Raw genomic sequence first — 72,089 nt, 5'->3', positions numbered from 1 at the left:
CAAAAGTTTTTTTTTTAAATTACATTTAATAACTTCTGAAAACTTTTACTTCCTTTTTTCTCCACTTCACTGTTCCACTGTATAATTTTGGAGGATACTTTTCTTGGGTTAAGAGCCTGACTTCTGTTGGTACTCCTGAAGTATTATTTATGATGCTAAAATGGATCACTCATTTGCTTTATCGGTTTTTGGGTTCAGCAGTCCTCTCACAATGTGGTATGGTATTTTGCTTGAACTAAGTCAAGAAAAAACAGTCTCTGGCACAAATGATCAGGACTGAACAAGAGCTAGAACTAAAATTAGAGTTCTGATTTCCAACCCTGGATATACTGTTTGCACAACTATATTAGACCAAGGAAGTCTTGCCCATCAGAAGGAAATAAAAAAGAATTATAAAAGGTTATAATTCTCTTAAATAAAGTGTGAGCAACAGATATCCTCTACTCAGCTTTTAAAAGTCTAAAATCCAATAAGCTGATTGTTATTCTTGCTACTTAACAAAACTAAGCTTGGTTTCCAGTGTATTTCTGGGCACAATGCAATGTGGCTACTAAGGAGAGGAAAGGGGCCTTCCAGAGCAGCTCCTCAGATGGGGAATGGCCCTCAGTAGTGAGACTTGCTTGCCGTTAAATTATAAAGTATATCATTTACCTTTTATGGTATGATTTTTTTTCTGTATTCTCCAGAGAATTCATTGTAAATAGGCAATATATATATATACTGCTAAAAATACATACCACTTGCACATAGGAAAGTTTACTGAATAAAGACAAACGACTGGCATATTACTAGCTATCTCTGTGTTAGGAGGAAGAGCATTAACAAGCAAGAGAATCAACATCACTACAAGTGAGTAGAAGCCTACGATGAATGAATTTCTAAGAGTCTTCTCCCATCACAGAATCCAAACAGCCACTCATGTGTTCATTTGGGACTATGATTTAACAAGAAAACCTGTATGGAAAATCCTATCATCAGTTAATTATGAATGGTATACTCTGAATTAAAAATTACCATGGGCAATTTGTATTAAAAGCCAAGATTTGAGTTTGTAGCCTTCCAGGATTTCCACACAATTTCAACTCTAAAAGAAAGAGCTGAACTGTTCACCTACCCTAATAGAAGCAATTCTTGATGGAACCAACCCTGAGGTGCCTTGTTTTAAGAGCAATTATAGTCAGAGCAGCAATATCTCTACTGATTACTTCCAGGCCAAATATCTGAAAATTTACAGTACTTTTATTTGTTACGGCATCATGCAGATTATATATATCACCAACATTTTCTGTAGAAAAATGTGTTTTTCCTGAACTGAAAGAGCAATAAGTAGCAATCATCAAATTCCTGGTTTACCTTAACATCCTTTTATCTTTAGTACTTGAATGCCTGTAACTTCATATACTACACTTTCATTCTGTTAATGTATTTAAGGCCTTATCCTTCTTATTTCCATGGAATATTTATATTCCCCTTCCCCACTGTCAAGAAACTCTGGTTTTCTATCTTCAGAAAAAGTGTGCCTTTCCTCTCATTTTCCCTGATGGACTCATAATTAAAGACATGGGGTGGGGTGGGGTGGCCTGTACATCTAATTGAAGCATATCATCAAGGATCGCAAGCACCAAGCTGAATGCATTACTGTGGTATCTAATTATCACATTGATTGACAGAAGGATTTTCTCTCTCTTCTTTGCAGAGGTAAAGGCGCATCTGACAGATTACAGCCTTGCTTTGAAGTCAGCTGCATACATACGGAATCAAAGATCCAGGACTTCCCATATGTATTTCGATGTGGCTTATCCCTGTCAACCATTTCCTTTACTTATTTACTGTAAGATGCTTTGAAGTGGCATAGCATTTTTCTATGCTGCTGGGGCATCTTAGGAAGGGATGATATGGCTGTGAATAGTTTGAAAAGCAGAGGGGAGCAGCTTTCGGGTAGTTTAAAAAAAAGTATCTTGTTAGAGAGTTGACAATACATTTTCACGGAATGACTGGGGGAGAAGCACGAACATGATTCTGCCCCAAAGAATTGTACTGCCAACTTCCCGTTTAGTTAACTGTACTTTTTTAAAAATTTATTTACCGCTGCTTTCGATCTAAACCTTCTTTTACTACAATAGCAAAATGTATGGCCCAGCTCCACCATCATTTTCAATCTGCGCAAAGAATCAAAAAGATCAGACTCAAAGATCATGTGAATCATTTCTAAGTCTGCATGCACCACCTGTCCTCGTTTATGGAGGCCAACTAAGTTTCCATTGTTAGAACCCTGTCACATTCTAGAGTTGGCAAGACTCTCCATCTTAAGAACAGAGTAAAAGGTAACATCCCTGAATTTAGGACAAGCACCTACTTTGAGGTGGGGAATCTATGGTCCTCTAGATGTTGTTGCTCCCTCAAAAATCTGAGCAAGCCTGGCTAATGGAGAGGGATGCAGAGAACTATGCAAATGTCCTTCTTAAGTAGTGAAAAGGAAATTGGTCACAACAGTTGAGAAAGCAAGATGAATACCAAATATATTTCCAGGAGAATGAGAAAGAAAACATAAACACCTAACATTCCACATTCTATAAACTCAGTATATTTTTTCCTGAGACAAATCAGTGCCTCATATAGATTACAGGTGATCTTACATGTAGAAATGTGCAAGTTGCATATTGTGGCTTCTGGGTTAATTACAGTCAGAATTACTATGGCTGGCAATTACCTTGTTCTCTGGAGGCAAAGAAATACTGCCTTGGGCTGTTACAGTAACAGACACCTGGTTCCCCATAGTCAAATGCTTACACTTACTTGACTACCTATGAAGTCCTTTATCTAAACAAACCCTCACCTTCTGCATTATCTAACTGTACTCTTTCCCAGCCTTATATATATATATATATATATATATATATATATATATATATATATAAATAAAAGGGAGTTTTTGTGGAATTGTCAGACTAGTTGCCATTTGATGCTCTTTCTATATATACATATACATAAAAACATATACACAGAAGAACTATACAAGAAAGATCTTAACGTCCCTGATGTCCATGCTGGTGTGGTCACTGACCTTGAGCCAGACATCCTAGAGAGTGAAGTCAAGTGGGCCTTAGGAAGCATCACTAACAACAAAGCTAGTGGAGATGACAGTATTCCAGCTGAGTTATTTAAAATAGTAAAAGATGATGCTGTTAAAGTGCTGCACTCAATATGCCAGCAAGTTTGGAAAACGCAACAGTGGCCACGGGAAAAGGTCAGTTTATGTTCCAATTCCAAAGAAGGGCAATGCCAAAGAATGCTCAAACTATCGCACAATTGCACTCATTTCACATGCTAGCAAGGTTATGCTCAAAGTCCTACAAGCTAGGCTTCAGCAGTACGTGAACCAAGAACTACCGGATGTACAAGCTGGGTTTCGAAGAGGCAGAGGAACTAGAGATCAAATTGCCAACGTTCGCTGGATCATGGTGAAAGCACGAGAGTTCCAGAAAAACATCTACTTCTGCTTCATTGACTATGCAAAAGCCTTTGATTGTGTGGATCACAACAAACTGTGGCAAATTCTTAAAGAGATGGGGGTACCAGACCATCTTACCTGTCTCCTGAGAAATCTGTATGCGGGCCAAGAAGCAACAGTTAGAACCGGTCATGGAACAACCGATTGGTTCAAAATAGGGAAAGGAGTACGACAAGGCTGTATACTGTCACCCTGCTTATTTAACCTATATGCAGAGTACATCATGAGAAATGCCAGGCTGGAAGAATCACAAGCCGGAATTAGGATTGCAGGCAGAAACATCAACAACCTCAGATATGCAGATGATACCACCCTAATGGCAGAAAGTGAAGAAGAACTAAAGAGCCTCTTGATGAGGGTGAAAGAGGAGAGTGCGAAAGCTGGCTTGAAACTCAACATTAAAAAAACTAAGATCATGGTATCTGGACCCATCAATTCCTGGCAAATAGGAGGGGTAGAAATGGAAGCAGTAACAGACTTCCTTTATTTGGGCTCCAAGATCACCGCAGATGGAGACTGCAGCCATGAAATTAAAAGACGCTTGCTCCTTGGGAGGAAAGCTATGGCAAACCTAGATAGCTTATTAAAAAGCAGAGACATCACCTTGCCGACAAAGATCCGCATAGTCAAAGCTATGGTTTTTCCAGTGGTGATGTATGGCTGTGAGAGCTGGACCATAAAGAAGGCTGAGCGCCGAAGAATTGATGCCTTTGTACTGTGGTGCTGGAGAAGACTCTTAAGAGTCCCCTGGACTGCTAGGAGGTCAAATCAGTCAATCTTAAAGGAAATCCACCCTGATTGCTCATTGGAAGGATTGATAATGAAGCTCAAGGTCAGATACTTTGGTCACCTAATGAGAAGAGAGGACTCTTTGGAAAAGACCTTGATGCTGGGAAAGATTGAAGGCAAAAGGAGAAGAGGACGGCAGAGGATGAGATGGTTAGATAGCATCACTGAAGCAATGAGCATGAAACTGAGCAAACTCAGGGAGGCAGTGAAGGACAGGAAGGCCTGGCGCAATATGGTTCATGGGGTCACGAAGAGTCGGACACGACTTAACGGCTGAACAACGACAACACAAAAATCTTCTTTTTGACAAGCCTCCACACATGAAAGAAAACACTTAATTGGACATGCTAGCAAATCTCATTATAGTTCACAAAGTCACAACATATAGTAGTGCACACAGTTCTGAATCATTACATATATTACTACATTACTCCTCTGCATAATGGTCTAAGTATCAAGGATATGTGCTTGCTTTTTACGTACAGGTGGACCTCAACTTATAACCATTTGTTTAACAACTGTTTGAGGTTACGACAGCGCTGAAAAATGTTACAACTGGTCCTTGCACTTATGACCGTCACAGTGTCCCTGCGGTCACATGATCACGATTTGCAACCTTCCCAGGGGAGTTTCAACAAGCAAAGTCAATGGGGGAAGCCAGATTCACTTAATAACTGTGTGATTCGCTTAATGACTGTAGCAAAAATGGTTATAAAATCAGCCACGACTTACTTAACAACTGCATCGCTTAGCAGTTCCAGTCCCAATTCTGGTCATAAGTCGAGGAATACCTGTACTCAGCATACTTCAATGCTCTTTCAGCTTGATGCATTAACCAAATCAGACTCTCACAACTGGGCTAATTTGCATTGGACAGCTTAAAGGCCAAAGTGCCACCGAAAATCCAAAATCAATTAAAGGGTTCTTCTTGATACAAGGATTGCGCTGAGCAGGGATCAACCCAATTTTGTGAATTCCCACAGTGCTGTGGGGCTTTAGCAGCTCAGCTGTCCATCAGTGCTGTGGAAACAGACAGGAGTTTCACAGTGCCTCCTCTTGAGCTACAGGGCAACAATTGGCCTGGGGATCAGATTGTGATGCGGAGCCCATGAAATGGTTGTATTGTTCCTGAATCAACTGTGCTCTCCTGGTAACTGTACTGTATAGTTTTTAAATTGTTTTAATGTTTTTAATGCTTGTATGGTTATTTTATTTTTTTGTTTTTTGGTATTGTTTATGTTTTAATTGTAGGCCACCCAGAGTCACAAATGTGAAATGGGCAGCTATATAGATCAAACAAACAAACATCCATTGGTTGGAATTCCCACCATATCTCATCTTTGAGATTCCCCCTCCCAGCAGAAATCAAAGTCTCTTGGTGCCTTGGCTTCTTTCCTTCATTGTTCTTCCAAGTGGGGAGGGTGTGTGTGTGTGTGTGTGTGTGTGTCCCTGGTTTGTTTATTTACTTCCCTTGTTATGGAAAGAAAATACAGGAAGGTGGTGGTGACAGAGCACCACCGCCTTCCAATTTTTGGTACCCTCCACCAGCTACCTAGGGAGAGCATCAGCTGTACACGTGGCTGTACCAGAACACATGTGGTGTGTTGGGGTGGCAAAGCTGATAGCACTGAAAGTAGACATGGAAGTGCCCAAAGGGACATGTTGATCAATACCAAGTGTGAGCTAACTGTCCTGTTCCCTTCCCTGTTCTTTTCCTCCAAATCCCTTCACCCAAGACAGGTGAGACATGCAGATGTTTCAGAAAGGAACAGATAATCCAGTGAGTTGCCAGTGCAAATAGCTTGGATTTTGTTCCTTGGATTGGCAACTTTCCATCAGGGAGTGTGATCAGCATAACAGCTCACTAAATCAGACCTAGAAGCAACAAACTGTACTTCTGTGCACCATTTCAAGCTCCACCTGGGTACACAAAGCCAAAACTGTTAGGTTTGCTAACAGTGGCTGATCTCTGCCTGTCCTCTCAGTTCACCAACTGACCGAATCTGTGAACAGTAACTAATAAACATTTTAATCCGTTAGAGGAAACACGGGACTTGGTGGTGGTTCTTATTATTTGGAGGGACTTTTTAAAAATTTTTTTGCTGCAGCTGAGGACTAGTTTGCATGAGGAAAAGGTCAAAATGAACCTCAGGCTGAATCTGACATTTTCCCCTTCCTCTTTGAGCAGATAAAAAAACCCATTTACTTGTAAGACAAAGCTCTGAACTCATTTGAAAAGAGGATACAGTTGTCAGTTCTAAATAAGGCCAATCAGGGATTAGTACATTCATTGTACATTGAGATGAAACCAAAGGCTTGCAGACTCTTTGGGATAATTCTGGTGATCTTTTCTTTTGATGAAATAAAAGTAATTGTTTTCATTGACAATGCATTTTGATTTTTAAAATTAAGATGGATGGATGAGCAATAATGAGACCAGCAGTAATTTTAACTATGCAGCAATAGTTGGGTCCAGAATTCTTATGAACAGAACTCTGCTTACAAGCTATTCTTGCTATCAGGAGAGGCAAAGGTAGGAGATTCCTTCTTTTCCTTTGCCTTGTGAACTTTCCTATGGGAAGCAGCCCAGATGTTGCAGGGGAATCATTGAAAATTACTCCTCCCACTTCTTAAAGTAGAAGCATGTGTTTGGTTGCAGGAATAAAAATCCTTCCAGTTTTGGAAGATCAACCAATGTAAAAAGTAGAGATGCTAATATTGGTATTGGGTACTAACAGGGCTTATTTCAGGTTTGCAATTAACTTGCAAATAGTTCTTAGAGGACGTTTAGTGTAAGTATGGATTTAATTGAATGATTTATGTGGTGTTCTGGCCAGGAGCTGAATGTGTGTCCTTCCTATGTTTACTCTGTTGTTGAAGCAACTTTCCAGAGTGTTTTCTTTCTTAGAGTAGGACTAAGCTTATGGTGAATTGAGAAAGAGAAGAGAAAAAAAAAATGTCCTAAATGCCTTTAAACAAAAAGAATATTGTAGGACTGGAAAAAATGCAGAAATGGCTAATCAGGGAGCTGAAACAACTTTCTTTGGAGAAAACCTACAATTTTTGGGACTTTTTAGTTTAGGGGAGAAGAATGAATAAGCTGAAACCTGGCATAAGTATATAATATTATGAAGCTACCATTGTTTACACAAGAAAATGTCTTAATTTTAGGAATGCATAATTATGTAAAAATGATCTTTTTATGTTGTTTTACATATGTCTTTTTGTCATCATGACTGGTCACTGACCACAGTGAAGTACATAAAATTATGTGTGGTGCAGAGGAAATGGGCAGAGTAAAATTTCTTTCTTATTGTACTAGAACTTAGGGCTGTCCACTGAAGCTGCATAGTGAGAAATTTAGGATCTACACCAGTATTTCTCAACTTGGCAACTTTAAGATGTGTGGATGTCAGCTCCCATGCTGGCTGGGGAATTCTGAGAGTTGAAGTCCATACATCTTAAAGTTGCCAAGTTTGAAAGACACTGATCTACACAAAAGGATTTCTCCACATTTGTTATCAAATTCAGTTCCACAACATGCTATGATGGCTTTGAAAATGGATTCATACAGTTTGCAGAAGATGAGGTTAGTGCACCATTTTGTTGTAATGACTCTATTGTTGCCAAAATCAACAGCAGGCCACATGCCTTTGTATGCTTTTTGGTAACAAACCATCATGGAAAGACACAGCTGCCTTCATGAGTTTTGCTTTGGGCTTCCTGGAGCACTTGACTCACCATTTCAGGAAAGAGAATGCAGGATTTTACCAACTCAGCAGGGTCCTTCTTATGCTTCATGGGAGCTGGTGGGGGCAGGAACTGCTCAGTTGTAGAGTTCCCTCTTTTCTGTGCTGGGGTTGCTGCTAGGTTTTACTTGTGACGAGAGTTGGATGGGAAGGGATTCTGCCCTAATAGAGCTCTTTAGGGGGACAGATTGGAAAGTTCTCTTTTTGCTTCTAAGCCACTCAGAATGCATTTAATTTCCACTGGGTTTGTCAAGCTGATAAGAGACCGTGTCATGTGGAGAGAATTTGGCCATCTACACACATCTGGTTACGTTCTTCCACTTGTTTGATTAACAATATTAGAAGTATACAATCCCTGTTCAAGCCAAGAACTGTCTTTGCTCCATGGGTTGCTGCAACTTATCCATCCAGCTCTTTTGTAAAAATTGTAATGTCGCGTAGGATTTTAAAAAAGCATTTACATCTTTTTAAGTCACCCCAGTGAACTGAATTTTTAAAATCTCCATATGGAAGAGTTTTCATCGCAACTACTGTTGGATACCAGATGGAAATGCTAAATTGAGGTACGGGGACTTTCTCTTGCTCTTTACAATTTATTCTGAAATTCTGTGTCGCTCGTAATGCTTGCTCCACCTGGATTCATCAATACATACTTTCCTCCCTAAGCTCTTGAAAATGGCTCTTTTTCTACGTGAAGAAAAAGAAATGGTTGAAATAATTGGCCTGTTACTGAAAAATGTCCACAAAAGGGGGCAAATAATATTCAATATACCCACCTTATGTTACTAATACCATAGCTGATGTGGTAACATACTGATGACATTTACCAAAAAAAAAAAAGTCAGCTGATGTTTTATTGGCAAGTTTTCAAATATTGGAACTCTCAGGATTGTCACTTGTTCCTTTGTATGCCACACACACACACACACAAAAAGATTACCAATGAAGTTACAAATCAAATAGAATTTTTGGCATAACTTTTAACTAATTATGGCCAATGAACCAATTTCATTTATCAAATCCATAGAATTTGGCTACACCCAGATAATTCCAGGCTGACTAAGAGGATCAGTAATAATGCTACTTTAGCATCTCTATAACACTTTCATTCCCAAATCTCTGTTTTGCTGGAGAAGATTACCACCAGGATATGAAAGAAAAGTTATAGTGAATCCTGATCATCCATTATTAATTCAAATCAGTGCTTTTTCACGCTTGGCAACGTTAAGATGTGTGGACTTCAACTCCCAGAATTCCCTGCATGAAATGCTGGCTAGGGAATTCTGGGAGGTGAAGTCCATACATCTTAACGTTGTCAAGTTTGAAAAGCACTGATTTAAATCATAGGAATGACTGTTCAAGGAACTGGGAGAATTCCAGGAAATACAGGGCAAGTGCCTTATTCTTGCCAGGTTTTTTCCCCATCCAAGACACACAACTTAATTGGCTCACAAGAGTCCTGACAAGTGAAAGTTCCATGTCTAAGACACTGCTACTATGAGTAAACATTGCCCTATATTTGTATCCACCAAGATTAAGGACCAGCACCCAAAATACACACACAAACTTCCTCTTGCACAACATATGTTTTACACTAAACTTGATATTTTCTTGGTTTTAGTTGTTACAGACTGTTAAAACTAGATTTGTTCTGGGATTGAATGAAAAGGGATCCAGATATATTAATGAATGTCTTCATTATAGAAGGACAAATGGTCATAAAGATGAACTATTCTGATATGAATTTTCTCAATTTCAAGCCTTTCACACTGCAGTCCTATTCACACTTGCGTCAGAATAAAGCACACGGCGTGCAGGAGAGGATATACACAGTAAAATCGTTATCAGTTTGAGTCCATTTATTTGCTAAACTTTGTATTTTTTGACTGATTCCCATTTGGGTACCTGAAGGAGTTCCTCTCTTTCCTGTTTATTTTTTAGTAAAGGCAATATGCTGGCTTGCATTGTATTCAGAGACCAGGGATAAAGTGTCCCAAAAGTGACTGTCAGAGGACACCAGAGGCAAAGCTGGCCTTGTACACATTTCCATTACCTTTTGAGAAAAAAACTACCTTTCTTCACAGAAGACTTTTCATCCCAATACTAAAAGGGAACCTGCAAAAAACAGGTGGTTGCATGCACTAACTGAAGCCAAAATGAAGATAAAAATAGATCTGAACTGCTTTAAGAAAGCTTGGAAAAATATATTTCCCATTTGCAAAACAACCTTTGGCAGTAAGCAGATCTGCAAACCTTCACTAGCAAGCACCACAAATTAAGTATGGGTAGCAATTTACATGATTATGACAGGTTGAGATTTTTTTTTTGTTTCTTTTAAAGCAATATATGCCTTACATTTCATCTATGCTCGAGATGCCGTTTTACCCCCCGACCCAACTCAGAATATTTTGCTTTGATCAGCACTCACTAGGTGGCTCAGCACCACATATTCTTTTTAACTGTTAAGACCACACATGCCGTATGTTTTGAAGACCTTCTGACTATAGGAGGTACATGATGGACTCCCTATGTTTTACATATTAAAATAAGTTAGGGAAAGCATGCAGAGCATGACTTCTAGATTTTTTTTCCAGCCCCTTAAAAAAAGCTCTACCATAAGTCTCATGACTGGGAGAGGGGTGGGTTGGGAATGGAGGATTAGCAGCCTTATAAACCACTGCCCAGCTTACTTTTCCATAAGTATGGATTGGAGAAATAGGGGAGATTTCTTTACAGTCCCCAACCAGATCCAGCGTATTTTCATTCTTGATCTCTCCTCTGCCAGCTTCTTCCACCAAATTTGACCCCATTCTGTTCTGTTTTCTAAGAGCCACACTACTGGTGGACAGAATTCTGAAGACTTTACACAATTTCTTTCCAACTTTCTCTTGGTCTGGAAAGAATAAATAGAAATATTCTGGAGAATTCCAAGAATCAAAAAGGTTGCTGCAGTAATGTAAAAATACATAATTTTTTTAGCGTAACGGGAATATGCCAAGGGTGCTTGAAATCTAAGAGCTGTTGTATCATGGAAATCAAGAGCTACCTACCACCTGAGCAGCACGTTCCCATCTTCAACATTTTTTAACATTTTAAATCCATATATTAACAGGTACTTACTAAGGTCCTTAAAATTTGCCCCAGGAGTGGATACAAATCTAATGGAGATATCCTGTTACTGAACAAAATTAGTTAGATTTTCAATTTTCAATCCAGCCCAGTAATCTTAGTCTTTTTGACTCCCTTGCTTGCTTGACAAATCAGGAATCACTAGGATAAAAACAGCTGGAAGAGTTATAATGTTCTTCAAGAATAACATGGAGATGCTTTCTTCAGCTCTTTTTTTTCTCCAAATTGTTACTCCCTTTGCTCAGAATCTGTGGGATCACAGTTGGGTTCCAGCTGGAAACCATTTCCAGGAAGTCCAAAAGAAAACTTTCATGCTACTGTGTGAAAACTTCTCTGTTTTCCTACAGTGCTAAGCGGTGAATGTAATATCTCATGTAAAAACAACGAAGTAAGTGAATAATTGAGGTGAGCCCAATTCCTTGTATGGCTCTTACCCCAGTAGCTTATACCCCATCATATTTATTCTCACTCACTCTCTTCTAGAAAGTGAAAACCTTCATTTTGGAGGTGAAAGAGGTAAGGATGCCATTTACAGGAGAATAGGCCAGAAGAAAATTCACAATGCTTACATCTTTGAGTACAAAGAATATGTTCTGCAGTAATCAAGAGGTTTATATTTCCCACAGGATCTAAAGATTTGACTCCAATCCCCATGTAGTAGGAAATTATTCATTTGGTGCCTTGTTTTCAATCAAGGAGAGGCTCAATGTGTTTGAACAATCTCCTGTTATTTGGTATTTAATAATACTTGGCTAGGAAGTGTTATAGAACACTACTAGGACTTCTTCTGAGTTCCTTTCCTACTCTCTTCCATCCGATTTCTCTTCCTTCTACCTCAAGATCAGGGATATTTCACCTCTGAGGACTGAAAACAGTATGCACAATCAATTTCTATCCAGATATGTCTATTCATCATGGGAGGGAACTGTGGACTACATTACACAACTGTAAAGCATAGCACTACTGCTCTGAAACATACAATTTTTGGTGATACTCAGCATCTCACAAGCTAACACTCAAATTGCTGCTCAACTACATGGCTTTTGATCAAGAAACAATTTTAGATAACACATATTTCAAAACAAAGCAGGACAATATTCTAGGAATGCTTGAACAAAATTAATTTATTTTGATTTATTTATATTTCAAATTTGGTCACCGCCCATCTCACTAGGAAGTGACTCACTAGGAAATGCTTTAAAAATGGCAGAAAATCCACTTGTGTTCACTCTTCTTCCTAAAGGGAATAACTAAATAGATGAGATAGATATAAACAAATACCTCGCTGTACCTTTAGCTAAATCTGCCACACATCAATGAGTAAACCAGAGCCTAGCTTTTTTAAAGTATTGAGACACATCCTGCTCCTTCCTTTCCATGTACTTTGACTTCTTAAATTACAGTAGCTGTGCAGCAGAACAGCCATGGTTCATGAAAACTTCAGTCCAATTCAGTCTTTATGGAGAACAGCAGGTAAAAGAATAGCTGGAAAAGTGCTTTTAAAATTTCCATTAATAGAAAATGGCAAACATCTAAGTTTTGCATTTATGTTTTGGAAATATGTGCACTGTCTTGTTACACAGCCAGTTTCCTCCTCAGCATATGGATTTGACATTATTTTAATGGTATCTCATGATGGCTGAATGAAGCAAACATACTTTACCAGCAAATGCACAGATTTCCAATGCGGTATAAATGCACGCACCTAAAATGTAATCAGTTACAAAATAATTTAATGTGTTCTAAACAATTGCATTTCAATGGTTAAATTATCAATTCTGAACTTAGTTTATTAGAAAATGAAGCGAAGAAAAATCCACTGGCAATGATTTTCACACATTATTTTTATAGCACTGACGCATGTAGGAAGGGGTGATGCGCTTTGCTTTGAAGGAGGCAATCACCCACCCACTCCTCAAGAGGCCATCACTGGACTCAATGGAACTAGACAAAGAAGGGGCCTTGGAGAAGGGGGATTATTTGGCTCCCTTTCAGTTCGGATTCAGACCTGGCTAAAGTACTCAGAGGGCATTGATTGCACTTGTTGATGATTTTCAGTGGGCTCAGGGTAGGAGTACTGCTCATCCTGGTCTCTCGGGGACCTTCAATATTATCAGTCATGGTATCCTACCTGAGTGATTCAGGAGACTGGGAGGCACAGTGTTCTGATGGTTCTCCTCTTTCTCCTTGGCCAGTTCTCCTTGGCCAGGCTTGAGGGGGTCCCTCGGGGCTCTATTCTCCTCCCACTTCTATTTAACATATATATAAAGCCACTGTGGGAGGTCATCCATCAACACAGGATGGGTATTTTCAGTATGCTGATGTTACCCAATCTGCCGACCAAGTGATGTTACTGACGTCTTTTCTGATCTCTGGAGAGCTGGTGGGGTAGGGATGGGGAAGAATAGGATTTTTTTCATTTTTTAAAATTCCTTCTTTATTATTTTTATAAAGAACTCAAGGCAGTGAACATACGTAATACTCCTTCCTCCTCTTATTTTCCCCACAACAACCTCCCTGTGAGGTGAGTTGGGCTGAGAGAAAGCAACTGGCCCAACTCTGGCAAGACTGAGTAGTTATGGGTCTTGAGAACCCCTGGATCAGAATATTTTCCATCTTTATCTCTGAATGAGGTTACATTTGCCCCAGACAAAACTGATGCACAATTTGGTGGTCATTCTGGATTTGCAGCTGCTACTTGAAGAGCAAGCTGTCACTGTGGCTAGAGGGCCTATGCACAGGTTCATTTTGTGAACCAATTGTACACATTTCTGGATTAGGAGGACTTACAGTGACTCATGCCCTAGTCATCTCCAAGTTAGATTACTATAAGATGCCCTACATGGGCCTGTCCTTGAAGAGCAATCAGAAGCTACCACTGGTCCAGAATACAGAATAAAAGAAAAAAAAATACATAAAAATCCTGAAATAGTTCATAATGTGAAGGAGGCACCATAGCTATCAATAGAAATTGTGCAACTTTCTTAGATGTTTCTGAGAATTGATCACATAAAAGAAGAACAGTAATCTCATAATCATAGGAGTAATTAAAATTGTTGACAATTGGAACTATGAGTTTTGATTGCCATTGGGTATACAGTGGGCATTTTAGCGATGGAGATTCAACCTCTATATATAGGCACAGGCAGTGCAGTTTTCCCATGGAAGGTCAATGTATCTGCTGATTGTTGTCCTAATGGATAGCACTCCAACTCATGGGAGGGTAAAGAGTCTCCTGTGAGGAACATGTAGGACATTGTAAAAAAATATAGGAAAAATATAGTGGGAGGCAGGGGAAGGTTTTTGCAGGATGATCTGTCTCTGATAGTCTCTGCTTGCCTCACCAGTACTGGTGAAGCAAGCATGCTCTAGGTGCCATCCATTAGACAGCGTCATCTTGTGGGACTTAGGAGTTATGCCTTCTCTACTGCCATGCCTGCCCTGGGGAACGGCATTCTCCCACAGATCTTTTGCAAGGTGTTAAAGACCTGGATCTTCCCACAGCCATTTGGGCTGGGAGGTTAAGTGAGCCCCATTGGCTGGTTGTCTAGTTATCATTTTGGTGACTGTAGGGGGATACCTTTTTCAATCTCAGGCATAAAGTATATTCCAATGGAAGAGAAGAGAAGAGAAGAGAAGAGAAGAGAAGAGAAGAGAAGAGAAGAGAAGAGAAGAGAAGTTAACACCAGGCAAACAATCAAGCAGAAAACAATACCCTAATAAAGGAACTACCAAGGAGAAAACCATACCCCCACCAAAACTGGCAGGACAAACTAAACAGGGAGCAAACCCCACACTCACTCGCACTGATATTACCTAGTTGGGTAATGAAACGTCTGAAAGCAATCAACCAACCTCAGAAAGCACCAAGGTCTTCACATAAAGTATATCGTTTTTAACATTATGGGGGGTTTTTTTTTTTTTGGTTTTAAATGTTGTACACCATCTAGGGACCATCTTGATGAGATGGCAATTACAGAAATTGTTTAAATAAACAATCCCTCCTCGATTTCCCTTAAATTGAACCCCTTAAAGTAGATAAAATTGGCCTCATCGTAAGAATCTACATTGATCCAGCAGTTGATACATACAAAGAAATAAGAACCTTGTCCAAACTGACATCCAGTAGTGCACAGCAGCTGTAAGCTTTTGAGCATCTAAACAGTAGCTCATCTACTGCTGACTTAGAGCTGAATCAGCACAGTACAAGTGGGAGAGGAAAATCTTGCAAAGACACAGTACCAAGTGGTGCAAAGGTTCTGTGCTCTTTTGGACTGCACCACCCACACATGTCTTCCTATGCCTCCCATTATGGAATTTATGCTAGCAGGGTTCAGACTTCAACACAGAGATTGAAAATCCCATTAGAAACTGCCTTTATACCACAGGAATTCAGCCATGTAGTTGGAGAGAATTTTAACTACATGGAATGTTTATTGGCTTTGGCCACCAGGACAAATCTTTGAAGAATGAAGCATAGGTGAATGCTCTTCAGTTTCAAAATCTCAACCCCTCTGGGTTAAATAGCCTATCCAATCATGGTCAATAAAAAAGAAAAATGTCATTTTACTGCTTTGTGGTCATTCCATGCATTCACGTACTGCCAACGTTAAGCATTTGGGATGTTTGGTGGTGCTGTCTTGCCCTTTCCCTACCCTTCCATCCTTAACTTTGCACCATGACACAGAGGAAGCAAGGGAGGGGGAGGCCTGGAGTTCTTGTAGAACAGAGATCCAGGGGCATATCACAAGTATCACTTAGCAGGATTGGTTAGTCACTAGAGCAGTGTTTCTCAACCTTGACAACTTTAAGATGTGTGGACTTCAACTCCCAGAATTCCCCAGCCAGCATGAATTCTGGGAGGAGTCCACACATCTTAAAGTTGTCAAGGTTGAGAAACACTGCACTAGAGGCAGGGCTTAGAGAAGACAATTAGAGAGGGTTTATCGGGGAGGCTACTATCTCATTCCTTCAGCTGCTGCCATGACTGATTTCCTGTTCTCCTTTCCCATTTTGAACATTCTGCCATTACTCTGAAGGTATGTTAGCCACTATTTGATGAATCTGGAATTTCTGGAATCTGGAATTTATTTGATGAATCTAGAATCTGTACAATTGGGTTTGACGTAGTATGTCTTTTGCTTTCTCCTAATCTACCATTGGCCTCCTTGGCCATTTCTGCCCACAGACACTGAAAGTACTGGGCTAGCTCTATTTGAGCATTAAATGGAGACTGGGACACCCTGCAACACCCTGCTTCCCCCCCCCAAAAAAAAGCCATAAAAGAGCTTGGGGAATAGAGCAAAGTTCTAGCTCGGTTTGAGGGCAGATACATCAGTTATACCTCCAGGCCCGAGGAGGGAGCTGTAGTCTCCATCTACTTTATGGTTAAACCTAAGGCTTCTGCTACTCCAACATATGGGCTTGAGTGGAGCAGTTGGATTGCCTTCTAACTAATAAAAGCTGTGGGCATTTCTAATGCAATACTGCCTCAGTAGGATTACTGCCTTCTCCCTTCCCTGTTTTCCATTTGCATGGGGGCTAAATGTGACTCCTATTATATTTTCAAATGCCTATTAAAAGTTCTTACCAAACTTAAGTATCTGTTTTACAAGAAGTGAAGTAATGCTATTATTTTAAAAAATAGTTACTTTGCCTAGAACTTGCCAGCTAGCATTCGTTTTTCATACAAGACAAATTTCTGAAAAAACGTAGCAACGTCAATGTACTGCCATATTTAGAAGCCATTGAAAAATACATTACATTTCTGAAAGGAGAGGCCTTTGTAAATGAATTAACTAAGCATGTTTCAACTTTAGCCTCCAGGCTCACTTTGGGGGGTCTCCTTAGTGAAGGCATAAGCCAAGGGAATAAAAGAAGAGTAGGAGTTACATAAAAATAACTTCTGTGGAACCTGTGTGTGCAGTTACTGAAACTGTAAATGTAGCACAGTTGCTATATCGGCAATTCACCTTTCTCTGGTGGTAAAGCACTCAGAATGATACAACAGCTAAAGGAGGAACAATTCTCATTCTGCTACAATGAGAACCCAAATATCTGTATAGTAGGTATTAGTAAAGTATTCTTATAGAAATATTGATTTTGTTATCACCTAAAAGCATTCACTTATTACTTTCAGTAGGTTAGAATCTGTTCCAGCTTCCTGTTCCTGTTTATGGAGGAGAATCTGAATGGTCAAGAAGTGGAATGTGACTTTACATCTTTTAATGTGATACACGGAGCCCAAACTACTAATACCTGATGCTCTCTAGATAGCTTCAGTTTCACACCTATCATCCCCAGAAAGTCTGGAGAAGGCTGATGAGAGAGAAACTGCCATAATAGAGAAAAGCAAAGCTTCTTATGAAAAATAACAATGAGAAACTATGTAGGCCTTTGACTAGGCAAAGGTAGTTTGGGCCTTCCTTGAATTTTGTTTCCACATGTATTTTTTTTACTGATTTTTCAGCACATTTACTTGACTCCCAATGTTCTCAGTGGAGCTTTTTTCTGATTTGACCTGAAAAGATTGCATTGCTAATCTTGGATTCCCATCTCAAAAAAAGGGAATAAGGCAGCTACATGTGGTTCACCTTTTTTAGTCTTGGATTCTGTTTTCAAATAAAGCCTCCTTGGGTTTTCCTGGCAAGACATTTTCATTAAAATTAAAAGAAATCCAAACATAAAACACTCCCAGTACCTCAGGCATGGAAACTATACAGTATGGCTATGGCACACTGTGACTTTGTATTTTCAATGAGCTATTGTTTTAGTGCTGCATGTCTCACATCAAGTAAGTTGTTGGAGAAATGATCTTCTGTGTAAAATGTTATCATTTTGTAGAAGTTTCACTGCTTTTAGTGAAAATGACCAACCCTAACAAGAGGCAGAGGGAAAAGCCCTTGAATTTCTAAGAATTAAAAAAGTGCCACAGAAGAGGACTTTCTGCAGCATGAAAACAGTGGCTGCTGCAGAAACTCCTCTCCCCATTTATTCTCCCCCATGAACAATAGGTGAAATTAAGGGGGGGAAAAAAAAGATAGATTTTAAGGTTGGGGAATGGCTGAGAAAGTGCCATTATTGATTCGCTGCAGCTTCAATTTTTATGGTAAAAGTCCAAAACTTTGTCAGATCTCAAATCAACCCATCCTAGCAAAATTCCCCTGAAATATTCTCTAATCTGCATAATGAATGTATATTTTACCATCAAAATCTCTGCATCGAGAACACACCTGTCTCTGCTCAGTAATATAGACTTTATAATTAATTATTACTGGGACTTCTTCAGGCTGCCATAGGACCTGTCGTGCCTAATTTCACATTAACTGGATTTAGCAAACCTCAAGCGTTTTCCTCCATTTGCAATCTGGCTGTGTTTCAGCCCTGAAGCAAAATTTCAGGTGGCTGTGGTCTAACCATTAACTCTGGCCCGGAACGACTTGAATGACAATCCAAACAGACAGTAAATGGAATCTCAGCAGAATTGCTGTTTGAGTACAGCCTGGGAATCTGGCTTTGTTCTCCCGAACTGAGCCTGCAGGCACACTCTTGAACCACTCTTGAGGTCTTCCAAAAGAAATCGTTATTCACAGACAGGAAATGCAGGTGCTACATTAAAGAGCCAACTGAACTGAGCAATATAGATTTATTACTCTTATGTTTTTTTAAAAAATATATCTCTAGGTTTTCTTATTTAAAACACACCTTTCTTTCAGAACAGTTGTTTCTGTTCTTAACTTACGAGACAGCCTTCACTATAACTAGCATCTTACATTTCAATACATTAGCTGTAAGTCTTGTGACTGGTCCGTAAAAATTATGACATCATTCCAAAGTTCAGGAAAACCTTTTAGAAATATGCATACATGCTCATTCATGTGTAACGTTAGAAGTAGAAATAAAACATGAAAGAACAGTAAACATAAGCGTGCATGCCAAAGGTGGCACATTTTGGATGACTGTAAGTGTGGGAGAGATGGAGTTTGAGTGGCAGAGCAAATGCTTTGTATACAGAAGTCCCCAGGTTTAATCCCCTGATATCTTAGATAGGACACAAAGTCAGTGTAAGTTATATTGATCTAGATCGACTCACTTGTTAATAGACAACTTCTCATATTCCTATGACTCTGCCAGGTCAGTTTATAGGTAAAGTAAAAACATAATCACCATAAAAAGGAAAGCTAACTGCCAGTTTGGTGTAGCGGTTAAGGCGCCAGGCTAGAAACCGGGAGACGGTGAGTTCTAGTCCCGCCTTGGACATGAAAGCTGGCTGGGGGACTTTGGGCCAGTCACTCTCTCTCAGCCCAACTCACCTCACAGGGTTGTTGTTGTTGTGGGGAAAATAGGAGGAGGTAGGAGTATTAGGTATGTGTGCCACCTTGAGTTACTTATAAAAATAATAAAGGTGGGATTAAAAAAATGAAAAAAAATGAAAAACGTGGCAAACATAGAAAATGGACTTCAAGGTCTGTTACCGAGGCAAAGATCAGGCAAGTGTGGCTAAGTCCATTCCAAGAACCTAATTGGAGAAAACGCCTCAAACAGGCCCCTCCTTAATTCACCCAAAGAGAAAGTGAGAGAGGAGGGAAGCACATTCAGACTTGCAAGATTCTGGTTCTATAGCTGTTCTAGTAAAAGTAGTTTTACGGTATTGGTTTCTTAGTCTGATCTACCCCATAGGGCTGATGCTAACCCAGTGACTTTAAAAGGTCTGGGAAATTAATATATTTTGAATCCTTCTTAAGCTGTAGTAAGGAGGAAGCATGGTAAAAGCGAAATTAACTATTGTCAAACATAACCATAAGGGACTTGTAAATGATGCACCACTGATGATTTAAGAATGCAAGACAGACCATACATCTGCTGAGAGTCAGAGAACTCAGAACCTGACACACTATTTTCTAATCTGAAACTTAACTAATAAAGATATTACCCTTCTATGAATTTTGGACTCTGTTACTGTAATAATGTTGCTTTTTGCAAAACTAACAGCACACTCAGTGTACAAGAACTACTTTTTTCTTACCTTTAAAAAAAAAACACAAAACCTCAACCTAGATATACAATTCTTTTCTCACTGCAAGTCTGCAAAATGCATTTGTCTAAGGGTAAGCCCTCTAGGTATTGTAGATTAAAACTCTCATTATCCCTGACCACTAGCCACAATAGCTAAGATGGTAGGAGTTATCATCTAAAAATCTAAACTAGGGCTCTCAAATATTGCTTGCAAAATTCCAGGTGATCACTAGATGACAGCAAAGATAATGGACTCTCTCTGCTGCCATCTACTGGTCCACAGGCCAGATGTAGTAGTTCTAAACATTAAAATACATTGGGTTATCTAAACCTACATCAGAAAGAGACTGAAACTGTCCAGCCAGAGAGCTATTCAGCCAGTCAATGAACTTTATAAGCGAGTAACAATTTTAGCTGAGCATTCAGGCTCACTCTGCACAACAAGAATAAGCAGCTACACTAAATGTTCAGTAGAGAACATCCAGAGTATACAGTAAATCTTCACCCAAAACTCATGCTAAGATATTCAGGGCAAACTATATGGTAGCTGTGTTATTGTGTTGTTATTGTTGCTTTAAAAAAAAAGCAAGAGAGGAAAACCAAAGCTGCAGCAGGAGGAAGGCATTTAAAGCCAAAAAGGAAGGGAGGGAACCCTTTACTCTTTCCCAACCTGTCATTGCTGACTCTAAATTACATCTCCCCATGGGGTTCAAAACACATGTTTCTGTGATGAACATGTACCATTTTTGGAATTCTGCAAAGGAAAGTTTCTGTGGGAGGGGTGATTTGGAGAACAGCAACAGAGGGTGGGAAAATACCAGACAATCTCCCTATACCCTCACCCATGGGATCACGGTTTCTCTACTTTAAACTCCATGCCTTCAAGGTCACTTTCCCCACCACCACCACCACCACCACCATTATTTTAAGGAAGCATTACAGCAGGATTACAGCCATCTGAATATAACACGTTACTGCTTTGTAAGTGCAATAAGCCTGTAGTTCCTAGCAATGCAGCCTCTCCAGGGAAACTGAAGCGTGTCCAGCTCAAGGACTTCTGTGCTAAATGTCACACTGCTGTAGATCCTTCCTTTGCAAACCTGAGCTTGGAGCTGCTTCACTTTTTAAGATGATGTGTGGCCTTTAGAATAGTAGTCATTTTATTCTCCACAACCAGTTTCCATGTCAACAACAGTGGTTCAGTACTTTCCTGAAAAGTAAGAATAGCTATCTTTGTTTTCTTATAGTGTGCTGTCAAAATGTTTAGACTGAAATTTGTCCATGTTCTCTCTGGTTGTATGATTCAGACTGAATGTGTGGTAACATGTGTATACCACTTTCTATTTAAAAAGTCTTAACATACATATTTTTTTATATATATGTGTTGGTGTGTATACACACACACACACCTACATGTATATGTATGTATATATGTGTGTATACACACACACACACACCTACACACACACACAGCTACATGTATATATATGTATATATGTGTGTATACACACACACACACACACACATACCAAGTAACAGCATGATGGAGATTTCAATATCAAATAATTTAGCTTAAGACTGAAACCTTGATTACATAATAAATACTTTGATACATATACTCTTCTTTCATCTCTACATTTCCAATGTCATATTTAATTTTGATTTAAAAAGCCAAATAATTATAATGCTTGTAACATTAATATCCTAAACTGTAACTAATATTAATAGAATATCCACTTTTTCTCTTCTCTATATCCAATACTCTAAGGTACCTAAATAATAGAATGTTAAGAATATATTATATAAATATCACTGTACTGAAATAACATACTGTATCAAGATTTATATTAACACAATAAAAAGAGGGGAAAGCCTTGAAGTGATTTATGATAAAAATTCTACAATTAAAACAGTAAGTTAAAACAATTAATTAAAAATAAATCATTATCATTGTGTAGAATACCAAATAAGCAATAAATAACAGAACAAATGTAATCCCCTTCTAGGTACCAAAGAAACAATGTGGATTTTTTTTTTGTTTTTTGCTCATATTAGGAGAGTCAGAATTTAAATTTTATAAAGAAGAAGAACTCATAATGTTATGAAAGACATATTACGAGATCAAGGGGTGAGAATTAGGAAAAAGAAGCTGTGTTCCTAGTCAGGAGTCTTGCCCATCTCACACCGTAAATCTCAATTTAATGGAGGGAAGAGGTGTCCATTAAAGCAGAATATCCATTAAATCCAAATGGGTTATCATATCTGTATATATAATGGCTTTCTTGGAAGCTGCACTGAGCTCTTGGTCTTTCATAAGAAGGAGGCAATACCTTCTTTAGGCTGCTCTCAGGGATATATTTTTGTCTGAGGCCTGCCAGGACTACCACAATCAAAATGTGTTAAAATGTGTTAAAACATGAAATCAGCACTTTCCTTTTTAAGTAACCAAATGGGGGGGAGCAACATCGTTTTCAGTGTGACTGCTGATGAATCATAAAAGCAAGCAGCATCAACAGAACACGACATTAATTTAAAAGATATAAGGCTGTTTCTTGAATAAACCTCTGCTTATACAAGATTTCCCCACACTTTCCTGCATCTCTGTCCCCCAAATCTGCTCCATTGGCCCTACCCTTCAAAGGAGATGCGTTGGATATCTGCAGAATTGCAAGGAGAACTTTTCCACCAGTGGGCAGCCTAAATTGGATGCAACACAACCAACACAAAGAGCAGGAAGTGGGACAACGGAATAGCCATTATCAGGTAAAACAACAGACCAAAATGTCCATTGATCACAGTACAATGGCCATCCTTCCTAAGATGACTTGAAAAATAAAATGTTTAGCACCCACTGGGAATATCCTAACCTATATAATTAGAATACTAGCAAGATAAATGCCTTATCTCCTATGTTCCAGAGAGAATTTTAGATCACTAGCCAGAGTCACTCCACTGTATATACAGTATGTTTATTTACTTTTGTCACATGTGTACATGCAAAATATAGGGTTTTTTACGTACAATTTTTTTTAATCCTTATGAACCTCTTTCAGATTTGCCCTTTATTTTTTCCAAGAAAATATGGCCACTGTAAACATACCCCATCTCAAGTCCTTACATGCTGATTCAGCAAATCTTAGAACTGCTATATTACACCCCTTCCTTCCAAAGTTTTAGGAGATCAGATAAGTCCTGGCTTCTTAATCTAGCCCAGGAGGAAGGCATGCTTTGAACATTGTGGTGCATGAGTCAACCCATGATTTTGTATGTTTTTCTTATCCAATAAGATGGCATTGAGATTTTTATTATTTTGGGGGGCGGTATTTTTATTGAGGGGTTCTTTTTATGATGCTTCTGACTATTAGCTGCTCAGAGCCTTTAGGAATGAGCAATGTGCAAATATCAATGTGCAAATATCAATCAATCATCCATTTACTGTTAAGAATATCAGTATTCCCTTGATTCTAGACCTTAATACTGCTTCCGTTAATTAAAACATAATCATATTTGGCTCACAGGATTGCAAGAAAAAGGCTTACTTTCTTACTGTTTCTTCTTAGGTTAGGTTAGTTTTCCCTTTCTTGGACTACACACATACTAAAAGTGATGTTTTTATTCTCCAAGGATTGCATGCTACAATTTACCTAATTTTCAATGATGTGATAGGAGAATCCTCTTTATAATGTTGGCAACCTTTGACAAGTTAGCCTTTGAATGTTGATCCTTTCTTTTCCTTCATTTTAAGTGAGGTGCTAATAACAGACAGCAACTAAGTCCTGGAACCATCAGGAAGCAAATCTTTAAATGAGAAGAATAAGCTAAAAAAAAAAAAGTCCTTTGTTCTCTGTTCTTGTTAGATCCTGGCGTCACAGCTTATCTCCCAGTTCATGCTTTCACTGTAAAGCATAAAACATTTTATAATTCTTTCAGTGTTTCCTATCCAGATGCAATCAATTTTCATTTTCTCTGCTTTCTTCGTTCCTTACTTGTGGCTACAAGTGGCCAATCCCAAAAGCCAAAGCAAACTGGAAGGCTGAAATTACCACAAAAATACAGAAGCAGAGGAGCAGGATCAAAATTTCTAGTCCTGACCACAACCTCCATGCAACCAACTGTATGCAGGTTGTGAAATGGGGGTTCCTATGCTCTAATGTGAATTTGATTTAACCTGTTTACTAAGCCCTGTAAAAGGGGAAATTGCCTGGACTATTTGGATATGTAATAGCAGGCATGTTGGATAGAGCAGCATTAATCTAAAAAAAAAAAAGATGTGACAGGGCACTGAGATGCCATATAATATATATAGCAGGGTTTTTCAAACTGTATTCTGAGAACTTGATGGGGTTCTGTGACAGACTAAAAAGTTCACTTGAAAAAGGAATCCAATCCCAGTCATCAAACATTGGTTTGATTAAAACATTAACCTCCCAAGTACTTGTGAAATTAAAGTTTTAATTTTTGTACACTAGAAATCCTAACTTTGCATTTAAAATAACAGCTTACTTTTTGCATTTACAATAAATGGAGGAACTTTCTGGGATAGTAATTGGGGCATTCATTTTTGAGACATTCTAATCACTTTATCTTATTTATTTATATATCACATTTATATAGCCACCCATCTCACCCAAAGCGACTCTGGGCAGTGTACCACAATTAAATAAAATAACAAGTGAATAAAAACAGGCATATAAAAAGATAAAAAAGTTATTATTAAAATAAAAACATTATCACAAATAAAAAAATAGATTTTAAAATATACAAACCCCACAGAGAGAGCAGAATATCAATTACAGTGGAGCCATCTAAGAATATCTCCGCTTCCCAAAGACCCCCAGGCCTGATGACACAACCAAGTCTTGAGGGACTTCCTAAACGACAGCAGGGAAAGGATGAGCCTCACTTCAGGGGGGAGAATGTTCCACAAGGAGGGAGCCACGGCAAAGAAGGCCCCCTTCCTGGGACCCACCTAATGCAAATCCCTGGCCAATGGAACGCATAGCATACCTTCCCTGCCGGATCTAATGGGACAGGCTGATGTAATCGGGGAGAGGCGGTCCCTCAGATAACCCAGCCTTCAGATAATGCATTCCAACATTAATTTACTTGGAAATAAGCTACATTATTGAAAATGGAATTTCTTCTTTTCCTTTCGTTTAGGATTGGGACCCACATCTGAGATTAGTAATCATACAAGCCAGGCCTTCAAGGCGTTTCAAAAAGCCAAAAGGGTCGAGGCCATCCTAATCTCAGGAGGGAGGATGTTCCAGAGGGCAGGCGCCACAGCGGAAAAGGCACGTCTCCTGGTCCCCGCAACCGACATTCCTTGGCTGATGGGACCCAGAGCATACCCATCCTGCCAGACCAGATTGGACAGGTAGAAACAACTGGGAAAAGACAGTCCCTAAGGTAACCCAGTCCCAAGCCATGAAGGACTTTAAAAGTCAAAACCAGCACCTTGAATTGGACCCGAAAGCAAACTGGCAGCCAACGCAGCTCGCCAAGCAGAGGTGTAATATGTGCTTTTCTAGGAGCACACATAATTGCCTGCGCTGCCACATTCTGCACCAGTATAAGCTTCTGGATGCTCTTCAAGGGGAGCCCCATGTAGAGTGCATTACAGTAGTCCAATCTGGAGGTGACTAGGGCATGAGTGACTGTGAGCAGGGCCTCCCGATCCAGGAAGCACCAAAATTGGTGCACAACACAGTTGTGCAAAGGCCCTCCTAGCCATGAATGCTACCTGCTCTTCAATCACTTTAATATATATACATTTGCAGAAATAAATTTTCAACACAAGTTTCATTTTGTTGCCAATTTTCTATCACTAGAGTTTTGTCTCTTGATCAGGAGTTCTGGGATTTACTTTTTGTCTTTTTTTTTTTATTAACCAGATCCATTGCCTACAAAAGTTTGAAAATCATGTGTGTGTGTTTGTGTGCGCGCGTGTGTGTATCACCCAAAATCGGTCCTTCTTTTATAATAGTTGTGGGTAGTCTTTTAGTGGATACAATCAGAGTTAATACTGTGGTTGGAGCTGGGTTTTCTCTTTGTTTTAATTGACACAAAGAGCATTTTATCTTACCTACACATTTTGTATGTTTGTTTCTGCCAAATGGAAGGAAATCAACATGTGGCCACACAGTTTGAGGGGACACAAGGGGCATAAATAAAGGGGCTTGGATGTCATAGTTTGACCCCCTCTGCTTTATAGTAAAAGGTGACCAATTTTGCATGGGGGATTTAAAGTTTTAAAGTAACCAAAAGAGAGAGAAAAAAATCAAGATGCTATGTACAACTGTAGCTTTGCTCTGCAGTGTATGCAATGCTTCTGGATGTAAATAAGACAAAGTGCTGCTTGCTGATTGGTTAAGGAGAAAAAATGACTACTGGAATGAGGAGGGATGTGGGGCAACTGCATTTGAGGCTCTTCAGGCTTCAAGACTATAGATCTCAGCCTGGGACAGGTGGTTCTACAACAGCACAGGAGATCTATTCACATATTCACTTCTAGGTGAATATACAGAAGCTGAAATTACAAAGTGCAAATGTGGATCTACTTCCCCTCCTCTCTGTGCACCTACACACATCTACACATATTCTCCAGCTGAAGGTGTGAAAAAGAGTTCAAGAAACGGGCATCAGCAGGATCAGAATAAATGCAGTTGACAGTCATGTATTCAAGTCATCAAAGAAGCTACAACTACTAGTTTAAATGCCTTGTAAAGAGTAGAAAATTCACAGAAGTAGGGCTATCAGTGAGGAAAATGTATCTGTTTCAGGACTTTGTTCATCTTCTGTAGTTCCAAACCTCTCCTGTTTAGTTGTTCAGTAAGTAGATTGTTGAAAAATAATTTTGGTAGATGTGATTTACAGAGTACACTGGGAGAGAAATTTGCATCTCCTATCACTACATCAACACACGTGCCAATGTGGAATCAGTGCTACAGTATTAGAATATCAGCAGTAATAATTCAGAGCACACTGAAGCATAATCAACGTGCTCATTATTGACAGACTTCTATTCTATTTACTAATATTGTTTCAATACTAATTGAAAACCTCCAAGAACAGAACTCTTGAACCAAAAACTTCTCTGTAATGGGTAGTGGGTACAATGAATGTGAATATTAACATGACAAAAGAAGCACATTTCATTCACTCACAGGTAAATTGCTCTGATCAGAAAATATATGGTAGTTCTTCAGGTTCAAAGGAGACACACAGTTGTGCAGTTCATCTGTGAGCATGGAGGTGGCTCTGCAGTTCCAGTCTGGAAGCGCAGCGTCTGGCACAATGGGGGCATTGGAAGTCCAGTGTTGTAGTAACTGTGGGTGTTATTCTGTGATGCCACTCATGGTTTTCTATCAGTTTTTGGTGGTGCCTGTCTTCAAAGTCGGTGGAGGGTTCATAGCACAGGGCTCACCAGTGGGTTCTGTCAGCAGCTGCAGCTTCTGCCTCCCTTGGCTGGATGTCACAATGGCGTTTTCTCATCCCAGTTGTATTACACTTAGTGTGCAGTCTGGGGGTTCTCCTGGACTTACAGCTCCTGCTCAAAGACCAGGTGACAGCTATGGCCAGGGGGGCTTTGCACAACTGCATCTTGTGTACCAGTTGTGCCCATTACCTGACCAGGAGGCTCTGGTCATAGTCACTCATGCCTTCATCTCCTCCACATGGACTGCTGCAATGTGCTCTACATGAAGCTGCTCTTGAAGACAACCCAGCAGCTCCAGCTGGTCCAGAATGCAACAGCGCAGCTAGTTATGGGAGCATCTCATTATGCCCATGTAACACCACCACCCCTGAACTCCACTAGCTTCCAGTAGGCTTCTGGGTGTGATTCAAGGTGCTGCTTATCACCTTTAAAGTCCTACATGACATGGGACAGGGTTACTAGAGGGATCACCTTCTCCCAAGAACATCTGTCTGCCGCACATGCTCCCATAGGGAAGGCTGCTCCAGGTTCCTTCTTTTAAATCTTGCCATCTTATTGGATGAAGGAAGCATGCCTTTTCTGGGGTTGCCCCTGTTCTCTGGAATGATCTCCCCCCTGATATATGACAGGCACCAATTCTGCTTGTCTTTAGCCAAACTTTTAAGACCTGGTTTTCTACCAGGCACTAGGGGCCAGTTGAGTTGAGTCCCCTTTTGCTTGTTATGTTATGGTGCTTGGTCATCATTTTATATTTTGGATTTTGGATTTTATGCATTGTACACGTTTTAATGTTATATGTTTTGGTTTCAGTTTATTGTTTGTTTTTGTGCTATATGCCACCCAGAGTCACACTGTGGTAAACAAATAAATACACAAAACAAACAGACTGCTGCCTGGTCTCCAATCTTCCCATTTTGGGGAAGGCTGTTGAGAAGGTGTTAGGGACTCAGTTACATGATATCCTAGAGGAAGCAGATTATCTAGACTCTTCCCAAGCCTGGATTCAGATCTGCCGTGGGCACTGTGGTGGATGACCATTGTGACCTGGATAGAGGGAGGGCACATTTTCTTTTTAGATCTCTCAGTGGCATTTGACGCTATTGACTAAAGTATTTTTTTAGACTGTCTGCAAAGGCTGCAATTAAAGGCACAGTATTAAAGTGGCTTTGCTCCTTCCTGAGCAGGCAGTTCTACTTGGTGGCAGTAGGGGAGGAGAGGTCAGTCAGATGGTCACTCACTTGTGGGATGCCCAAGGCTTGATTCTCTACCCCGTACTGTTCAAAATCTACATGAAACTACTGGGCAAAGTTATCTGTCAATCTGGAGTGAGGTATCATCTGTATTGTAATGGTATGTGAGAAAGATCTTGAAAGATGGGGAGAAGAGATGCTGCCTAAGGAACAGTCAGATAAGAGAGGCCACAGCCCACAGCTGTACAATGGACAGAGAAAGAGATTCAGAAGGGACCCTCCTTACCTTCCCAGTCTGTAAAGGTGAAGGTGGGAGATTTGTGCTTTCAGACTTGCAAGATTCTGTTAATGTAGACTTACTATAAAGTAGAATTAGCTCATCTGGTCATGTTTCCTGTCTGGTCTACATGGGAAGGCTGGCAATATGCTGATGATACATAGCTTTATAGCTCAATTCAGGTCAGGGCAGAGATGCAATAGAAAACCTGACATAGTGTCTAGAGGCTTTTGGGACTTGTATGAGCCAAAGCTGTACCTGAGCAAGATAGAGTTGGTCTTTGTTTGGAAGGGTTATCTGCCACCACCAATTATAACTGAATACAGGGTGGCACTCACCCCGGATAAGATCCATGATGTGGCAGTTCTTCTGCTAGATAGATAGGTGGAGGCCATGGCTGGAGGGAAGCTATGCCCAAATTTGACATATGCATCAGTTGTGGCTGTTTCTGGAGCAGGAGGTGACTCATCCTGTTATCATCACACAAATGGACTGAAGCCCACCCAGACATTCTACTGATGCAGCATATAACTACCAACAGATAGTGAGTGAAAGTCACCCTAGCCATGTAACACTGTGCTGCAGACCTTACATTGGTTATTCATTAGTTTCTGACAGCAGTTCCAAAGAGTGGTTTTAGCCTATAAAGCCCTGTATGGCTTGGCTTCTACGTACCTTCAGGACTTGTCAGGTGCATGCTCTGCAACAAAATCTGCTAATGGTTACCAAGAGGTGAAGGGGACACGGCCTTGCAGACAATGTTTTTCTGATTGTAGCTCCTAGGTTATAGAACAGCCTTCCCTCTGAAGTCAAATCAGTGCCCAACGTAATGATCGTCCAGAAGCTAATAAAAACAGAGTTTTTCTGGAGAGCATTTGGGGAATGATTAGAGTGCACCATCAGTATGACCTATGGTTGGTTGCACAGTCAGCCAGATGTTTAGACTGGATTTGGCATTTTTATCCATCTATCAAGTCCTTCCCAAGGACCTGGGATAGGCAGATGTTGATTGATGGTGTTAAAGATATTGTCGCAGGATATAAGCTGTTCCAAGTAAAGGTGCCTTTTGCAATTGACTGATGGTGATTTTCTCAATTCCAATGGTATTCAAGGGGTGCTCCAGATGTTTTGGGATTGCACCCAAGGCATCTATTACTGTTGGTACTATCTTTGCTTTCTTTTGCCATGGTCGTTCTTTTTCTATTTGCAGGTCTTTGTATTTTGTGATTTTCTCCAGTTCTTTCTCTTCTATTCTGCTGTCTCCAGGTATTGCAGTGTCCACTATCCAGACTTCTTTGTCTTTCTTGTCAACAATTGTTAAGTCTGGGGTGTTGCGTGGCAGGTGCTTGTCTGTTTGAATTCTAAAGTCCCAGAGCACTTGAGCTTCTTCATTTTCTATTACTTTGTCTGTTTCGTGGTCCCGCCAGTTCTTGCTTGCAGGCAAATGGTATTTCTTGCAAATATTCCAATGCACCATTGCTGCTACTTTGTCATGCCGTTGTTTGTAGTCAGTCTGTGCGATCTTCTTGCAGCAGCTAACTAGAAATATGATGATGATGATGATATCTTGGTCTTATTGTTTTATTGTCATAAATGGCTGGGAGACCATGCAGATGTACTGTATATAAATGACAGAAATAAATAAATGAAACAACCCTGACAATAAACAGTTAAGATCAATTCCTTATCCTTTTCACCCATTCAGCTGAAAATGTGAAAACTTCATTTATTCATAAGCACAACAGTATGATCCCATCAATTCAATGCTCAGCCAGTATTACTCTGCATCTACTTTACACATGACAAATTGAAATCTGGAGAAAAAGAACTTTAACAAGGTTGCTGCCCATCTATCTGACTGCCAAGACCGGCTTTGAATGCCAGGCTTCACTATATTGATGTCTCATATATTAACCTACTGTGATCTTTCAACAAAAGAGATCTTTCAATCAAGGGAAATCCATCTGTTTAAAAAGAAAGTGGAAATTGCTGCCAGAATGAAACAGAAACATCTTGTGGCAAAGTAAATAATCAAACCCATGCTATAAAATCTCTCTCCCAGGAGAAATTGAATATTCAAATGATCCAACAATGTTTGCACGGCAGAACAGGGATGCTAGAACATCGAGCTCAAGGAATAAAATAAACACCCCCTTGGCTTCTGGTGCCCACAAAGCTGACGCTAAACTGCCCTCATTATTATAAACAGACATGAGCCTTAGTTCAGGATGTGTAATTTTAGCTTCCATTCCCATACACGAAACATTATGTGAACCTGTGGACACTATTTCTTTGAATCTCTATAAATAAAACATGCTGGCAACAACTTGGATTTAATCTTTGGCAGGCTCTTTCCCCCTTCAAGCTCTGATTGCCTCTTTTTTTTACCTGTTTCCTTTAAAATGCCTTTCTACCTTATTCATTTTTTTCTTTCCTTTCCTTTCCTTTGCTGTTACTTTTAGCACTGTTTTATGTTTCAAGAGTCTAAAGTGCACTGAAGGTTTAAAGTTGCCATGCAAGATTTTAAATCAAACAATTTAAATCATGATTTCTAGTGATGTCATATTTTCTAATAAAAGTTCATTCTTGTAATTTAATATAGCCTAAATCCATATTCTTCAGTACGCAGAGAAATAGACTTCGTTTTAAGATTTTTCAAACATGATTTCATTATTCCGTTCTTTTTTATATTAAATATTTTAAGATTTTTAAAGTATTTAATATAAAAACTACAGTATTATAAGAAATAAAAACATTTTCAGATTAATTTACATCAAAAAAATGGAATCATGATCTTAATTTCAAGCAAACAGGTATATCCTTGTGGAGTCATTACACGATGAACCAGCACAGCATTTGTTCATGTAATTAATCTGGCTGCTTGGGGATATTTCTGCCATGAAATGTAAGGAGAACAACTTTTACATTGTATTGATAGTCTTATTTATTCTAGCTAGTTTTCTATTTTTTTTAATAAAATGTATAAAACATTTTTATCCACTTGGACTACAGTGAAGGAAATAGGATTAGAGGTTTATTTCACTTCTGAAAATCAGTGGCTATAAGATTATGCCTGTGCACCTCACTTCCAAGCAGTGAGAAGCTGCAGGGGTTGCAATGCATTTTTCTTCCTAGACCTCTAGAAACCTACAGTATTTCAGCAGCTACGATAAAGCATTGCACTAAGTTTCCAAGAGATTCATATTAGCTATCAGATCTTTACAGGAATTCAGTTATTCCAGTTGCAGATATTACACACACCTCATTCCCACTTTTTAGTTTATGGGCAGGGGAAAATGATGTTGTTCTCAACCAATCACTGGCATTCCCAGTTTCCATATTTGTATGCAAAAGTTTAGGCATTCCTAGTTAAACAATGTATTTCAATGAATCTCTAAGTGGACTGAAGCTGACACAATCTCTGGAGTCCTTGGGGTTCTCTGAGCTTGGTTGTTTTCTTGCAAACATTTTGTTACCCAGCTAGGTAACATCTTCAGTGCTAGAATGGAATGGGGTTTGCTCTCTGTTTATATACGGTGGCATGCTGTATATTGTATACAGCTGTATTTTGTATTCAGTGGCATGCTGTATGTTTATATACAGTGGCATAAACAGAGAGCAAACCCCATTCTGTTCTAGCACTGTTACCTAGCCAGGTAACAAAACGTTTGCAAGAAAACAACCAAGCTCAGAGAACTCCAAGGACTCCCCAGTTCAACCCTGAGCTACACATATTCTTTTCTAGTGGTGACACAACCTCTGTATAGTACAAAGTTAGGCACAACATCTTTCTGCCAATTGCAATTTATTCTTACTATTTTTGTGCAGTTGTGTACAGATTTAAAAAATGCAATAAATCTAGCAGATGCAAAAATTTGGGCATCTTTTCAGCCAGTACAGAGCCCTTCCTTTGGCAGAAATAACAGCTTTCAAAATTTCTTGTTGCCAGCTTTGAGTCTTTTTATTCTTGCTTCTGGAACTTTCCCCAGTCTTTCTTGAAGAACTTTTCTAGCTCAGAAATATTCTTGTCTTCTGTCATATACTGCATGTCTGGGAAATCCTGACAGATTTTTGATAGCATTCAAGTCTGGGGATTGTGGAGGCCATTTCAAAAGCTTCCTCTTTCTTTCCTGTTGGTACTTCATAATTGCTTTGGAGGTATGTTTTGGATCATTGCTGTGCTGAAATACCAACTGCTTTTAAGCGTCACTAATTATGAAAGATTAATTTATACTGATATTTAGTTGAATCCACTATTCCTTCCACCCACACAGTATTTCCTATGTCACTCATTGCCACATAACCCCAGAGCATAATCGAGCCACCTTCATGTTTAACTCTTGGCAAAGTGTTATTTTCTTCAAACGCTTCACCTTAAATGTATCTTATGTGGTTGTGTCTGAATAGTTCAATTTTTCTTTCATCAGTCAAAAGCACTTTGTTCCAAAATGTTTTAGCTGTACCAAGGTTTTCTTTTACATACTTTAGATGCTGATTTTTGTGATGAGGTCAGAGAAATTATTTCCTTCTGATAAATCTCATGGAGATCATGTTTGTATAAGCAATGCTGCACTGTGGGTCAGCGGACAACTCCTTCAATGTCACCTCAGCTTTTCAGCAAGTCATTTCCAATGACTTGTGGATTCCCTTTTGCAGATCTGACCAGTTTTCAGTAGTTCTAGCAGAATTCCAGTTCATGCCTTGATTTTCAGTCATTCCATGTAGCTTCCATCTCTTAACATTGTTTTTCCTCAGTTGAAACTCCTAGCCAGAAGCTTTTAGAACTGTTTTTTAGAATGTAACCCTGCCTTGTAACAATGAATTATCTCCATTTTCAAATGCCCAGGCAGTTGCTTAGAGGAGTCTGTAGTGGCTGAAAGTACTGTAAACAGAACAACAATCACAACCTGAGGGATTTAAAAGATCAGAATATTGGTTCACCTGTGAAACCATTTTTACGCGGTTAACTGTAGAGTTGACCTAATGAATCAATCACCTTTTAGGGCCTGTGTAAGAATTTTGATGAATTAAAAAAAACAACAACACTGAATTTACTGGAAGCATGTCCAAACGTCTGCATCTGCTATATGCATGGTTTTCTTATTTGAATCTATAAATAACTGCACAGAGACAACAAGTACGCATTCACATTGGCAGGAAGCTGTCATACTAACTGTCCATAGTCTTTTGGAGTGGGCAACCCTAATAAATTCAATAAATGAATAAATAAATAAATAAATAAGCATTTAGTTTAAAAGCAGTTGTGTAAGCTTCTTTTCCCTTAGGCATTCCTTGAAGCGCACAATTTGACCAAGGATTCCTAAAGTTTTGCATACTGCTGTATTATAAATACATTAACCGAAGGTAACTGGCCTTTGCCATCTGCTGACAGCACTCAGCTAACCGTGGCTCATCGTGGAAGCTAAACGGGGTCAGTAACTGGATAAAGAACCTTCTGGGAATTCTAGAGCTGTTTGCTAGAGCAGGAGATTGAGGGGGAAAAAATCCAGAAAAGGTTTATGATGCCCAGAAAACGGCATGGTTGCAGTCACCGGGACAGTCTCACTAATCTTCTTGAAATCTCATTGCAATCTACTTTTTGCGTATTTTTTTTGTAAATTAAAATGTGCCATATACATGTACATGCTCCATTTAAGGTAATTCTATGGATACGCTATCAGAGGAATATTTATTCAGTTTACCTTGATAAATTTAACTTGATTCAGTTTAACTTGATCAGTTCCTAAAGAACAGTTCACCACTAGCTGATAGCTATCATAGGCATATGAAATTGGCTTTATTTTGTAGGAATCACCACCAAGCAATTGTGCCTGGGAATAAATAGTAGAGTTTGAGAACATTGTTTTACATTTCCTGATGAACTTTTAGTGGTACCATGCATCTTCTTGGGAATAGGAATGTCACATAATCAGTCAGGTTTAAGTATGTGGCAACATTGCTAAGAGCAGAAAAAGCTAGTTCAGAGTGAGGGCAATAATTTTTATAACGAACCGCACTCTATCTGCCCTTAACACTGTCACATAGCCAGATCATAGTTCATATGATATTGTCAATAGGAAAAAAAAAAAAAAAGCACCAAACTACAGTTGTTCAGAGCCACAGAAAAAAAGAAAAACTACACGAGAAATGTAAGTTTTTGAATTTCTTACCGAAAATATTTTAAGGCCTCTAAAAATTCTTTTCTTTGGCAAAAAAAAAAAAAAAGAGGCTTGCTAGAAAATATTCAGTTCAGCCCTACTGTAGTTACTATTGGAAAATGAGTTAAAAGGCTAGATTTAAGGAACGCGCAACCTTTAATCACGGATAGCTCCTTTTCAAACGCTTTTTCCTCCTATGAGTGGCACAGGGGAAAACCACTTCAAAGTCATCTTCCCTGCCTCTATGACATCTGTTATACCATTTTCCTCTTCATAAAATGTTGATTTATTTTTATTTTCTATTTTTTTCCAATTGGACATTTTTTCTATTTCTAAAGACTATATTGGATCTTTAATTTACAAGCCATTTCAGTAAACTCAAATCTGTCAAGTGAATTATTACTTTTATTTTAACAGCTTACATCCCGCTTTCTCCTCGTGATTAACTCAACCTGGCTTACAAACTGAAAAACATGTAAATGAAACACACACACACACACACACACACACACACACACATACTAAATGAAATGGCAACATGATGAATGAATACCCCTACCTAGTACAAAAAGGACAAAGCCACCATCAGCAGAATGCAGCGTCAGAAGTCAATACTGCATATGATAAAGCAATTGAAATATAGTAATTTATGCAGTATCATCAGTTGGGCATAGAGGTGCTTCTAAGAGTACAAAAAAGTGTTCATTTTGAGGAAGAAAGGTGCGCAATAAACATCAGACTTGGGAATCTGTATAAAAGAAAAGTAAGTTTGCAGAACGGTTTTGGAGAAAAGTCAGAGTTTGGCCTGGTGCCTGAAACTCAGTATTAGAGTCAGTCAGATCTCTGAGAAGGGCATTTTGTAAAGTTGATGTCAGTAACAAAAAGGCTCTGTTCTTGGTGAACATCCATCACATTTCATGATTGTCCATAATATACTTTGACATATAAGCCATCAGTAATACTCCATTTCATTCCATATCTAAAATCAACATTCCAAGGCTTAAGTAGTGGTCAAGGACTTGGTTGGTTTTTCTTTTTTTTAATAGATCAAAATACACAGAATAGAAACACTCAACGTGACCAGTTTAGTAGAAATGGACATATGAATCAGAGGGTCTAAATTATCAATATTTCGACAAATTCAGTTGAATGCAGTTCTTCAGCACTTCGCATATGCAGACCAGGAAAAAAAAATCCCGGTCACCTGCTGTGGTTTGGAGGGAAGCTGTGCATCCTGGGTTTTTTGGTTTGGTTTGGTTTTTGTTTTTGGCAGTCACGGTGAAAGAGGAAAGGGCAAGAAGAGCCAAACCCAAACAACATCCTGCTTTTGGTTTATGCCACAGATTTCCCAAAGGATATTCTCCTGCTTGAAAGATATGTAACCACCTTCCATGAGGATGCTTCTGCAAACGTAAGGTCAAGGAATCTGCAGTGGAGCAGACAAGGATAATGAGAAATCTCCTCATTTTCTGCTGGGTTTCAGATTACCGCAGCCAGTGTAAAAGTAGAGACCTTGACCGATCTTGACGCATTAATCTCCACCATGGGGTGGTGAAGGAAAAGCCATATAAACAGTGCTTCAAAAGTTATATAAGTTAACCTTAAGAATGGTACGATTGAAGTCACAATTAACTTCCTGGTAATTACTTCCTTTCTGAATGACTGGGGAAAAATAATTAACAAGGAGTCTATAAAGTTATTTCCCCCTTTCTTGAAAAATTAATTCATACATATTTTTGAAAGTTGCTCTTTTTTTAAATAGCAACCCAGCTCAAACATAAACACTGGCTACCTGTCTATAGCTGAAAATAGCCCATGAGCACAAAAACCCAATGTCTTAAACTTCTGTCCTAACCAAGAAAATTAGTATGTGCCAGTCTTGCTGATTTTAGCAAGAAACCCAAGTGAAAGTTCTAAAAATACCTTTGCATTTTAATTCCAAAATAGGCTGTTCGTTGAATACATACAATTTAACTTTGCCAGCCAGTATATTATGATAGTGATCCACACATATCCATCTGGATACTGTGAGAGGGGAAGAAAGAAAGAAAGAAAGAAAGAAAGAAAGAAAGAAAGAAAGAAAGAAAGAAAGAAAGAAAGAAAGAAAGAAAGAAAGAAAGAAAGAAAGAATAACACCATGAAGCACTTGTGAAGCTGTGGGTAGTTCTTCCAACATCAGGCACATCACCAGGGAAATACTTATCTACACAAGCAGGAGTTTTGCATGGGAATTTTCTTTGCGAGGTTAGGAAGGCTTTTCATTCATTACCTACCTACCAAATTTTGTTCTGCCCTCATATGCTAACTGATTCATCATCAGGAGTGAACAAATCTGCTTTTCGCACCAAAGAGACTTAAAATCCCCAAAGTTACATTTCTAAAGATTAGACCATTCCTCACCAGGTCATCTTGTAGAAAAAGCTATTTTGCTCTCAGGCAAGTGAAATACGTTAGGTCACCCAGGGAGGACCAAAGTGCAGGTGGACCAAATAACTGGGAGGAACTCTGAAGATTATTAAGTCCTAGGATGCTACGGATTGCAAATGCTTCCTTTGTAAGATTTGATGTGTGCTTGCATTTTCTATCTACACTCACACATAAATGGCCACAGAGCTAGGCAGTTTCTTTTTATTTCCACCATGTTTTATTATAACAGTATACAGAGAGGAAGAGGAGGACAGAGACTGTGCATTCCAACATTAATTTACTTGGAAATAAGCTACATTGTTTTAAATGGAATTTCTTCCTTTTCATATGTGTTTAGGATTGGAAGCCACATCTGAGATTAGTAATAATACAAACTGGGCAAAACTGGACACCTGCAATTACCAAGGAAAAAGAAAAATGATGTTTACAGAATACAGAGAGCCCAAGTAGCTCTCTATATCTGTGTGTTTTCACAATCAGATATATGAATCAATATGGAGACTACTTTATAGTGGATTAGTGTGGCTCCAAGTTGCACATGTATAAGTATGCCCAATAATGCCAAAGTTTTACATTTAATGTGTACATGTATTTAGTTAGTAAGCTAAATAACCTTTTCTCCAGGAGCTCAAAGTCACATGCATAGCACTCTCTCCTCCAATTTTCCCCACAACAACATGCCTATAGGATAGATTGGGCTGAGAGTATGTGACTCACCCAAATTCATCCAGTGAGTCTTCATAGCTGGGGATGTGTAATGGTATGTGGGAAAGACCTTGGGAGATGGGCAAAGAGATGCTGCCTAGGGAACGGTCAGATAAGGGACAGCATAGCCCGCAGTTGCATAGTGGGTGGGGCAAGAGGCTCAGAAGGGACCCTCCATAGTTTCTCAGGCTGTAAAGGATACAGCAGAAGAATTGTACCTTCAGACTTGCAAGATCCTGTTAATGTAGCTTTACAATAAAGTAAAATTAACTTATCTGGTTGTGTGTCCTGTCTGGACTACCTGGTAAGGCTGACATCAATCAGAGTCTCTTCTGAGCCTCTTGCCCCACCCATTATGCAGCTATGGGCTATGCTGTCTCTTATCTGACCATTTCCTAGGCAGCATCTCTTTGCCCCACATCCCAAAGTCTTTCCCACATACCATTATAGGATATGTATGAATATGCATACAGTATTTAAAATGAAATTTCCAGCAGACTGACAGGAAGCATGACTGGACCACCCCACTTCATTCATTCCATAGCATAGTTAACTAAGCACCTGTAACAACAGCTTACTGCTGTGCTTATTCTGTGTATATTCCCAACAGTGATTAACTACACCAAGTAATTAACAGGTAAAACCTTGGTCAGCAGGATGAAAAAGCCCTTCTGCCTGTAGGCAATGGAGCTTATAAGAACCAAATGAAAAATCTGCACAGCCATATTTGGAAAGCTAGCCTCCAGTGAGTGTTGCACAAACTCATATGGATAGTGTATATATTAATATGCTTGTCCATCTGTCCATGGATGATTTATATGTAACTCCACATTTAACCACAGCCCTTATGACATCTGAGGATAATGAAATGAGTTATGAAGAAACCAGCCAATATAGTCAAAATGCCCAAAGGTAGGAAACAAAATCTCTACAAAGCTGACTTTCAGAATACACTGACTCAGCAATCCTTCATTACCACTAATGAATTTGCTGGTATTCAGAGACTAATTTGTCTAATATCAGAATAGCAGTCAGACCAATTGGGATCTGAATGCCGATATTTGATAAAGAGATATCCTGTGACCTGATAATGCAATCTATCCCTTTGCTCTGGTTTAACTCTGCAGGCAGATTGATGATTGAACTACAGCCAATTTCATTTCATGCATTTTCTTTTATATGTGCCAGGATACAAGGTTGGGTCCAATTTCGCCCTTCTTGCCGATGGCATGGCAAGAAGGAATAATGAAAATAGAGGTGTGCCTCCTTTCCTTCAAAACTCCACATGGGGCCCTCCAGAGTAGACATAGGGCACAGTGGAAGAAAGAGCAGGACTGGCTCAGCCATTAGGTGAAAGGAAGCAGCCAACTTCAAGTGGTGGACAGTAGCAAGCAGTGAATGGAACCCAAGTCCTCAGCCACGCAGGAGCTCCACATCTAGGAAAGCCACATCTCTACACCAGGTTCTCTGGAGACCCTGTGATTTCACTGGCTACCTTATAAGTATTGGAACAACTGCAATGGTGACCTGCACAGGCAGCCACCTCAGTATTTTGCTCTGAGGACTGAAGGGGAGTAGTGTACTTCTGCACTGGAAAAGTGCATTGCTGCTGCCCTGGAAGGGATACAGACTAGGGTTAGGATAGCGGGGAAGGCAACAGCAGGTCTGCTTCCTGCTTCAGTCCGCAGATCATCTTGAGCCACCTCTTTTTCCTAGAAGGAAAAGGTTAAGCTGTGCAAGTGCAAATGTATCCGTACAATATTGATGTTATCCACAGTAAGCTACTTTCCAGCACCATCTATCTGTCAGTCGTTTCCCTGTTGAAATAATTTTGAATCACTCATTCGGGCAGGAGATTATCCCTTGCCCTAAGGAGAACATGGTGAACTAATGCTAGGGACCTAGGAACCCTTTGATCCAGCCCTGTCTCATTGCTTAGGGTGACTGCAGCAAAGGGGAGAGGACTTGGCATGGCTAAAGACACCCTCTCTCATGCCACAGTGCAGAAAAGGTGCCATGCGATACCAGCCATGACCTCAACAAGCCCATAGTTGATGTTATGGATGGCATACTGTGCTGACCTCTGTGTTCTACCACAGCACTAGTGTAGAATGCCAGTGACCACAGCTCCCCATATATGCACACTTTCCTCTTCTCTTTAGAAACACTGGAAAATAGCATGGAATCCATTAGGTCTCACACACATATCCTTTGTCTAAAACCATGACTACTGTAACCTCAGAGGCTGCCACTTAAAGCAAGGTCAGCCTTGTGAGTACCTGGAAAGCCGATTTGTAAAAGAAATGGATGCCTTAACTTTCACTTAATGTAATGAATCAGTATGATTGCCACAAGAAACATAAAAGGGGGTGGGGGTTGCTTTAAATGACATTTATTTGAAGCAATTAGCAAACTTCTAAACCAAAAACAGACACTGAGGGAAAATAATGCAGCCAATGTGAGCGTTTAAAAGTCAGCCAAAAAAAAAAGAATACATGTAACAACAAGCAATTCAATGCCAGCCAGAAGAAGATTTTTACTTGGCTAATATACATAGTGAGGGTGCCAGGAACATCTCTAGTAGAAGAACATTCCTTCTGAAGAGGATCCTATTGAAAAGTATTTCTTGGTGCTACCCATTACCCCATCTTCTAAATTTCCTAATCTCCATTCCTCATTTCTCTGATTTACTGATAACTTATACACTGTACCATAATTATGTGGATCTACCATAAATGAAAAGACCAATTTGCCTGACCTTGACGTGTGGTATGCAATATGGATTGTCTGATGTAACATGAATCTGGATGCAGACCTCTTTTTTCTTTTTTCTAGGAAGTGGGGACATCCCTATTTTTATCGATAAACTTTTAAAATAAATTCTTTACATTCAGGTATCTGTCCACCGTGAAAAAGTAGGAGTCAGATAGGATAAGAAATAATAGTCTTGCTACTAATACAGTTCTCATGCCTTCCAATACTTTGGAAAAGAATGGTCTAAATTATGCCTTATAGAAAAATCAAGATTGCATATAGCAATGACCCTTCAGTGCTGAACATGTTTGTAAGAAGCATCTAAAGACGAAAGACTTGCAGACTTCTCCATGTCAGCAAAGAAACTGAGCATGTGGTACAAAGTGGCTAGAAAGCAAACACTTTTTATGCAGAATAGAAAAGGGAGAGGACATGGCACAGTCCAGTGCCAGATTTGATTTGTAACATCACCATGATAAAAGTTCTCTGGCAACAGGGCTAGCAAAGATCTGTGCCTGAAACCTTGGAGAGGTACTTGCAGAGGGCAGGGACAATTTTTGGGAATTTCCCAAAGGAACAACGTCTGCAAAATAGTTAGATATCTGACATTTCCCACCACTATTAACACTGAGAAATATGAGGAATACATAGGAGGGAGGGGGGTAATTCCCAATAGTCTCTGAATTCCCAAACAGAAATTCTCCTTGTGACCCACATTTCTCAAAGAAAAATTGAAGTATGAAAACAATGTTTCCATATTTTTTTTTAAAAAAATTAGATTTATCAGCTGCCAAATCAAAAGACTCAAACTGGCATAAAAAATTAAAACATAATTTTAAAAAATGCAACACAGCCCCCACAGACATAAATTTAGTGCATTGGGCAGGGAAAAAAAATCAATTAAATAACCAGCCACTCATCATCCAGGAGTCTGGATCACAAACCATCCTGGCCTCTGGCCTGTTTTAGAAGAGCTCTAAAACCTGTTTTAAAAGACAGGTTTTAGAGCTTTTCTGAAGAAAAAGGGAAATGAAGTCACCATGATTGCAATTGCTTCCTCAACTTGAAAAACATCTAAGCTTTTTGGAAGTGATTCCAATTACTCTCCCCTTTATTTAATACTAATTAAATAAATGATTTGAGATTATTTCTGAATATCTCCACAGCATCTCACCTCCCAGTCTCTCATCCCATCAGCCAACTGAGAGATCCTTCCAGTAGTATTATACTATTACACCATTCTAAATTAAGCCCTTCTACAGAGTTTCAAACAGTACTACGTCTTACATCTAGCTAGGGTAGAAATCTAATAACCCATGTCAGGGTGTCTCATTCACATTTAGTACATTTGTTTTACTGTTAATACTGTACTGCCAACATGTTATGCACTTAATTCTTTTTTAAAAAAAACATTGAAATATGAAATAAATTAGTGTATATGGTGAGACATGATTACGAGACCCTACTATATCTACCTATTACTATGTAATGTAGCGGGCCTGGAAGGGGAGAAACTGTTTTTGACATATTCCTACCAAGACCAAGTGGCTGTAACTGTTGGGACTGCCTTGATCTGGGGAATCTTCCATCCTTACGCCAGGAGTAGTGCACAATCTGAGGATTTCCTTGGACATACAGGGCTCCAGCTACCATTTATTAGTGGTGGTGCTTGCCTAAATTAGAGAGCTTGTAGTGGGATTGCAGGAGAATGGGAAAACTTCCAGTGGTCACCCACCTGCATGCTCATTAAGAAATTGGCTCTTGTTTCTTTTTTGCCCACCAGTGAATTTTGGCCTGTACAAATTTATCTGCCGTTGGGCAAAAACAATTTGGATATGCAATTTCATTACTAGTGGTAGGCAAAAAATTAACAGGAGCCAATAAATAGATCGTTTTAAAAGCTGCCTTTTCATAAAAGGTAAGGCATGTGATTTTGCACGCGATATGGCAGTAATTCATTACTTACTTTATTATTGCCATTTTACTGCTTTGAGGAAGGAAGAAGCCCTTGTGGGATTAAGAGGTTCAGGGAAGAGCAACAAAGATGATTTGTGGACCAGAAAACAGGTCTTGTGGACTGAGCTGGGCAAGTTTAGCCTTGAGAAGACAAACCTGAGGAGGACTCTGGATGTCACACTGAAGGCCAAAACCTGTCCTTTATCACCTCAGAGGACAAGGCAAATACTACTAGATTTATGTTACAGGAAAGGCACATCCTGTTAACAGTAAGAGCAATTTGAGCATGAAGTGAATTATCCACAGAACACATCACTGGATGTGTCCAAATAGTCATGTGTCAAGGATGCGTTCATATCCATTCTTCCTGCACAGAGCAAGGGATTGGACGTGATGGCTAAACAGCTCTACCAATTCAACGTAGTTACACCTTGGTTGTCAAAAGTGGCATTTTCTGGCAGCCATATGTCTTGGGCTAACAACACCCATCTTGGAGTGCCATAGCATGATGGGAAAGTTTCAGAGAGGCTTAACTGCAGAGAAACATCTCCAACATGCCTGACATAATAAAGCTAGAAATGGGGGAGTGGTTAAGGTGTTGGACTGAAGTTGGGGAGGCTAACCTTGGCCACAGAAGCTTCCTGGGTGATTGAGGCCTGTTACTCTCTCTCAGCCCCACCTACTTCACAGGGTTTTTGTTGTGGGGAAAATATGGAGGAGGGAGCGCTGTGTACTTGGCCTTCAGCTCCTGGATGAAAGGTGGGATATAAATCTAATAAATATAAATAACAATATACAAAACAATGTAGAAGAACAATCGTCCTAGATTAGAATATTACCTTCATTATATTAGCGTATTACCTTCCTTTATGAAGTTGGCCTTTCAGGATTTAAGCCTGTGAAGGATAAAGCCATTGGCTACCTAGCGGGTGAGCCACTCCCTAAACTGTAGTTATTGGGGACACCTATTAAAAGTCCAGGTGGGCCTGAGTCACTTAGACTGTTCGCATCTGGGAATGGTGACCGTCCTGCTTCTCAACTAATTGTATCACATTATCTCCTTTTCGTCTGCAATTTTCCTCTTCCCAAAAAGGTTGCAAAAATCTCATGCACTGTGTTAGAAAGTCTCAATTAACCTTTAACCTCCCTTTAATGCATACAGCTCTGGTTATTTCTCGCACCCAACCATGGGCCCATTAACACGTTGTCATAAAACAAAAACTGTTTTGACGGGCTGTTAATTGTGGCTAAGTGATATTGAACAATGCTGCTCTTGTACCGCCACTAAAAGGGCTGTGTAGGCAGCAAAGATTATTGTCATAAAACCAGTCAGGGTGAGAGAGGACCTATTTGAGGCAACATTCAGCCCGCCGCTTGTATCTCTTAAGCACTTAAGCAACCCAGCTTCGGAGAGCTGTGAGCTGATGAAGGCAACTGTGTTTTCAGTGACACAATGCTAATCCGACAACGTTGCACAAAGCATGAGTGACAACTCCCAGGGAGAGCTGCAGAAAGATCCTCCCCCCAATACGGCAAATATAATTAGTTCATGTTAGCTGTAAAGGCCAGAGGTTAGCAGAGGCCAAGAGCTTCTTTGTTTTTAGGCAAGACAGTGAAATAATTGCTGGATGCTCAGATCTGCAGGTGCTTTATGGAGCTCATTTGGATTTGGCAGCCTGCAGTGAACACTGATTTCCTCCCCAAAAAACTGAATTCCGTGTGACAGAGTCTGTTTGCTGGGAGAGGGGTGATGACTCTTTCAAGCCATTCATGTAAAATACCTGTTGCAGGCACCACTTGCCTTGGTCGCTGCTTCAGATCATCAGAAAGACGGTTTTTCTTCCAAGACACTCCATTTCCAAAGGTGAACTTTGAAAATGAGTAAAAAGGAGAAGAGGACTGAGAAAAAGTGATGCAAGTACCAATGTACCATGCGGGGCTAATTTATCTGTTTCCGAAGGTATCAAAAGAAAATTAGCACAAAGTCTCAGTCTCTGATTTGCTTTCCCAGAGATACTACACCACCTAGTGAGATTTTCTAGGAATGAATTATTCAATAGATTTCTTTGCTGGCACAGGACACTTTTCGGAGATACATGCTTGTACATATATGACACTTTGGGTATTAACAAGACAGCATTGGATAATTTGATTATAGGGGCAACTCTTGAATGGGATGGTAGACTACAACATCCTTTTAGTTTCTGTTGGACAGTTCTCCTTCATTTTACTCCTGCTGTACTGAAAGTAAGAAGGAGTGTTCCATTCTGTCCACTGTCCCTAAACCTCATTAAAAATGTGTCCTTTTACCCTAGAGATGCAGAAACAAAATTATCTCAATGTAAATTCTTTCTTGTCCTCAAAGTTCAAGGCAACTCTTTCAAAAGACAATCCAACAATTGCAAGTATCTCCTTCTATGCAAAAAAACAAAAACAAAACTCAAAATATTTGGGTCATCTGGCAAGGTCCTGCTCCAGATGCTCTCTCTATGGCATTTCTCTCAGTTGTGGTATGTGTGAATGGAATCTCTGAAGAATGTTTCTACTGGCTCACTTCTATTTTTTGGGAAGGAGGTAAATACATATTCAAGCCATATATTTATTTATTTATTTAGTGAATGGATAGCTTTATTTGCCTCAAATATTCCCAAAGATAAGTCAGATAAAGGAAAAAGATGCTATCACTAAAGTAGCAGCCACTATAAAATTGCAAGTGTGGATTAAAATAAAACCTTAGCTGTAAAAATGTTCCCTAACAGCTCATTTCTAATGGGTTTATTTGGAAAGCTCAGCTATGGTAGCAAAATCAGAACACTGAAAGTTGACAATAACAGGAACTTTTTGTTGATGTCTACCAGTTGGATAAAAACAGGGGATTTGGAAACCAAAGGGGTTTCCCTTTCCCCCCAAACAAGAAGAAATGCAAGGAAGAAGGTTCTCCATCAGATAATTTTCACCTTGTTCATAAAGGGCTTTATAGCCAAGAATCAACTCTGAATTCACCCCAGAGGCAAACCAGTGGAGCTCATAGAGAATCTATCAAGTTTTGATAACTTGCTGACATGCCCTGGCTAATGGATTTATATGAATTTAGGTTCTGGAATGTATTGAGTCAATTTTTCTGGGTTACTGACTTTTTTATAGGCCCAAGAAGTGGGCAGAAAGATGGCTTGAAAATGTATGAAATGAAACAAATTGCTTCTCTGCTTGCTTTATTCAATTTGCATTTAGAGCATGAACACCAGTTAATATGCATGTATAATTTGATCCAGGTATTATTACTAAGAGTAAACTCTATAATCCATACTTCAAGACAAGTATTAAAGATAGTTCAGCTGAGAGTTTGGGGGATTATTTGGTTTCCCCATCGCTTTGTGAGGATCAGCCCCAGCCTCCTTTAGGACACAACTATCATTTATTTTCACAAGGAGTGACTCCTAAAAGGCATCAAAGATACTTGACATACAAAATATCACACCTCAGGTTTTTGGGGTAGAATAGGTATATTGAAAGATTTCCCACAGCTTACATCCAGGTTCAAATTTTGCATGCAAACTTTGATTAGACTGATTTGATGATGTGCCATCAAGTTGTCATGGACTCCTAGCGATCACAAAGACAGTTTTTTTTCCATGACGATCTGACCCTAACTTGGTCTTTCAGGCCTTCTAACAGTGCATTCATCACCACTGTAACTGAGTCCATCTGCCCTGCTGCTGGTCATCCTCTTCTTCCCTTTCCTTCCACCTTTCCCGACATCAGAGCCTCCTCCAAAGAGCTAAGTCTTTGCATAATGCTGGGAAAGAGTCAAATAGGAACTCATGTTTGAGTTGGGCTTTGAAAATGTTTTGGAACACAGAACTCTGGATTCATGCAAGCACAGCAACTCTCAACTCTTCATTAAAACAGCCTGGCTTTTTACAGGCTTCTAAGTGAGCTAGAAAAAGAGGATCCTGCTGCTTTAAGGAATCTATAGATTAAAATGAGTTCAACTCTTAAAGCAGCCCAACTTTTTTTTCAGACTTCTGTGAAGACCTGAAAAAAGTTGGGCTGCATTAATGAATAGCAGAAATGAGCTGCACTCATCCGAATCATTTTCAAAGCGTGAACAACTCTATTCTCTGCCTTGACATCTAATCTGCAGGAGGCCCTGCTCCACTACTCTCATGAATTAAGAGGAATAAAAGGAATTCTGGGCAGTTTAAAAGCCTGATTTGCCCTTTATTTCTTCCACACACCCAGTCTTCATAGAGCCACTTTGCATGAGATATGTACCAGAGCTATGACCCTACAAGAACTGTGTTTTCTGACTTGGTGGGGAGGCCATAGTGCTGAAGGAGAGGTCATCCCTGGTGATTATTGAATGGACATCAAGAAAAGGGAGACTTCCAATCTCTGTTGCATTTGTGTAAGGACTCTCCTGAAGTCTGCAAATAACTTTATAAATGCTATTCGGTTCCATACAACCCCAGCTCCAGGCTAAACACAGACTACTTTGATGGTCTGTTTTCCTGGTCACAATGATGGTAAAACAGTCAGGATTCAGGCCCAGTTATGGGACAGAAACAGCATTGGTTGCACTTTTGGATGATCTCTGGCGAGAGCGGGATGGGAACAATGCATCCATCCTTGCTCTTCTTGACTTCTCGGCGGCTTTCGATACCATCGACCATGGTATCCTTTTGGGTCGGCTGCAGGAGTTGGGGCTGGGCGGCACAATGTTGTGCTGATTCAGCTCCTTTCTCCAAGGCCGAACCCAATCGGTGTTGATAGGGAGCGAGAGGTCTAGCCCCTGGCCCCTACTTTGTGGGGTGCCACAGGGGTCAGTGTTTTCACCGCTCCTATTTAATATCTACATGAAACCACTGGGTGAGATCATCCAGCATCATGGGGTGAGGTATCATCAGTATGCTGATGATACCCAATTATACATCTCCATCCCAGGTGCCTTAAGTGACGCTGTGACTGCCCTCTCGCGGTGCCTGGAGGCTGTGGGGTCCTGGATGGGGGACAACAGGCTTCAGCTGAACCCTGGTAAGATGGAGTGGCTGTGGATACGGGGAGCCTCAGGATCTAGGAGCTTGTCATCTTTGGTTCTTGACGGGGTTGCACTACCCCAGACAGACCTGGTGCGTAATCTGGGGGTTCTCCTGGACTCACGACTCCTGCTCGAAGAGCAGGTGGCAGTCGTGGCTAGGAGGGCCTTTGCACGACTTCATGTTGTGCGGCAGTTACGCCCCTTCCTGGATCAGGAGGACCTCCACACGGTCACTCATGCCCTGGTCACCTCCAGGTTGGACTACTGTAATGTGCTCTACATGGGGCTACCCTTGAAGAGTATCCGGAAGCTACAGCTGGTGCAGAATGCGGCAGCATGGACAGTTCTGAATGCCCCTAGGAGGGCACGTATAACACCCCTGTTGCGTGAGCTGCATTGGTTGCCAGTTTGTTTCCGGGTCCAATTCAAGGTGTTGGTCATCACCTTTAAAGCCCTTCATAGCATGGGACCAGGTTATCTGAGGAACCGCCTCGCCCCGGTCATTTCAGCCCGCCCCACTCGGTCCAGCAGAAGGGGCAGGTTGCAGACCCCACCAGTCAAGGAATTTCGATTGGTGGGGTCTAGGCAGAGAGCCTTTTCTGCTGCAGCGCCTGCCCTATGGAACACCCTGCCTCCTGAGGTCCGGTGTGTCCCCTCCCTCATGGCCTTCAGGAAAGGGATCAAATCCTGGCTCTGCCAGAAGGCCTGGGGGCCAGAGGGGGGCCCGCACCTGTGGAGATGGCTGGTGGGGTAATGGGTTGTCCCCCCCCCCAGCATCTTACAGGTTTTTTAGGGCTAAAATCATAGGAAGTTTTAGGGCATTTTTAATATATGTTTTTTAGTTATTTATAGATTGTATTCATGTCTGAAGAGACCTGTGTTTTTTCTTCTTTTTTATCATTGTGAGCTGCCCAGAGTCACCCATTGGGGGAGATGGGCGGCATACAAGTTTGAAAAATAAATAAATAAATAAATAAATAAATAAATAAATAAATAAAATTAAATTAAAAAAAAAAAACTCAAAACACCAATCTCTTCTGCTGTATTCTCAGCAGAGCAAATCTCCACCCGTATCCCTATCCACAGGTGGCAGGGAAATAGCAATCTCTAGATATAAAGAGAAACCCTCTAATTTATCCTCTCTGTGTGTATGGGTAGGTGTGGGTTGGGCGTGCCTGTGCCTGTGCCTGTGTGTGCCTTCAAGTCAGTGTTGACTCCTGGTGACTGCCTAGACAAGTCCCTGAAGTTTTCTTGGCAAAGTTTTTCAGAAGTGGTTTGCCATTGTCTCCTTCCTAGGGCCAAGAGAGAGGGACTGGCCCAAGGTCACCCAGTTGGCTTTGGCTAGAATTCACAGTCTCCTGCTTTCTAGCCTAGTGCCTTAACCACTACACAAAACTGCTTCCCTACGAGTTTTCTTTTATAATATCATAACAAATGAAGCTAAATTTCAACCCCGACCCTCCTTTACACTGCTTAGTATATAAAGCAATTATTACAGTTGTAAGGCAAAGGTGAGAAAGGGGGTGTTTATGCATGTGTGTGCACACACTTGCACATGTAATGCTATTTTGCATAGTGGAAATGCAAAATAGTAAGAATAAAGTCAAAATTGACTTCTTATTCATGCTGCAAAATTTGTTTGTATCCATGGCAATATAGAGATATAACCTTTACCAATCCTGCAGTAGTACATATTACAGCTTAATTTTTGATCACCATAAATGCTCCTGTGGTCTTAGACAAGAGTTCAAGCGTTTCACAAAGCTAACACCTAAACAAGTTGGAGCTATGGACAGAGCATTCACATTAAGCGGCCATGAATCGCTAAAGATTGTTATGATATTCATGCAATGGCATTTCTTCATTATTTTCCATGAAACTTTTACTGATGGCAAAAATGTATGTTTCTCATCAAAATGAACAAGGAACCATTTTGCTAGGTTTTATCAGGTCTCACCTCACATGTTACTTGGTACAGCAGGAGGAAAAAGGATGAGGAAGAAATAAGCAGCAGGGAAACTTTTTGATGCATCCTAGCGCAATGATTCAAAAATCTTAAATGTCCATCTATGAGCTGCTTCCAACTTCTACCTTGCAGTTACACTGAAACTGGCTTTCTCATTCCTCCATTCATATATAATTTCCTCTGATATAAAACCTGAGCACTTCTGTTGTGTAAAGAAAGGCAAGTCTATCCCAAAATAAGGTAGTAGTTTCTATATATTGGATCATTTCTTAATATTTGAATTATTCTACTATTAAAAGCATATTCTAAATTAAATTAAACATAAACATAAAACCTGTGAGTTTTCAGACCATTGTTGCAGAATTTTGAGGATGCCTTTTAAACAAATCAGAATGGGTGCAAAAAGGGAGCCTCTATAAATACTTTAAATCTTATATGAAGTATCTGGGGATATTAGAAACTGAATGATACGAAAGTTTTTAAATGGTCCTTGCTACACTATACACAACATTTTCACTAGTCTCCCAAACCTTCTTGTCATCTACATCAAAATAAAGAATCTATGTCATGTTCAACAATGACAGACAATTCCAAACCTTGGAAATTTTGGGGTGGATGTTGGTGAGCTATTTTTTTCTTTTGTTTCCAAGAAACAAGATAAAAGCTTGCGCTGTCTGTCTTATTAACAACTGTGTTAGAGAAGAATCTTTTGTCATCCAGTGATTACACTAATATGGGTTTGCAATATCATCTGCTGTCATCTTCCCCAGCTTTCTCCTCACAGCTAAATATTACCTATTCCTTTAACTTGGCACTGTAGATCTGCAAGAATAGCTGTTTCTCCCATTTGTACAACACCCATTAGAGTCATAAATACATTAGAAATAAGGCTAATATACTTCCCATTATTTATGACAAACCAAACTTCTTAATACGGAGATTGAGCTCATACACTACCTATCTCCCTAGAGATATTTTTCTTTGTCATTTCTTACAATTATTCTACTTAACACAACATAATGTTCATGCTTATAGTATTCTTTTCAAAAGGGAGGGGGGGATCACTGATGAAAAAATATACTGAAAAAGCTCTCAATCGCATTATATAGCATTAACCTCTAACTCAACTCCCCCTTATATTTCTGTGCCTGAAAAAATCAGATGTCAGTCTCAGATACATACCCATTGCTTACGTCAACAGACATCTGGAAACAGAGAGTACTCCACTGTGAAATGGAACAAATATATTAACTATGAAAGCAATGAGATTTTACGGGAAATAAAGCTGCACAAAAATAGCTTAGAGAGAGCTAAGACACCAGTAGGACATCAGTGCAGAACAGCATGTGGGAAGATATCGGCACGGGGTCTGGTATTCTCTGTATGCTGATGATACCCAGCTATACATCTTGGCCCTGGGCCAAACAGGTGATGTTGTGAAAGTGCTGGCCCAGGGCCTGGAGGCTGTCAAGGTCTGGATGGGAAGGAACAGACTGAGACTGACTCTCTAAAAGACAGTGGCTTTGGACTGTGGGCCAAACAATACCATGTTTGACTTTGAACGAAGTTGCATTCCCCCACTGAGAGGTAGTTCACAATTTGGGGTCCTCATGGACTCACAACTATGGCCAGGAGGGCTTTTGTATGGTTACATCTTGTGTGCCAGTTGTGGCTATTCCTGGATCAGAAGAACCTGCTACACTCATGCCTTAGTCACCTCTTACTTGGATTACAACTCAAGGTGCAATTCATAGTGCTGGTTGTCACCTTTATAGCCCTGTATGGCTCCAGACCAGCTTATCTTTGAGACCAACTTCAGTATTCATCTGCTGGTACAATCAGATTGAATAGGGTCAACTCCCTTCAGGTCCTGTGTATACAAGATCTCCCACAAGACTATCATCAGATGGGACCTCAGAAGCAAGCATTTTCCATCACTGCTTCCAAATTTTAGAACTCCCTCCCCACGGAGATCTAGTCTGCTCCTTCCCTCTTGAGTTTCAAAAGAGCAATTAAGATCTAGTTGTTCCATCTAGCATAGGAGGAGTCCATGTTATTTTTGAAAAAAAATGTTGTGGGTAATTTCCACTTTAGTTTGCATCCAGGACACTCCCAGTCAATCCCTATATTCAGATGCAAGCACCTGCCCTCAGTTCACCTAGCAAAAACATCGTTTTTGTTTATTTATTAAACATCAGAAAACATCAAAAACAAAGAATAATGGGACAAATGGTAGGCAAAAGCAGGGAGAGAGAGAGAGAGACATGAACAACCGGCGACAATTACATTATCCATATATCTCTAGCTATATATTAAAAGGCATAGGACTTTCCAGGGCCACTGAAAACAACACTGGGGGTAATTAGCATAGACAGTTCCAAAGGGAGGGGCCTTTGGTTAGTCTAGCCTTAAACTTTTAATTACATAACAGCAGCAGCGTAAAGATGGAAAGTAGGACACCAGGTGATTCCTCCTCTATTCTGCACCATGCAGGAAACAATTTTGCGGGTGGGGATGACATACCCAACCCTTAAGTGTGAAGACTGGAATCTGGCAATTGCATGAGTTTTTATGTATTTTGTTTAATATTTTAATGTCAATTTTATTTATATTGTGGAGGGGTTTAATTTCGAACAGATTATTGTTCATCTTTTGCTGATTGTTAGCTGCCTAGAAACAAAGTTAATGAATTAGTTAATTCGCTTAGATTCTTTCATTGTCTGATGCTGCCTAATTCTCCTTTTCCTTCTATAGTCATGAATGCAGCTCCTTGGTGTGGACATTAAAGGCTGATCATGATAGGGCTGCCACACTGATGAATGGGTTATTTTTTCAGAAACAGCCTCAGAATAAGCAGGACATACACCGTCACTAGAAATGCAGGGATCTATGCAGCCAAAACACTCTCCAAGGCTCAGCCAGAACCTAGTTAGGAAATATAACAGAAAAGGCATCAATTTATTCAGAGACCTTTCAGAAATCTCATCTATTCATCATAAAAATGTTGTTATTAAGTGAGGCTTGGAGCAGAACTGCGATGATACTGTGAAGCCAGCAAAAATAATCTCAAGTTGATAACATTAATTTTATAGGGGGAAACTCTGAAATGAGTTGTCAAACAGCACAACCAGGATTATTAATGCAGGAAATATCAGTAGATGCTATGATCACCACCTGGAAGATGTCTATGATATTTCTGTTTAATAAATTAAGCCTGAAGCAGCTAAACATTTCAAAGGGAAACATATTTTACTTTTGTTCATACCTACAGCACAAGACGTTGAATGTGCCTGTGATTATTGTATAGCCACTGTTGCCAGTAAGGAGTATAATACTCTCTATCTTCTCTTCAATGTCTTAATATAGTATATCTTTTGCCCTCTAATAACAGTGACTATGCGTGCTTCCTTTCTCAACACAACAGCAAAAAGCATGTTACAGCTTAGCATACAGTACTCAGCTGCAACTGATTTGTGGGGGGAGATGGCTTTCTTCTCAGTAGCAAGTCTTCCTCCCTTCCCTAGCTATGTTGTTACTTGGCAAATACAAACCTGAACACTGAAAAAAAGTCAGCCTGTACCAAAACAGCACAAAAGAAGAAATCAACCTTCCTGTTATATAGAACATTTTATTTCATTTACATTATGCTTTTCCTCCAAGCAAATCAGGACAGTGATCTCCCATCCAATGCTAACTGGGACTGGCCCACTTACTTTTCTAAGATCAGCCAAGTTTGGCTACCTAATGCCATGTAGTCTTCTTATCCGTTCTCAGTCCTAAATTCACTGAGCAGGTGAGCAGGGAAAGCTAACGGGAGTTTGGCATGGAGTTCATTAGGAGGAAAAAAAGAATGCCCAGAGAAGCTATATGTTCTGAAAGATTGTGTATTGAGCTCTGAGGGGTAAAAAGATAATCTCCTAAATAGTGGCTGATTGCAAAGTGTCATAATTGCTGCCGATTGCCCACTCTGGGTGATTGGGCAACAGCCTCCTGCTGAATAAGCAGTGACTGTAACAATTTAAGGCAACAATGGTCTGGGGAATGAATTCACTCATGAGAGAGCTAACAGAGTTTACTAGAAGACCTTGATCCAAGAGTTTTAGTGTGACTCTCTAACAAATTTCCATTCTAAGTCAAAAGTTTGCACCTGGCTAATCTCAGAGGTTGGGAAAGGAACAAATAATAAAAGCAACCTGGCATATATTTGCAGTATATTGGCACATACAAGCTTGTAACAAGATAAAAAAGTAAAGGGATTGGAGCAATGAACAACCACACTTCAACTTACGAGAAAGGATGAAGATTTATTTGTTCCACGAAAAGAGACTCTATAGCAGAAACTGGCAGTAATAGCGACTCTTAATGAGTAAAACAGAGGAGCAAGTCAAGTGGAGAGTCACCATGAAAAGCAAGAGATGGAGAAGATGCTCTAAAACTCTGAATTCAGGCTTTTTTCAAATGAAACAGGCTTTGAGAACAGAGTACAGCTTTGCTCTGTAAGAAGAAAGAAAAGAGTCATGGCAGTTGGTAATGAAGTATTGACTCAAGGACATAGAAGAATAAGCTTCCAAAACTTATCAAGTCCACTGACAATTATCCCTTTCTGCTTTGCAAGTACAAAAGGTATTGCAAAGAACAACTACAATCAAATCACCATAGAATCAGAAAATCTCAGAAGGAAACTCGCAACCATGGACACTCAGATAGAATTCCCATCCATCATTCAAGTACATTGAAGAGGACCAGAAGGAGACAGAACAATCTTGGAAATAAGTGACTGACTTTGCAAATGGCATCAACAAGATTGGTTTCTGAGATTATAATCTGGGTTACATAGATTAAAGTCTCTGGCACACGATGGCTTATACCTCCCAATGATCGGTAAATGTGTTTGGCCAAAGCCTGGCAAGCTCTTTCAAAGAGGCATGGGATTGTAATGATGGGAGACTTCAAAACCCTGACATCCGTTGAGAGACAAAATCTGCTAACCAAGTTTCTTCCAGGAAATTCCTGAGTTGCTTTGCTGACAACTTTCTCCTTCAAATTATGGAGGAAGGCCCAAGGAGATACCAGTCAATTAGAAAAATTGGCGGATGAAGTGAAAATAGCATGCATATTGGAGGGGTGTGACCATGCAATGTTGAAGTTCTTAATTTTAAAGAAAACTAAAACAGATCATGGTCAACATTTTATCTTGAAAGGTATACCCAAAAGGTATACCCAAAAAGTATACCCAAAAAGATCATCAATGGTTCCTCATCAAACTTCAGAAAGATATCCAGTTGGGAGGCACTGCCCTGGGTCTTCTATTGTTCTGTAAATATAGCCATTCATTAAGAAATGACAGAACCTCATCAAATTGCCAATGACAAAAAATTGAGTGGAATGCTGTAGCTTATAATCTAGAAGACAGAAATAACATTTAAAACATAAGTTAGAGAACTGGGCTGAAAGTAATATAATTGAATTTAATGAAGACAAATGCACAAAAGTCAAATGTGTAGATGTAGGATGAGGGCTGGGGGATATGTGGCTACTGTAGGTATTTATGAAAAAGAGCTTTGAATACTAGTTGACTGTAAACAATATAAAGGGGCTATGGATGCAAAAATGTTATTTTAGACTGCAACAGAAATATAATTTCCAAATCAGCGGAAGTAATTCACTTCATTCTACTTTGATGAGATCCCACCTTGAGTACTGTGTCCAATTCTGACAACCACATTTTAAGGATTCAGTGACACTGGACCAGTTTTGGAGAAAGGCAACAAGATCTGATCAGGGGACTTTAAAATCAAGTAATGTGGAGAGAGATTATAGGAGCTAAGTTTAGCCTTGAGAAAAGATGAGTGGGATATGAGAGTACTCCAAATACATGGACAGATGTTGCATAGAAGAATGTCAGGACCTGTTTTTTCTTGTTACAGAGTACAGGATATGGAAAACTAGATTTAAGTTAGAGGAACGCAGATTTGTAATGAATGTTAGTGAAAACAGTAAGAGCGGGAAAGAGTGGAATCAATTACCTAGGGATGTGGTAGGCTCCCCTTCCTTAGATGTGTTCAAGCAGAGGGTTGATACGTCTGTCTGGGATGCTTTAATTTATATTCCTGTACTAAGCAAGGAACCGGACTTGAAGATTTATGCTCTCTTCTACTCTTTTGACTCTATTATTGCAGACCTTCTGCCTGTGAAGCATGTCCTCTATTACTAAACTCTCTCCAGGACAAAGACACTATTATTGCAAACCTTCTGCCAGTGAAGACCCATCTGGGTCAAGGGTCTGAACGGGGAACTGGATTAAAAAAGAAAACTTCAGGATAAGGCATGATATCAGTGTATGACAGCATCCATGGGGGCTCCCAACATTGCGGGTGGCTGGTCCCTTGAGCATGCTCTCTCCATCTTTTACCTTCGTATTCTTTTAACGTGCTTTGTAGTTTTTAAATGTTTTTATGTTTTTTACCTATGAGCCGCCTAGCGTCACTGAGAATGAGATGGGTGGCATATTAATTTGATTTACAAATAAACAAATAAATACTGGCATGCTGATGAATGCTAACATACCATGGCAAACTCTTCAGAACAGGTACATTTTAAATCATCCTATCAGTTCTATAGTCTATCTGTGTAGAATATCTGGGGAGTTTATTCTTTTTAAGCAAAATGACTTCATCTATGATCTTTGACTAATTCTGCAGATCTGGATAACATTCTTTTTCGCTTTCTCACATCTCTGAATTTTAAACTAAATGTTTAAACATCCAAAAGAAGTAGCTAAATATGAATAAAATGTCCTTTAAATTAAACTGAGTGCAAAGATTAGCATTTCTGAATAAAATATGGGGGGGGGAGAGAAATACTTCTAAATATGAAAAATAATCAATTTTTCATATTCATTTAAAAAAAATTACAGACTGACATGGAAGAGACTTATGAATGAAGATATGACAGGCTAAAATAGCCTGGCAACAATGCTGAATACACATGAGGAAAGTGAACATCTTTGTTTTACATCTGGAGAAAGCTGTCAGGGGTTTTCAAACTTTTTCAGGCCATGGAACCTGATAGGTAGGCAGATGATAGATAGATAGATAGATAGATAGATAGATAGATAGATAGATAGATAGATAGATAGATAGATAGATAGACAGACAGACAGACAGACAGACAGACAGACAGACAGACAGACAGAATTAATTCCTGGAACCCCTGATCAAGAGGCAAAGCTCTAGCAATAGAAAATTGGCTGTATTTGAGTAAATGGGGATTTTTTTGTTTTTAGTCTCTATGGAGTCCCTCACATCCTCTGTGGAACACAGTTTATAAAACACTGCTCTTAAGCAGAGTTTTCCCCACACGTATTTGAAAACATATAACTATGGAGAGATCAATGTTATTGCTGCCTTATGTCAAGTCCAGTCATTGGTCTACCAAAGTAGTCTCTCCCTCTGCCCTGCCTTGGAGTTTCAGAGGATTGAATGTGGATTCGGCCACTACCTAGCACCCCATCCCTTGAAGACACAAACACTGAGAAAGTTCGGCTATGAGAGATTGAGCTGGGTCTGTTGTGTTGAGATAAATGATAACTCCTCTCAAGGTGGACTGTCTAATCGTGTTTTAAATTAAGAATAATTATCAAAACAAAAGCTATCCTTAAAAACAGGATCAAACATGCAATGTTAGTATTCAGGAAAGCAAAAATAGATGTGTCATAAAGTGGAATGTTTCATACACCTCTAACCCTCACCCACCCTCCACCCCCCAGAAACATTTTGGTATTTGTCATAAAATGAATGAAAGTTCAGTTACATATTTCATCAGGGTCATTAACACCAGCCCATGATACTTTGCTTTTACAGTTGTTGTTTGTTTAAAAATAATGTCATGTATTATGTATAGCCTTGAGTGAAAAAAAGAAATCCCTTTATTGGTTAAATAAATAATCACACATTTCATAATACCCATGAAATGAGTTGCCTTTAACTATATCCTTTACTTTAAAAAGACATTAGCAAAGCCTGCCTGGCTCTGATGGCTACAAAATGGATCGGATTAGCTACCTGGGGTAATATGTACATGCTAACAAATTATGTCCCACAAAGGCCAGCTCAGAAATGAATTGTGGGATTCCTGTCAAGTTCACAGTATTTCCTGGCACTGTTGCAAGTCTCTCAGATAGCTTCCAAGACCTTTTCTGACCTAAAAGTAGCTAATTGCTCCTGTTCTGTGGCACATGATTCATCATCCAGATGTCTAAAAACTTCCAGCTACTTCCTTAATAAAATCCCTACATGCACAAACAGAACAGTCCTTCCAACAGGATATCACTTAGTTTTCCCACACCCCCACGCCCCTTTTATATGTTTAAACCAAAGTAAGGAAGATCTCTTGAATCAGTGGCAGCCACAGTTACTTGGCTTTTTAAACAGGAGTTTGTAGGAGTCCAGTCTTTCCTCCTCCATCTCTAGGAGGATGCAACCTTGGAGCCAAGACAAATGCTGCTCCTTTGAGTTTTACAGTCTTTGGAGTATTTTATTCTAGTTCATATCTGATTTTGTCTATGTACCGATTTGGAAGCAAAACGGAAAACCAGAGAGGAGTGCAAACCTTTTGAGGATTGGGACAGAGAATAGTTATGGAAATGTGGAATCCTTGGTGCTCTCTAAGCTTGGTTGTTTGCTCACAGTTGCTTCACTACCCTACTTAGGTACCTGCAAGCAAACAACCAAGCTCAGAGAGCACCAAGGATTCCACAGTTCAACTCTGAGCTATCTATATTCTCTTCTATCGGAGTGATGGAAATGCAGTGCAATTTTGCTTTAAAGAGAACCTACCTCTGGCTCCTCCCTAAAGGGATGGGCGGAGCTTTGCTTTCCTGCCAGAGAGATTGGTAATAACGAGCAGCATAGCGTTAAAATGACTTATCAATCCTCCAGATTGCTTAAAGATCTATAGTATATCCCATAAGAGTTATTATTCCCTGGCGAAGTGAACATATTTTCTGCAGTTATCTGAAGATCCATATAAGCATAACGAGCAATGTTAGGAAAATAGCCAAAAGGACAGGCTTTCCATTCCCTCAGCCTTCAAAAAGTATTTCCTCCTACTCAGTGTGAAAATGAAAGGAGTACTAGCAATGATCTTACTGGATCCAGGATTCAAGATCCATCTAGTAACCCAGTTCACTCCTATGCTGACTTACCAAATGTTTCCACCTGCACCCCTAGCAAGCCAAAGGTAACTGTTTCCCCCAATGTTTACCTCCCAAGAACCAATATACACAGTGGCATATTTAAATGTGTCTTTTAACATGAAGTTTCCATTTAATTGTTATAGCTCCTGAATAAACACAGACAAGCTTATACTCTTATGCTGCCTTTACGATTACACTCAGGTGTCTGACTAATATATACAAAAACTGCACATGCGTAATCATACACAGGGGAAACCGCAGCCTTCAAAAATGCAGCCAGATTTCTTAATATAGCTTCTATCCAGCACAGCAACTAGCCGAAAAAGAAGTACGCAAATGCATTCTACAGACTAATGTTTATTCCAGTAACAAAGACTTGCAAAACATAATAGTTGCATTGGTCTGGAAATTACACTTTTTCTATTATATTTCCCTTGTTTCCGTCAATCAATTAACTGCCTTTCCCTAGTGAATGGCTCAAATTAGCAACAGCAGCTTCTCTATTACAGGTGCAAAATCTAAAAAGAAAAAAGTAAGTCTCGTTATACAAGGGCGGCCCTGGTTAGTACATGGATGGAAGACTGTCTGGGAAATCCAGGGTTATAGGTTACAAAGAGGCCCATTACCAGACCAGACTATGTCCAGAACATCACAAACCACTTCCTGTCCTGGATAGTTCATGGACGATTTATTTCTGGGAAGTTTTGGACCACCCCCTGGAATGGGCAGATCAGCTGAGTTGAGGAGAAAAACAGAACTTCTGGAGTTCTCCAGAATATTTGATCTCTGGAACGGAAATATTTTGCACATCTCTACTGACAAAAAAACTACTGAAAATCACTGTCACAGAAAGGCCATAAATCAGAGAGAGGGTGTAATTGATATATTAGGAAATTCAGAAGAGGGAAATTAAAGCATGAGCTCCCACTTTAAACTAATTTCTACTCTAAATGTATCTCAGAAGTTCTCCTTGAAATGTGTAAGTAAAATTAAATACAGGTAAATAGAAATCTGAACAAATCCTACTATATCAGTTCCTTCCCCTGACTATTGACTCTCTTCTTTCCAATTCATATCACAAAGACTGAGACAACTAGCAGAACTATACCGTAGAATCTTAGAGTTGGAAGGGGCCTTAAAACATCATCTTTAAGACCAAACCCCTGAAAAGTATAGACTCCACTAAGCATCTCTAACAGATAAGAATCCACCCTCTTTTTAAAGAACAGAAGCAAAGAACTCACCACTTAATATGGCAGTTTTTCTACTGGCTGACAGCTTGTACATTCAGGAAGTTCCTTCTAACATCTAACCTGAACCTGCTTCCTTCTAGTTTTGACCCACTGGTTCTGGTCCTGCACTGTAGGGCAATAGAGAGTAAATCTGCTCCCTCTTCTATGTGACAATCCTTCAGATATTTAAATGCCACTATTATTTCTCCTTTCAGTGTCTCTTTAGTAGGCTAAATATGCCCAGATCTGTTAACCATTCCTTCTCATGTGGCTTGATTTCTATACCCCTCACCATTTTGGTAACCCTTCTCTGAACTTGCTACAGTTTGTTACTATTCTTTTCAGACTGCGGTACCCAGAACACGCGGTACACCAAGTGGGGACTAACCAGGGCAGAGTAGAAAGGAATAATTACTTTCCCTGATCTAGACTCTGCGCTTCTGTCAATGCACCCCAAGGTAGACTTTTCCTTTTTAGCAGCTGCACCACACTACTGGCTTATGTTTCACTTGAGGTTGACAAGGACACCCAGATCCTTTTCACATGTACGAGTGCAAGCGCGGTCTCCCCACCACATATTTGGGTCTTGCATTTTCCCTACTCAGATGCAGCTCTAGGACAGCAGACCCCCCCCCCTTTTTTTTCTTCCACTTTCTAATAAACAAAGTTGTCAGGAAGAGAGGACATAAATTTGTTGGACCTTGAATTCCTGGCAGGGTTAGAGTCCCAGGAGATGTCTTAAGTGAAGTCTCCCATTATCACCATTGCATGCCTCTTTAACAGACTGGTCATCTGATACAGAAAGGCTCAATCTATATTATCACCCATCCCGGTGGCCTATAATAAACTTCCCTGATGGTGTCTTTTTTCTCACCTTTTATTCTCACCTAAAGGTTTTTAACAGGATTTCTATGTTTCAGTTCCTGGATTTCTGTTGGATCTGTTCCTTTGGAATAAGTTGTAGCCTTCCAGTGCTATGTGCAAATCATGAGTATCATGCTACCAAGTTTCAGGGATGCGTAACACATCATATTTCTCTTCTTGAATTTGGACCTCCAGTTCTCTCGGTTTGTAGCTTATACTATGGGCATTGATGTAGAAGCATCTGAGGTTTTCAGTGGTGATAACTACTCGCCTTGCTATTGTAATTTCCTGCAAAAGACTGAGGCCCCATCCTGGCCTCCTGTTTCTCTCTTTGTATTCTGTTTTCTTGGCCTCAGTCCTTGGCTGCATGTTCAGTTCTGGACTTTTGCCACTTTCCTGCTTTGCTTCTGGTTTAATGCCTGCTTGATGATACTAGCAAGGTACCTGCCAAACACTTTCTTTCCAGTCTTCGTAATATATTGCCCACTTCTCCTCAGCATCTTTCATGAAAGTAACATAGAGCAATGTCATAGAATCCAAACCCTTCTTGGTAACACATATTTCTTAATTTCTAGGATCCTGTTTTTTCTTCTGTGCTGTGACTCTCACCTGGAAGAGTTGACCAAAAAAACCTATTCATGTTCCCACTTCTTTCAACTTCCTGTCCAATGCCTTGTTATCTCCAGAGATTCTTTAAAACATTAATTGTTGAATTATCAAATCAAAGCATCTACTGACACTATTTTGTTGTTGCTGTTTCAGTTGAGAGGCCAGTCATTCATTCATTCATTCATTCATTCATTCATTCATTCATTCATTCATTCATTCATTCATTTTATAGGTAAATTGTTATATTAATTTACCAAGTCTTTCCCTTTATTCCTAAAATCTTTGCTTTATGTGATTCAATTATATGCTACAACAGGTGCATAAAGGAAATTAAATTCCAATTTAACAGACATAAACGATTCACAAAATTTTGGTGTCAGATTTTTTCATACACTGAAAAGATTCTTACATTTATTTTCCAAAGATTCTTTTTTATATTTTTATTTTTCCATGAGCCATATGCAATAGTGTGACCAGCAGTATATGCATTAAAATATTCCAAGCAACCATTAAGTTTTCAGATTATCTATTTATTTTTAAAAATTTGCAGATTATCTGTTTATTTTTTTAAAAAACTTCAAAAACTTGTTTTATCTGTTTAATTAAAAATGTATCCTTTGATAATGCATTTAAATATCATTTTGAAAAATAAAGTACCTTTTTCTTATAATAATTCATATTGGAGCATGATTGGATATTGCAATAGGACCTATATTACATTTATCTATCTGATAAACTAAGGATCAAGATACTAAAAACTAATGGTAGGAATAAATTTCATGTGGTATTGAAGAAAAAGTATATTCTTGCTATGCAATATTAAAAGTTGCCATATGTCCTCACTACACACACACACACACACACATATATAGTTTGCTTGCTTGCTTCTTGGACTTTCTATGTATGTATGAGAGTTAAGTTTATCTGGAACAATATTATGACTTAGCAAAGGATCTAAAACTTGAATTAAATTCTCCAGTCATAATTAGGTAATTCCCATTAATGTGTACTTGAGTGACCCATCTTTTAGATACAAGGCTATTCACATGTGAAAGAATGTGAGTTCATATATAACAAAAACAAACAACTTCATATTTAAAATAGTTCCATTTAATAAGTATGTGTCTCTTTCCTTGACTATCTTCCCCATTTCTCAAGTCAAAGGTAAGTGATTCTCTTATGCCTTTCACCTGTATAAAGAAGATAGCTGCCATACAGAATCAATCAAGAATCCCCTGGAAGGACCATGCTTAGCAAAATTTATCTCCCAACGAATGTCCAAGTAATTAAAGGTCTCCATCACTAATACTTCACATCTCTTTGAAAGAACACATCGTTTTTATCTTCTCCTTGGCCAGGTAATAATAGGCACCAACAACAGTATTGCTTTTACTTGTTTCTCTACTTATTTAAGACCGGCATAAGGAATTAAGCACAAGGCAAAAAATAGTGACAGTTCCCACACTAAAACGAACTGCAATGTCAGCATAGATCAGGTGCCTTCTAAGACCATCAAGAGAACTACCAAATATCTACTGACTCAGAAAGATGGTGGGAAGAAAAACATCTAGAATTTGAAGTCATCCAATATAAAGACTTTGACGTCTGTGTACTGTAGTGGGCAGTCCTTCTGTGCATATATGATTTCATTCTTATCTGAAAATGACTAATCTTGCTGAGTCATGCCTATGAATCTTCCGCCAAGTAAGCCAGTTCCTGAATAAGGGGTTCATTGTCTATGGAGCTGAGATTTACAACCATGCCTGGATGCAGCCAGTTGCTCTTTAAAGTGTCCAGATTCATTAACTTGGATTTCAAAGCTGGTGTGGATATTCTAACATACACCTCAATAACTCTACTTGCTATTGCTTGTGTTTCTTTTGACCAATTTTCTATAGTTCCTGTATTCCAGCTGTGGAAATTATTTTACCATGTCTCCATTATACCTATTTAAATATCTTTGACTTCCTCTGTCATCATTTAAGCCCATTTCGTTTACTTCTCATTCTCTGAACATTAGTATAGAAACAATCAAGGTTATCTCCACATTCCTTTGCATCCATCATATTCAATTATTCACATCCAGTGATTGATAATTTGTACTGTTCTTCTTTCTCTTTCAGGTTCTTTTCCATGGACAGGAAGGATGGACTATCTCACTGGAAGACTTCACACCAGACATGGCAATATCTCAGCTTTCCAGAAACTCAATCTTGCATTCAGTATACAACTAACACTAGAAGCTTCCCAGGCTTGATAATAGCTGAATAATTTGTTTTATTGCAGACATGAAGGAAGTTGTGCATATGCAACAAATCTATCTGCTGTAGGGTTAAATCCTTCTACCATTTCAAGCCAAGAGACTTTTGGCCATTCTTTTTCTGGCTTCCAGTGCCAGAGACATCTCTTCCATGTGTATATAACAATTCTGTCTGATTTCAAAATCATTGGATTTTGCTTCAGGACTTACCCCCGGTCTGCTAGACTTTCTTTCTAGGTCTTTGAAGTCCAGAATGATACATTATACCTAGATATCAAGGATTAGAAGAAGTATCATGGATTTGCAGGAGGAGGAGGAGGAGCAAGAAGATGAATCAGGAAATATACATTGCCAAAGAATGCAGTGAGAACCAAGAGAAGAATTCAGACAAACACTACTTCGGGGCTCACTTTTTAAAATATAATTTCATTGAAAGTTTTAAAAACAAGAGTAAAAATTAATGCAGACTAAAACAGAGTAAGAAGGAAAAAAGAAAAAGGATTAAATAAAAGAGAAAGCTAAAGTGCAAAAAGAAAAAAAGAGAAATAGAAAAGAAACAAAAAAGATATAAAGAAGTGGCCTCCAATCTTCTTTATAGCAGTTATAAGTACAATTATAGATTTACCTCTTTCGCTAAAGTTACATTGTGACTCTCTTCTTTCTACAATCTATCTATCTAATCGTCAAAACCAGAAACCATAAGTTCATTTTTTTCTGTTTTATGTAAAAAGTCCATAAGGGGTTTCCAGTCAGCAATAAATGTAGATATTGTCTTTTCTTCCTTCTGGGCTCCTCAGAACCTTTAGAAGTTTCTAATTCTAAACCAGGGATAGGTGTGTGAACCTCCTTTTGAACTGATCCTAATTTCAAGGAGTTTCATTGAGCTCCTGGAGAAGGGACTTGAACACTTTTACCATGAAAGAATGATAGGGATGCTGTATTTCCTAATAAAGGTCCCCACTTTAAACATCCTTTTGAGGCTTTCCTTTCTTTTGGAGTTTTCAGTCCTCTTACACTTACTTTTTATACTGTCTCTTGAGATATCCAATTCTCAATTAACAAAGGGTCTTAATTATCAACACTGAAACTTAGGTAGCAGCAGGCAAAACAGTTAAGGCAAAATTCCTTACTTCTTTGCGTGAGAAGTGTTTGAGATTTTAGGTGGGTAGGGAGGCAGGGAGGTGAGCTTGGTTAATATTTTTCATATTTAAATCACATTTTCTTCCTTACTTTAATTTCTTTTCCATAAACGTCATGTCTGTAGAAAGAATTTGCCAGACCCACTAGTAAAATATTTAAGACATAGTAGGTAAAATGTTTCTAAATATGTCTTTTGAGTCAACCTCTCAATCTCTACTCATAGTAAGTACACACATAATAAGTACACACCATACTTCTAGCTGCTGAACAGGATGGTTGGGGGAGACCCATCTTGAGAATAACTTAAAATCACAACTCTTTTAAGACTAAGCCTACTTTCTAAAGCTCATTGCTCAAGTTCCATATAGGCTTCATAAACTAAAGCTACATAAACTATGTTCTATGGAATAAGCATTATTTCCATCCTTGATTCCTGTGTAACAAATTTAGCAGTCTGTTCTAATTTTCCCAGGGCCACATGATCCTGCCTTTAACAGCTGCTCTACCAAACAGGCCAACAGAAGTCAAAATGTTAGGGTGGTCTGTCCTCAAATAAATGTTATTCTTTCATAATGTTCTAAAAATGAATCATTATAAATCAGAAAATTACCCATTAATGAGTCTTGAAATGTTGATTACCCTTCCATGACTTTTCTTGTAAGCTTATGCAAATGAAATATTTAAATTATACAACAGAATTATGCAGCATTTGCATATCTGAAAAACAACTAAGCTAAACATAAATCTACACACTGAAATGCATGCACCTCTAATACTTTTGTAAGCATAACAAAGACATATACAGATTTGCTTTTCAAAAAGATGCTGCTGTTTTAAATCAAACAACCATTGAGGAAGGTCATTTGTACTCCCCAAAAGTTTGGATAAGGTTTGGGGTTTGACCCCATTATTTATTTACTTGCTTGCTTTATTTGCATGCCACCCTTTCCCAAAGGCTCTGATAATCAGAATAATTACATAAACAGAAATAATCCCCTCAAAAATAATATACAAATTCACGTATAATATATACAGAATTCACAATGGTAACCAAGTTATCAGAAAAATATACAAAATGATAGTCCCTTGGGTTTCCAACCTTCCATAGTATGGGAGAGGGAATTGAAAATGCCTGCTTTGGGGGTCCTGTTAGGGGGCATTCTTGCATGGATGGGACTCAGAGGGAGTTGACCCTATTTAACTTGATCAGATTTTACAATACCATACTTCTTAAGGTTACTATTTTAGTAGTAACTTAACGTTACTATTACATAAATCCTCAATAAGAAAGTATCACTCAATAAGAAAGTACCACTTAAGACTCCAGGAAGGTTATACACATTCTTATGGAGATCAACACCCCAAAAGAATAGATAGTTTATACTAAAGTATGCTTAATTCATAGAAAGATTTTACATGAACGAACTCTTTTCTGTGCCTTTTGATCAATGATTGTAATAAATAAACAGCTTAGTTACTTCTTTTCAAAGTCTTATGTAGTGGGGGACTGAAATCTATATACTAAATCTATATACTACTAAAACTCTCATGGTGTTTATCTGTTTGTCTGTTTGTACCCTCAGGTTAGCCCAAATGGTGCAATAATTTTTGAATCAAGGTACCTAATGTCAGATTCAGCCGGCACGGCATGGCTAGGGACTTGCTCAGCCGCGCTGAGTCAGTTCCACCACCCGAGCGCAAGCAAAGGAAAAAGGGGAAGTGGTAAAACCGCGAACTGATTAATGGCCCAGCTGGAACTGCTTAACTAAAACCGCAAGCAGATATTTTGTATCGGCACCAATTAGCCTCGGCCGCCGTAAACAAAGGAGTGAGCAGCGGCCTGAGGCAAAGCAATCAGCACGTGATTGGGAAACCCCGGCTTTGCACACAAAAGAAAGACCCAATGAAGACTACGACCATGCCAGCAGGGTAAAGCAATCAAGAGACAAAAGAACTGAACTGAATCTGCCATTTCAGTGAAGGGGGGGATTACTGCAGGTGATTTGTAACATAGCAACGAAGCAAAGTGCGGGAACGGGGGGACTATAAATTGTATTGTAAGATGTGCCAAGCCAGGCCTGGCTTTGTCTGTAATTATGTACGTTACGCTTGAGTAAACTTCTTTGTTGAACACACGTGTCACGAGAATTTCTCTAGTCGAACGGGGTAAACCTTACACCTAAAATCCGCTAACTTAAAGAATGAGTAAAAAATCTGGAACCCATTACTCCTTTCCATATGGTCAGACCAGTTTTATTTGCAAAGTTGTGGCCATTGCAGTGTCCCCGTGGTCGTGTGATCATGTCTTCTGACACTCCCTGCCAGCTTCCCACAAGCAAAGTCAATGGTGAAGCCAGCAGGAAGTCGGAAATTGCTCCTGCTTCCACTGCTTTTTTGCCCTCCTGTGGTAATTCTGTTTATCTCTTTAGGTAAGTAAATATTGACTTATTATTGATGTTTGCTTTCCATTACCATAATTTTTCTATTTATGATATATTCTCTTCTTAGATGATGATGGGACCGTCCAGCATTGGGGGGAAAATGTGGTCATCCTAATGTTCTTTCTGGACACATCAGACTGCATTACCTTTCTCTCAGAGGATAACCCAATGGGTCACAAGGTTGTCTAGTACTTAATCAAGCTATGTTATATCAAACCAGACCATTGATGTACCTATTCTGGTGTTGGAGTCTCAGGTATGTATCCAGACCCTGCTATTACAAACCCTTCATCTAGATATGCTAGAAGGGGTCTCATCTCTTAATGATCTAGTCCTGTCTCCCTTAGAGTGAAGGAACTAAACTCATACATGACACCTAGAGCTATTACTTCTCCTGACATGCTTGTGGTTTTTCAGAAAACTGCTGAGTTATTGTTTAGTGCAATCTGCACAATAGCATTTAGTATCATTTTAAGTATTTTGCTGAGCTAAATAAAGTATGCTTGCTTCAGGAGGCATATATGCCTCTGAAAGTTATTTGATTTGTTGTTTTAGAGATGTTTTACATAATCTGAAGACCAATGATTAAAACAGATTCATGAGGTGGGCATTCATGAGTATCTGCCTTACACTTGTTCAAAACATCCCAACGCTTCAGTAGGAACAATATGCCACCTGTTAACTTGGTGAATGAATACTCCATGTAATTGCACAAGGATAGGAAATCACTAGCTGAGGTTCTGGAGGGTTGTAGTTCAACAGCATCTGAAGAGCCACAAGTTACTACTTTTTAAAAAAGATTTCCTTACCTATTTAAATGCTTTATTCAGAATTTATTTTCATCTTCTTAAAATAGGATGGGCAACTTACATACCCACTTTGATGGGCCCAGAAGCCCCCAAGATTGCATTTTGTAAAAAAATTAAAGTCTAAAAACCTCAATTCAGTGTAACACACTTATTTTGCCTTTAAACATGCCCACCCAACTACAACCACATACACCCAAACTGAAAATTACAGTGCTGTTCTCTCACGCCGTATCACCACCATGCTGGCTGTGGCTCTCGTAGCCCACTAAAAATAATTAAATATAGTCCCCAACTGAAAAAAGTTAATCACCTCTATTTGAAAGGCTACATTTTCTACACCTTTTATAGAAAAATATAGCTATCAGCATCTAGTTTCAAGAAATTTGTATACTGTTGCTCAAGTTTTCCTCCTGTATGCCAAACATTAGGAGGGAAAACATGTCCACCATGTATATCACAGAATCAAACAAACCAGCCATAGAGCTTCTTGCAATAAATGATGAACTCTGAAGCAGCAATTGTTGCAGTTTTCAAGCTCTTCCTGGTCCGCCTAAATAAGTCCACTCAGTCTTGGTTCAGAATTAAAAGGCTTTGACAGGTAGTGAAAACAAATGCCTACCCTCCCTTGTACAAACTTAGCACCCATTTTCTGAGAAACTCCATTGATGCTGTGAATTGTTCCATGAAATATGCCTTTGGAGCAGTGGAAGCCACCCTGAAAGAGAACAACTACTGTGCAAGACACAGAACATTCTTTGTGTCGTGAGAGCTGGGTTTCCTCATCAGTCCTCCTTTTTATACAGAGGTCACTTGATCAAGAACTAACAAAGCAGGATCAAAGCTGCTGCCATGGCTTTTCAGGATAAAGTGCTAACAGACATTGCAATGATTCTCACAAATCTCTTGATCGGCGCTGGTTAACAGCTCAATACCAGACAAACAAAACAGAACAATGCCAGTACAGGGATAAGTTTCTAGTTCTCATGGTGGGGAATAGGGCCACGTGGCAAAGAAGCTCCAAACACTGCGGGTATGAAGTCTCTTATCATCACTTCCAGGGAGAAAAGGAAAAGGAAAACTTTTTCTACACAGCAGAACCCAACTGGGCATAGAGAAGAGTTACATCATCTCGGTACTGGATTATTTAAAAGGGGTGCCTATGAGCTCAATTTGAAAACTCTGATTAGCTCAATAAGAATTAATACCTGCAAGGCTATTAATTTGGATTCCACGTAATTACTACATTACACCTGTGCTTTACCAGCTATGCAGAGGTTCCTATTTCATTTCTGGACTTGATTTCAAAATACTGGTTTTGACCTCTAATGACCTTCATGGTTTGGATACCTTAAGCGCCAGTTGTCTTCATCTGTACTTGCCGACACATCTTTAATAGAGATGCCTCCAGCCATCCAAGATGAAGCAGATCACGACAGGGACAAGGGCCTTTTTGATGGTAGCATCCCAAATCTGGAACACTTCCACTCTCATTCTCCTTTCTGATGGGGCAACCAACCCCAACAGCTTACCTTCCTATTGCAGGATTTCCCCTCTTTTATCCATTCCCTTATTCCAGAAATCTGAGCTCATTTTGATGGTAAAATATTCCATAAACTCCCTGGAAATGTCAAACTCAGAAACTGGCTTTTTTAAAAAACTCAGTGACTGGCCTGCTGTGGATCCTCAGCTAAAAGATCAAAGGTAGAAACCGAAATGTATCTTTGCTGGAAAATGGACAATACAACCTCAAGATCTGTATTCAGATACTTGCCTCCACCTGAAACCTGAAGTGAATCTTGTGAAGTGAGGTCAGGGGCAGCTTACCTGAGACCTCCTTTAACTGCCTCAAACATCCAAGGTTTCTGAGATGTAAGAAAACCCAGTGTGCTGATACTTTGGGGAACAGAGAGTTATTCACCTTGCCTTTAGCCCGGCAAGTTTGTTGAACTTCCTTGTGAAAAGGCTTCAGTCTCAACTGATGCTCAAATGGAATTACGCTAGCAAAATAAAAGAGGTAATGTCAGAATTGCTTAAAGCACTACTGGGCTTTACTCACGAAGTTGCTCAGATGACATCACAGCCAGCCAATGGGAAGCCTCTTCTGGTCTTCTGCATTCCACAGCCGTTTCATAATCTGAGCGCAGCACACAGTTCCCCAAAGCAAACATTGACCTTAGGTAGAGTTGCTTGAAAGTGTGTTAGAAAAACATTAGACATCCGTGACTGTCCATTAGGATCTGAATCAGGCAGTTTGGCCAACTATTTCATTTAGAAAGCTTGACTTGGATTAACACGGCCCTGCTTTTAGACATCAGAAGTTACCCATCCAAATTCAGTTTGGGCCATTCATTACGATTGCTAAAATGGTGTAGACTTCTTAATACTTCTGCAGCAATGTGGAAAATTATGACCAAAATAAAGCTATGCAAGATATTCTGGTCAGAAGAAAAGAACATACATCGCTTCCTGTTTTCCTATTCAAAAACCAGACTGCTACTGGAGAAGGCTTTATATGTTGAATGGCCATTTGTATTAATTTCAAAGCATGTATGTGCAGTGTTAAAAGAAGTTTAGAAGTCTCATTACTAAATAACGTCGTGTGTTTTCTCTTGCTTCTGAAAGTTTTGCTTTTCATTTATTTCTCCGTTTACATTGCCCTTTCAGCGTTCTCCAGAACATATTCCAACCTACCCTGATGTATCAAAGCATGATTACTGGAATATAGGCTTGATGGTTTCATTCAGCAGCACTTAGGTACCGAAGTTAAACTCTGCAAAAAGATCACCAGAGACCTATGTGTGAAGCCTAACTGCCGCTCTCACATTAGAGCAGGGGGGAAAAAATCCAAACATTTAAATAGAACTGTGTTGGTTCTTGGACCCCTTCATTTATCTTCCTCCAGCAGACTTCAGTCTTTCTTGTTTTGTTTTCTTTTTAAAGAAAGCATGTGCTCAAACAGACCATTTGTATGAAATACTGAACTGTACTGCGTTACAGATTACTGTTCTATGTAACCCATCAAGATATACTCTTACACCAGCAGGGGGCTCTCTTTTGGCACAAAGCTCACGTCACAGGTTTCAAAGACCACTGTGCTTTCTCACAGTTGTAACAAGCAGGCTATTTTCTAATAGCCTTTAGTACAAGAAGCCCATGGGTGATTCACAGTCCTTCAAATGGGCATTTATCCTCGCTGCTCATTATGTCAAAGAGCAACGCTTATTGATCCAGTCTGAGAACACACATTTGCATGCAAGACTTTGCAGCTTCTTTCCACAATAAGCAACAAGCCAGGAACAGACTTGAGTTTGTTTGACAGGACCTTTTCGAAAGGCTGGGAAGCTCTTTTGAACTGAGGGCAAGAGGATGCAGCCTCTGAATCCGATCTCTTGAATGGAAATGTCACTGTTACTGGTGGCTAGAAGAAATGATGGAG

The sequence above is a fragment of the Python bivittatus genome, unplaced genomic scaffold, assembly GCF_059951505.1.
Source record: "Python bivittatus isolate LINGU-HERP-01145 unplaced genomic scaffold, Pbiv_v1 ctg000020_np1212, whole genome shotgun sequence".
NCBI classification, from domain to species: domain Eukaryota; kingdom Metazoa; phylum Chordata; class Lepidosauria; order Squamata; family Pythonidae; genus Python; species Python bivittatus.
The sequence above is the reverse complement of the archived record's forward strand: the minus strand, read 5'-3'. Positions refer to the sequence as shown.